The 72,089-nt window shown below is 49.6% G+C and overlaps 1 pseudogene; it reads left to right on the top strand.

Moving 5' to 3' along the window:
* The first annotated feature begins 33,988 nt into the window (after positions 1–33,988).
* LOC144674573 (polyunsaturated fatty acid 5-lipoxygenase-like) lies at positions 33,989–53,417 on the top strand (annotated as a pseudogene).
* The last annotated feature ends 18,672 nt before the right edge of the window (positions 53,418–72,089 follow it).

Below are 72,089 nucleotides of genomic sequence, written 5' to 3'. Positions count from 1 at the left end.
CTGTTGTTTTGGGTGATGAGAACCCTGGGCCGTTGGCTGTTTTCCCCTTGGCAGCCAGTTTCCAAAGGACCTGGGTTCCCAGCTTGAACCTCCCTCGTCAAACTCCAGGTTTAAGAAAAAAAACAGCGATGCAACTTTTCGCTTACCGTCGGAGGACTGGCCGAGTGGAAAACATAAACCCGCGATCGAGTCACACGGCCGCAGGGGAGGAGGCCAATCGGTCCGTCGGGCCTGAACTGGCCCTTTGACAGAACGATCCAATTCTTCCCCCCCAGACTCTCCCCTGCTCTTCCCCCACATCCCTACGAACCTTCCCAGGTATTTATCCAATTCCCCCCTTTCGAGAGCTCCTATCGAATCTGCTCCCACCGCCCTTTCGGGCAGCGCCTTCCAGATCCCAACCATTCAGGTAACAAATTAAAAAGGCAATTTAGCGCATTAAATGCAGCTTCTCTCTCTCTCTCTCTCTCTCTCTCCCTTCGACTCACCAAGAGGCAGAGGATTTAAGTGCGGTAGAGGTGCCGGTCTTTTGGGTGAGACCACAATTGGAAGAAAGGCAGGCGAGAATTCTCCCCAGCTTCAATGGACAGTAGATATCCCCTCGCTTTGTGGCTTATGGGATCTTGCTGTGCACAAATGGGCCGCCGTGTTTTCTACATTACAGCGGCAACTCGCACTTATTGTAGCACCTTGGATGTTAGGAAACTAAACCAAGGGGGCGCACTCGTCGAGGCAGTGGCGTAGTGGTATTGTCGCTGGACTGGTAATCCAGCTACCCAGGGTAATACTCTAGAGACGTTGGGTTCGAATCCCACCATGGGAATTTGAATTCAATATAAAACCTGGAATTAAAAGTCTAATGATGACCATTGTCGATTGTTGTAAACGCCCATCTGGTTCACCAATGCCCAGTAGGGAGGGAAATCTGCCCTCCTTACCCGGTCTGGCCTACATGTGACTCCAGACCCACACAGCAACGTGGGTGAACTGCCCCGTGAAATGGTCTAGCAAGCCGCTCAGTTCAAGGGCAATTAGGGCTGGGTAACCAATGCTGGCCTTACCAGCGACGCCCCTGTCCCATCAGATAAGTGTTACATCCTGCCCAAGTTGTCTCTTTCTCTAAAAGTGATACATGACTACCTTCAATGGTCTTCATTATCCTGTCAATCGACATCTGGCCGACTACACGACCAGCAAGAGGTGTCAGCTGTGGCTCAGTTCATAGCACCCTCACCTTTGAGTCAGAAGGTTGTGGGTTCATGTCCCACAACCCGGAAAAAAAAAGTCAAGAAACTGTGAATGTACTCGAAAGAGTTACACGACCAGCAAGATGTCTTTGGTCAGGTTCCTCTCAGTCTTGGAGTGCATTGGCCATGAAGTTCCTGTCAGCTGTCCTCTACCCCACCCCACCACCACCTCTGTAACTTCATCAGAATTTGCGTTCGGTAAGTAGGGATTTGCTGAAGAAAAGAGATATGTTGAAGTTTTTCATCTTGCACTCACCAGGACACTTTTACAAGAATACCACTATAAGGGGAGAATGATCCTCAGTGCGCTAAGGATTACGATGACAACCAATTTAAGATGGTCGGTCAGACAGGCATTTGCGTGGACTGGAAGCTACATACGTTAATAAACAGGGCCCTGTTCTTTGCAGATAGAAGGAAACATGCAGACATGTTGTGTCTATTTCAGCTGAACAAAGCTAGTGACAGCCATTCACTGCTTCATTCCTCAGGGCAATGCCTTGACCAATCGGGGTCAAGCTGCCTCCTGGTTTAAATTTCAAACAATGCTTGGCAGTTAACTGTCAGTCACCATCACTCTCCATGGCAACGCCTCTACCAATCAGAGTCCACTTGCCAACCAATCAGCACTCTCTTCACATACAGTATAAATTGTTGTTTTCCCCTTATGTTGGTATTGCCAGCCCCCGACAACTATAAAGTTTAATTCTCTGGCCTTTGCTCTTCCGACTTTTCCTTCATCCCATTAGTACCTCATTCAAAAGACAGCACCTCCAGCAGGATGGCACTCCCTCAGTGGTACTGGCAATGGGTGGTGGGAGTTGGAGGTAATAGTCGGCCTATATTATGGGGCTCAAGTCTCTGGTTTAGGATTCAAATCCCAACGTTTCAGCCTTGGGCGTTGCAGTGCTACCCACTGGAACACAGATGGCACCCGGGGATGGGTTGGGTCCGACTGGGGCTAAAGGTGAGAGGGGGGATCACCAAACAGAGATGATAGTTCATTGCTGCACCAGTACTTGAGGAGCCAACCTACCTACAGCAGCAGAGTTCAGCCGTTTCTTGATATCACACGGAGTGAATCGAATTGGCTGAAGACTGGGCAGCTGTGATACTGGGGGCCTCTGGAGAAGGCCGAGATGGATCATCCACTGGTTGAGGATTGTTGCAAGTCCTTCAGCCTTATCTTCTGCACTGATGGGCTGGGCTCCCCCATCATTGAGCACAGGGATATTTGTGGAGCCTCCTCCTCCAGTGAGTTGTTTAATTGTCCACCACCATTCACGGCTGGATGTGGCAGGACTGCAGAGCTCAGATCTGATCCGTTGGTTGTGGGATCGCTTAGCTCTGTCTATCGCACGCTGTTTCCGCTGTTTAACATGCGCACATTCCTGTGATGTAGCTTCACCCAGTTGGCACCTCATGTCTATGGATGCCTGGTGCTCCAATGCCCTCCTCTGCACTCCTCACACATTTCCTGAAATGCCAATTTTAACATCAATTTCAGCAGCTCAGGCATCAAGAGACCAGTGCTATCATTTCTTTGTGTCGGAGTGCGGGCTATACATCCGATATCGTCAAAACATATCCGGGAAAAACAAGGGAAATCTTGGGAAAGGTCCAACAGGGCGTCATCGTGGGAAAGGAGCTGTTAAAATCAATTCTGGCAGCATGCAGGCAATCTGGACTGTGTACACTCACACACACTCACACACACATACATACATGGAGACACAGACATACACACACACACTGACACACACAGACAAACAAACACACACACACACACACTGACACTCACAGATGAACAAACACACACACATACACAGACATGGAGACACAGACAAACACACACACAAACACACACTGACACACACTGACAAACAAACACACACACATACATACAGACAGACAGACAAGCACACAGGCAGGCAGACAAACACATACACACACACGCAGACAACCACAGGCACACGAACGTACAGATACACACATACACACAGATAAACACACACTGACACACACAGACAAACAAACACACACACACACACACACTGACACACACAGACAAACAAACACACACACATACACAGACACGGAGACACAGACAAACACACACTGACACACACAGACAAACAAACACACACACACACACACTGACACACACAGACAAACAAACACACACACATACACAGACACGGAGACACAGACAAACACACACTGACACACACAGACAAACACATACACACACACACGCACACAGACACACACACAGAGACAAACAAACACACACACAGACAAACACACAGACAGACGTAGAGACAAACAAACACACACACACCGGTCAGTTTCTCCTCTCTCGCTGGTTTTTAAACACACAGCGAGATACAGGAGGCGACACAGGCAGAGGCCTGCAGTAAAGAACGAACCTGAACAAGTGAGAATTTGTATTTATATTGCACTTTTTATGGTTTCAGGAAGACCCAGAGCACTTAACAGCTAATGAACCACTTTCTTTTAGAAGCACGGTCACTGCTGTAATGTAAGAAACACAAGGACAAGCGGTGCACAGGAAGTTCTCACAGGTAGCAACGAGATGCTGACGAGATTATCTGTTTCTTCAAGGGTGGGTTGAGGAATAAATATTGCCTGGAGCACTGTAAAATAGGAGATCTCGTTCATCTACCCGAGAGTGCAGACACGCGGCATCTATTCATTGTCCCGTCCAAATGGCATCTCCGACACTGCAGCACCTCCTTCGCACTGCGAGTGTCGGCCTGGGATTTTACGCTCAAGTCTCTGGACTGCAGCTGGAATCCAGATGTGATCTGTCTCCGAAACGAGAGAGCTGTCACATTGGCGAGAAAGAGAACTGCAAATTGTTTCTGGGTCCCCTTTTCTCTCAAAGACAAGGACTTTCGTGTGGGGATAGAGGCCCAAGGGGGTGGCGCCAGGGGTCTAGGCACATTGGTCATGAGACCAGAACAGGGATGGGCTATTCGACTATGGGAGCTTCACAAAATTGAGCAATGGTGGTTTCCCTTTACAGACAGCTGTCGTCCACTAGACCCAACTACCGAGACCCATTAAAATCCTTTAAAACAATAGGGAATCATTTAGGAAACTGGAGATTTCACATTGGGGAGAGGTTTTTCAACCTCTTTGGAAGCATCCACACTGTGTAGTACCTGCCCAGGGAGTGTTTGATGGGGACAGTGTAGAGAGAGCTTTACTCTGTATCTAACCCAGTGCTGTACCTACCCTGGGAGTGTTTGATAGGGACAGTGTAGAGGGAGCTTTACCCTGTATCTAACCCCGTGCTGTACCTGTCCTGGGAGTGCTTGATGGGGACAGTATAGAGGGAGCTTTACTCTGTATCTAACCCCGTGCTGTACCTGTCCTGGGAGTGTTTGATGGGGACAGTGTAGAGGGAGTTTTACTCTCTATCTAACCTCGTGCTGTCCCTGTCCTGGGAGAGTTTGATGTGGACAGTGCAGAGGGAGCTTTACTCTGTATCTAACACCGTGCTGTACCTGTCCTGGGAGTGTTTGATGGGGACAGTGTAGAGGGCGCTTTACTCTGTATCTAACCCCGTGCTGTACCTGTCCTGGGAGTGTTTGATGGGGACAGTGTAGAGGGAGCTTTACTCTGTATCTAACCCGGTGCTGTACCTGTCCTGGGAGTGTTTGATGGGGACAGTGTAGAGTGAGCTTTACTCTGTATCTAACCCCGTGCTAGACCGGACCTGGAAATGTTTGATGGGGACAGTGTAGAGGGAGCTTTAGTCTGTATCTTACCCCGTGCTGTACCTGCCCTGGGAGTGTTTGATGGGGACAGTGTAGAGGGAGCTTTACTCTGTATCTAACCCCATGCTGTACCTGTCCTGGGAGTGTTTGATGGGGATAATGTAAGAGGAAGCTTTAATATGTATCTAACCCAGTGCCAAAACCTGCCCTGGGAGTGTTTAATGTGGAAAGTGTAGAGGGAGCTTTACTCTGCATCTAACCCCGTGCAGAACCTGCTCTGGGAGTGTTTGATGGGGACAGTGTAGAGAGAGCTTTGCTCTGTATCTTACCCGTGCTGTACCTGTCCTGGGAGTGTCTGATGGGGACAGTGTAGAGGGAGCTTTACTCTGTACCTAACCCCGTGCTGTACCTGTCCTGGGAGTGCTTGATGGGGACAGTATAAAGGGAGCTTTACTCTGTATCTAACCCCGTGCTGTACCTGTCCTGGGAGTGTTTGATGGGGACAGTGTAGAGGGAGCTTTACTTTGTATCTAACCCCGTGCTGTACCTGTCCTGGGATTGTTTGATGGGGACAGTGCAGAGGGAGCTTTACTCTGTATCTAACCCCATGCTGTCCCTGTCCTGGGAGTGTTTGATGTGGACAGTGTAGAGGGAGCTTTACTCTGTATCTAACCCCGTGCTGTACCTGTCCTGGGAGTGTTTGATGGGGACAGTGTAGAGGGAGCTTTACTCTGTATCTAACCCCGTGCTGTACCTGTCCTGGGAGTGTTTGATGGGGACAGTGTAGAGTGAGCTTTACTCTGTATCTAACCCCGTGATAGACCGGACCTGGGAGTGTTTGATGGGGACAGTGTAGAGTGAGCTTTACTCTGTATCTAACCCCGTGCTGTACCTGTCCTGGGAGTGCTTGATGGGGACAGTGTAGAGGGAGCTTTACTCAGTATCTAACCCCGTGCTGTACCTGTCCTGGGAGTGTTTGATGGGGACGGTGTAGAGGGAGCTTTACTCTGTATCTAACCCTGTGCTGTACCAGTCCTGGGAGTGTTAGATGGGGACAGTGTAGAGGGAGCTTTATTCTGTATCTAACCCCGTGCTAGACCTGTCCTGAAGGTGTTTAATAGGGACAATTGAGAGGGAGCATTAATCTATACCTAACCCCGTGCTAGACCTGTCCTGAAGGGGTTTATTGGGTACAGTGTAGAGGGAGCCTTACTCTGTATATAACCCCATGCTGTACCTGTCCTGGGAGTGTTTGTTGGGAACAGTGAAGAGGGAACTTTACTCTGTATCAAACCCCGTGCTGTACCTGTCCTGGGAGTGCTTGATGGGGACATTATAAATGGAGCTTTACTCTGTATCTAACCCCGTGCAATACCTGTCCTGGGATTGTTTGATGGGGACAGTGTAGAGGGAGCATTACTCTGTATCTAACCCCGTGCATAAATGTCCTGGGAGTGTTTGATGGGGACAGTGCAGAGGGAGCTTTACTTTGTATCTAACCACGTGCTGTACCTGTCCTGGGAGAGTTTGATGTGGACAGTGCAGAGGGAGCTTTACTTTGTATCTAACCCCTTGCTGTACCTGTCCTGGGAGTGTTTGCTGGGGACATGTGTAGAGGGAGCTTTAGTCTGTATCTAACCCCGTGCTGTACCTGTCCTGGGATTGTTTGATGGGGACAGTGCAGAGGGAGCTTTACTATGTTTCTAACCTCGTGCTGTCCCTGTCCTGGGAGAGTTTGATGTGGACAGTGCAGAGGGAGCTTTACTCTGCATCTAACCCCGTGCTGTACCTGTCCTGGGAGTGATTGTTGGGGACAGTGTAGAGGGAGCTTTACTCTGTATCTAACCCCGTGCTGTACCTGTCCTGGGAGTGTTTGATGGGGACAGTGTAGAGGGAGCTTTACTCTGTATCTAACCCCGTGCTAGACCGGACCTGGGAGTGTTTGATGGAGACAGTGTAGAGGGAGCTTTACTCTGTATCTAACCCCGTGCTGTACCTGCCCTGGGAGTGTTTGATGGGGACAGTGTAGAGGGAGCTTTACTCTGTATCTAACCCCTTGCTGTTCCTGTCCTGGGAGTGTTTGATGGTGACAGTGTAGATGGAGCTTTATTCTGTATCTAACCCCGTGCTAGACCTGTCCTGAAGGTGTTTAATGGGGACAATTTAGAGGGAGCTTTACTCTGTATCTTACCCCGTGCAGTACCTGCTCTGGGAGTGTTTGATGGGGACAATGTAGAGGGAAATTTACTCTGTATCTAACACCATGCTGTACCTGTCCTGGGAGTGTTTGATGGGGACAATGTAAGAGGAAGCTTTAATATGTATCTAACCCAGTGCTGAAACCTGCCCTGGGAGTGTTTGATGGGGACAGTGTAGAGGGAGCTTTGCTCTGTATCTTACCCGTGCTGTACCTGTCCTGGGAGTGTTTGATGGGGACAGTATAAAGGGATCTTTACTCTATATCTAACCCCGTGCAATAGCTGTCCTGGGATTGTTTGATGGGGACAGTGTAGAGGGAGCATTACTCTGTATCTAACTCCGTTCATAAATGTCCTGGGAGTGTATGATGGGGACAGTGCAGAGGGAGCTTTACTCAATATCTAATCCCGTGCTGTACCTGTCCTGGGAGTGTTTGATGGGGACAGTGTAGAGGGAGCTTTACTCTATACCTAACCCCGTGCTAGACCTGTCCTGAAGGTGTTTATTGGGTACAGTGTAGAGGGAGCCTTACTCTGTATCTAACCCCGTGCAATACCTGTCCTGGGATTGTTTGATGGGGACAGTGTAGAGGGAGCATTACTCTGTATCTAACCCCGTGCTGTACCTGTCCTGGGAGTGTTTGATGGGGACAGTGTAGAGTGAGCTTTACTCTGTATCTAACCCCGTGCTGTACCTGTCCTGGGAGTGTTTGATGGGGACGGTGTAGAGTGAGCTTTACTCTGTATCTAACCCCGTGCTGTTCCTGTCCTGGGAGCATTGGATGGGGACAGTGTAGAGGGAGCTTTACTCTTATCTAACCCTGTGCTGTACCTGTCCTGGGAGTGTTTGATGGTGACAGTGCAGAGGGAGCTTTACTCTGTATCTAACCCTGTGCTGTACCTGTCCTGAAGGTGTTTAATGGGGACAATTTAGAGGGAGCTTTACTCTGTATCTAACCCCTTGCTGTTCCTGTCCTGGGAGTGTTTGATGGGGACAGTGTAGAGGGAGCTTTACTCTGCATCTAACCCCGTGCTGTACCTGTCCTGGGAGTGTTTAATGGGCACAATTTAGGGGGAGCTTTACTCTATACCTAACCCCGTGCTACACCTGTCCTGAAGGGGCTTATTGGGTACAGTGTAGAGGGAGCCTTACTCTGTATATTACCCCATGCTGTACCTGTCCTGGGAGTGTTTGATGGGGACAGTGTAGAGGGAGCTTTACTCTGTATCTAACCCCGTGCATTACCTGCTCTGGGAGTGATTGATGGGGACAGTGTAGAGAGAACTTTACTCTATATCTAACCCCGTGCTGTACCTGTCCTGGGAGTGCTTGATGGGGACAGTGTAGAGGGAGCTTTATTCTGTATCTAACCCCATGTTGTACCTGTCCTGGGAGTGTTTGATGGGGACAGTGTAGAGGGAGCTTTACTCTGTATCTAACCCATGTTGTACCTGTCCTGGGAGTGTTTGATGGGGACAGTGTCGAGGGAGCATTACTCTGTATCTAACCCCGTGCATAAATGTCCTGGGAGTGTTTGATGGGGACAGTGCAGAGCGAGCTTTCCTGTGTATCTAACCCCGTGCTGTACCTGTCCTGGGATTGTTTGATGGGGACAGTGCAGAGAGAGTTTTACTCTGTATCTAACCCCATGCTGTCCCTGTCCTGGGAGTGTTTGATGTGGACAATGCAGAGGGAGCTTTAATCTGTACCTAACCCCGTGCTAGACCTACCCTGAAGGTGTTTGTTGGGGACACTGTAGAGGGAGACTTACTCTGTATCTAACCCCTTGCTGTACCTGTCCTGGGAATGATTGATGGGGATAGTGTAGAGAGAGCTTTACTCTGTATCTAACTCCGTGCTGTACCTGCCCTGGGAGTGTTTGATGGGGACAGTGTAGAGGGAGCTTTATTCTGTATCTAACCCCGTGCTGTACCTGTCCTGGGAGCGCTTGATGGGGACAGTATAAAGGGAGCTTTACTCTGTATCTAACCCCGTGCAATACCTGTCCTGGGATTGTTTGATGGGGACAGTGTAGAGGGAGCATTACTCTGTATCTAACCCCGTGCATAAATGTCCTGGGAGTGTTTGATGGGGACAGTGCAGAGGGAGCTTTACTTTGTGTCTAACCCCGTGCTGTACCTGTCCTGGGATTGTTTGATGGGGACAGTGCAGAGGGAGCTTTACTCTGTATCTAACCTCGTGCTGTCCCTGTCCTGGGAGAGTTTGATGTGGACAGTGCAGAGGGAGCTTTACTCTGTATCTAACCCCGTGCTGTACCTGTCCTGGGAGTGTTTGATGTGGACAGTGTAGAGGGAACTTTACTCTGTATCTAACCCCGTGCTTTACCTGTCCTGGGAGTGTTTGATGGGGATAGTGTAGATGGAGCTTTACTCTGTATCTAATCCGGTGCTGTACCTGTCCTGGGAGTGTTTGATGGGGACAATGTAGAGGGAGCTTTACTCTGTATCTAACACCGTGCTGTTCCTGTCCTGGGAGTGTTTTATGGGGACAGTGTAAGAGGAAGCTTTAATATGTATCTAACCCAGTGCTGAAACCTGCCCTGGGAGTGTTTAATGTGGACAGTGTAGAGGGAGCTTTACTCTGCATCTAACCCCGTGCAGTACCTGCTCTGGGAGTGTTTGAAGGGAACAGTGTAGAGGGAGCTTTACTCTGTATCTTACCCGTGCTGTACCTGTCCAGGGATTGTTTGATGGGGACAGTGTAGAGGGAGCATTACTCTGTATCTAACTCCGTGCATAAATGTCCTCGGAGTGTTTGATGGGGACAGTGCAGAGGGAGCTTTACTTTGTATCTAACCCCGTGCTGTACCTGTCCTGGGATTGTTTGATGGGGACAGTGCAGAGGGAGCTTTACTCTGTATCTAACCCCGTGCTGTCCCTGTCCTGGGAGTGTTTGATGTGGACAGTGTAGAGGGAGCTTTACTCTGGATCTAAGCCGGTGCTGTACCAGTCCTGGGAGTGTTTGATGGAGACAGTGTAGAGGGAGCTTTACTCAGTATCTAACCCCATGCTGTACCTGTCCTGGGAGTGTTTGATAGGGACAGTGTAGAGGGAGCTTTACTCTGTATCTAACCCCGTGCATAAATGTCCTGGGAGTGTTTGATGGGGACAGTGTAGAGGGAGCTTTACTCTGTATCTAACCCCGTGCTCTACCTGCCCTGGGAGTGTTTGATGGGGTCAGTGTAGAGGGAGCTTTACTCTGTATCTAACCCCTTGCTGTTCCTGTCCTGGGAGTGTTTGATGGGGACAGTGTAGATGGAGCTTTATTCTGTATCTAGCCCCGTGCTAGACCTGTCCTGAAGGTGTTTAATGTGGACAATTTAGAGGGAGCTTTACTCTGTATCTAACCCTGTGCAGTACCTGCTCTGGGAGTGTTTGATGGGGACAGTGTAGAGGGAACTTTACTCTGTCTCTAACCCCGTGCTGTACCTGTCCTGGGAGTGCTTGATGGGGACAGTGTAGAGGGATCTTTACTCTGTATCTAACCCCATGCTGTACCTGTCCTGGGAGTGTTTGATGGGGACAATGTAAGAGGAAGCTTTAATATGTATCTAACCCAGTGCTGAAACCTGCCCTGGGAGTGTTTAATGTGGACAGTGTAGAGGGAGCTTTACTCTGCATCTAACCCCGTGCAGTACCTGCTCTGGGAGTGTTTGATGGGGACAGTGTAGAGGGAGATTTGCTCTCTATCTTACCCGTGCTGTACCTGTCCTGGGAGTGTTTGATGGGGACAGTGTAGAGGGAGCTTTACTCTGTACTTAACCCCGTGCTGTACCTGTCCTGGGAGTGCTTGATGGGGACAGTATAAAGGGATCTTTACTCTGTATCTAACCCCGTGCAATACCTGTCCTGGGATTGTTTGATGGGGACAGTCTAGAGGGAGCATTACTCTGTATCTAACTCCGTGCATAAATGTCCTGGGAGTGTTTGATGGGGACAGTGCAGAGGGAGCTTTACTTTGTATCTAACCCCGTGCTGTACCTGTCCTGGGATTGTTTGATGGGGACAGTGCAGAGGGAGCTTTTCTTTGTGTCTAACCCCGTGCTGTACCTGTCCTGGGATTATTTGATGGGGACAGTGCAGAGGGAGCTTTACTCTGTATCTAACCTCGTGCTGTCCCTGTCCTGGGAGAGTTTGATGTGGACAGTGCAGAGGGAGCTTTACTCTGTATCTTACCCTGTGCTGTACCTGTCATGGGAGTGTTTGATGGGGACAGTGTAGAGGGAGCTTTACTCTGTATCTAACCCGGTGCTGTACCTGTCCTGGGAGTGTTTGATGGGGACAGTGTAGATTGAGCTTTACTCTGTATCTAACCCGGTGCTGTACCTGTCCTGGGAGTGTTTGATGGGGACAGTGTACTGTGAGCTTTACTCTGTATCTAACCCCGTGCTAGACCGGACCTGGGAGTGTTTGATGGAGGCAGTGTAGAGGGAGCTTTACTCTGTATCTAACCCCGTGCTGTACCTGCCCTGGGAGTGTTTGATGGGGACAGTGTAGAGGGAGCTTTACTCTGTATCTAACCCCGTGCTGTACCTGTCCTGGGAGTGTTTGATGGTGACAGTGTAGAGGGAGCTTTACTCTGTATCTAACCCCTTGCTGTTCCTGTCCTGGGAGTGTTTGATGGTGACAGTGTAGAGGGAGCTTTACTCTGTATCTAACCCCATGCTGTACCTGTCCTGGGAGTGTTTGATGGGGACAATGTAAGAGGAAGATTTAATATGTATCTAACCCAGTGCTGAAACCTGCCCTGGGAGTGTTTAATGTGGACAGTGTAGAGGGAGCTTTACTCTGCATCTAACCCCGTGCAGTACCTGCTCTGGGAGTGTTTGATGGGGACAGTGTAGAGGGAGCTTTACTTTGTATCTAACCCCGTGCTGTACCTGCCCTGGGAGTGTTTGATGGGGACAGTGCAGAGGGAGCTTTACTTTGTATCTAACCCCGTGCTGTACCTGTCCTGGGATTGTTTGATGGGGACAGTGCAGAGGGAGCTTTACTCTTTATTTAACCCCGTGCTGTCCCTGTCCTGGGAGTGTTTGATGTGGACAGTGTAGAGGGAGCTTTACTCTGTATCTAACCCGGTGCTGTACCTGTCCTGGGAGTGTTTGATGGGGACAGTGTAGAGGGAGCTTTACTCTGTATCTAACCCGGTGCTGTTTCAGTCCTGGGAGTTTTTGATGGGGACAGTGTAGATTGAGCTTTACTCTGTATCTAACCCCGTGCTAGACCGGACCTGGGAGTGTTTGATGGAGACAGTGTAGAGGGAGCTTTACTCTGTATCTAACCCCGTGCTCTACCTGCCCTGGGTGTGTTTGATGGGGACAGTGTAGAGGGAGCTTTACTCTGTATCTAACCCCTTGCTGTTCCTGTCCTGGGAGTGATTGATGGGGACAGTGTAGAGGGAGCTTTATTCTGTATCTAACCCCGTGCTAGACCTGTCCTGAAGGTGTTTAATGGGGAAAATTTAGAGGGAGCTTTACTCTGTAACTAACCCCTGCAGTACCTGCTCTGGGAGTGTTTGATGGGGACAGTGTAGAGGGAACTTTACTCTGTCTCTAACCCCGTGCTGTACCTGTCCTGGGAGTGCTTGATGGGGACACTGTAGAGGGATCTTTACTCTGTATCTAACCCCGTGCTGTACCTGTCCTGGGAGTGTTTGATGGGGACAGTGCAGAGGGAGCTTTACTCTGTATCTAACCTCGTGATGTCCCTGTCCTGGGAGAGTTTGATGTGGACAGTGCAGAGGGAGCTTTACTCTGTATCTTACCCTGTGCTGTACCTGTCCTGGGAGTGTTTGATGGGGACAGTGTAGAGGGAGCTTTACTCTGTATTTAACCCCGTGCTGTCCCTGTCCTGGGAGTGTTTGATGTGGACAGTGCAGAGGGAGCTTTACTCTGTATCTAACCCCGTGCTGTACCTGTCCTGGGAGTGTTTGATGGGGACAGTGTAGAGGGAGCTTTACTCTGTATCTAACCCCGTGCTGTACCTGTCCTGGGATTGTTTGATGGGAACAGTGTAGAGGGAGCTTTACTTTGTGTCTAACCCCGTGCTGTACCTGTCCTGGGATTGTTTGATGGGGACAGTGCAGAGGGAGCTTTACTCTGTATCTAACCTCGTGATGTCCCTGTCCTGGGAGAGTTTGATGTGGACAGTGTAGAGGGAGCTTTACTCTGTATCTTACCCTGTGCTGTACCTGTCCTGGAAGTGTTTGATGGGGACAGTGTAGAGGGAGCTTTACTCTGTATCTAACCCCGTGCTGTACCTTCCCTGGGAGTGTTTGATGGGGACAGTGTAGAGTGAGCTTTACTCTGTATCTAACCCCGTACTAGACCGGACCTTGGAGTGTTTGATGGAGACAGTGTAGAGGGAGCTTTACTCTGTATCTAACCCCGTGCTGTACCTGCCCTGGGAGTGTTTGATGGGGACAGTGTAGAGGGAGCTTTACTCTGTATCTAACCCCGTGCTTTACCTGTCCTGGGAGTGTTTGATGGGGACAGTGTAGAGGGAGCTTTACTCTGTATCTAACCCCTTGCTGTTCCTGTCCTGGGAGTGTTTGATGGGGACAGTGTAGAGGGAGCTTTACTCTGTATCTAACCCCATGCTGTACCTGTCCTGGGAGTGTTTGATGGGGACAATGTAAGAGGAAGCTTTAATATGTATCTAACCCAGTGTTGAAACCAGCCCTGGGAGTGTTTAATGTGGACAGTGTAGAGGGAGCTTTACTCTGCATCTAACCCCGTGCAGTACCTGCTCTGGGAGTGTTTGATGGGGACAGTGTAGAGGGAGCTTTACTCTGTATCTAACCCCGTGCTGTACATGTCCTGGGAGTGCTTGATGGGGTCAGTATAAAGGGAGCTTTACTCTGTATCTAACCCCGAGCAATACCTGTCCTGGGATTGTTTGATGGGGACAGTGTAGAGGGAGCATTACTCTGTATCTAACCCCATGCATAAATGTCCTGGGAGTGTTTGATGGGGACAGTGCAGAGGGAGCTTTACTCTGTATTTAACCCCGTGCTGTCCCTGTCCTGGGAGTGTTTGATGTGGACAGTGCAGCGGGAGCTTTACTCTGTATCTAACCCCGTGCTGTACCTGTCCTGGGAGTGTTTGATGGGGACAGTGTAGAGGGAGCTTTACTCTGTATCTAACCCCGTGCTATACCTGTCCTGGGAGAGTTTGCTGGGGATAGTGTAGAGGGAGCTTTACTCAGCATCTAACCCCGTCCTGTACCTGTCCTGGGAGTGTTTGATGGGGACAGTGTAGAGGGAGCTTTACTCTTTATCTAACCCTGTGCTGTACCTGTCCTAGGAGTGTTTGATGGGACAGTGTAGAGGGAGCTTTACTCTGTATCTATCCCTGTGCTGTACTTGTCCTGAAGGTGTTTTTTGGGGACAATTTAGAGGGAGCTTTACTCTGTATCTAACCCCTTGCTGTTCCTGTCCTGGGAGTGTTTGATGGGGACAGTGGAGAGGGAGCTTTATTCTGTATCTAACCCCGTGCTTCACCTGTCCTGAAGGTGTTTAATGGGGACAATTGAGAGGGAGCTTTACTCTATATCTAACCCCGTGCTAGACCTGTCCTGATGGGGTTTATTGGGTACAGTGTAGAGGGATCCTTACTCTGTATATAACCCCATGCTGTACCTGTCCTGGGAGTGTTTGATGTGGACAGTGTAGAGGGAGCTTTACTCTGTATCTAACCCCGTGCAGTACCTGCTCTAGGAGTGTTTGATGGGGACAGTGTAGACGGAACTTTACTCTATATCTAACTCCGTGCTGTACCTGTCCTGGGAGTGCTTGATGGGGACAGTGCAGAGGGAGCTTTACTCTGTTTCTAACCTCGTGCTGTCCCTGTCCTGGGAGAGTTTGATGTGGACAGTGCAGAGGGAGCTTTACTCTGTATCTAACCCCGTGCTGTACCTGTCCTGGGAGTGTTTGATGGGGACAGTGTAGAGGGAGCTTTACTCTGTATCTAACCCATGTTGTACCTGTCCTGGGAGTGTTTGATGGGGACAGTGTCGAGGGAGCATTACTCTGTATGTAACCCCGTGCATAAATGTCCTGGGAGTGTTTGATGGGGACAGTGCAGATCGAGCTTTCCTGTGTATCTAACCCCGTGCTGTACCTGTCATGGGATTGTTTGATGGGGACAGTGCAGAGAGAGTTTTACTCTGTATCTAACCCCATGCTGTTCCTGTCCTGGGAGTGTTTGATGTGGACAGTGCAGAGGGAGCTTTACTCTGTACCTAACCCCGTGCTAGACCTATCCTGAAGGTGTTTGTTGGGGACACTGTAGAGGGAGACTTACTCTGTATCTAACCCCTTGCTGTACCTGTCCTGGGAATGTTTGATGGGGATAGTGTAGAGGGAGCTTTACTCTGTATCTAACTCCGTGCTGTACCTGCCCTGGGAGTGTTTGATGGGGACAGTGTAGAGGGAGCTTTACTCTGTATCTAACCCCGTGCAGTACCTGCCCTGGGAGTGTTTGATGGGGACAGTGTAGAGGGATCTTTACTCTGCATCTAACCCCGTGCTGTACCTGTCCTGGGAGCGCTTGATGGGGACAGTGTGGAGGGAGCTTTACTCTGTGTCTAACCCCGTGCTGTACCTGTCCTGGGAGTGTTTGATGTGGACAGTGTAGAGGGAACTTTACTCTGTATCTAACCCCGTGCTGTACCTGTCCTGGGAGCGCTTGATGGTGACAGTGTAGAGGTAGCTTTACTCTGTATCTAACCCCGTGCTGTACCTGTCCTGAAGGTGTTTAATGGGGACAATTTAGAGGGAGCTTTACTCTACACCTAACCCCGTGCTAGACCTTTCCTGAACGGGTTTATTGGGGACAGTGTAGAGGGGGCATTACTCTGTATCTAACCCCGTGCATAAACGTCCTGGGAGTGTTTGATGGGGACAGTGCAGATGGAGCTTTACTCTGTATCTAACCCCATGCTGTACCTGCCCTGGGAGTGTTTGATGGAGACAGTGTAGAGGGAGCTTTACTCTGTATCTAACACCGTTGCTGTACCTGTCCTGGGAGTGTTTGATGTGGACAGTGTAGAGGGAGCTTTACTCTGTATCTAACCCCGTGCTGTATCTGTCCTGGGAGTGTTTGATGGGGACAGTGTAGAGGGAGCTTTACTCTGTATCTAACCCCATGCTGTACCTGTCCTGGGAGTGTTTGATGGGGACAGTGTAGAGGGAGCTTTACTCTGTATCTAACACCGTTGCTGTACCTGTCCTGGGAGTGTTTTATGGGGACAGTGTAAAGGGAGCTTTACTCTGTATCTAACCCCGTGCTGTACCTGTCCTGGGAGTGTTTGAATGGGACAGTGTAGAGGGAGCTCTACTCTCTATCTAACCCCGTGCTGTACCTGTCCTGGGAGTGTTTGATGAGGAAGGTGTAGAGGGAGCTTTACTCTGTATCTAACCCCGTGCTGTACCTGTCTTGGGAGTGTTTTATGGGAACAGCCTTACTTTACTCAAGGAGGGGGATCTTCGATCACAGTCATGTCCCAGCTGCTGGCCGTCACACACTGTCCTTGGCCTCGGACAGCTGAGCATTTGAACCTTTCACACCCAGTAACCCTGACGGGCCTCCCAGCTCCGCTAGGGTTGTTAGGAGCCACATTGAATCTCGTTCCTGTCACAAGGCAATTGCTGTCCCTGTGCTGAGCAGGGTATCTGTGCTCCATCTGAGCAGCACAGAAACCGAGTGGAGCTGTGTACACGGATCTAACAGTGAGAGGTTCGGGAATCAGTGATCCTCTGGGATTTGTTGTGCACCAGGGGTGGGGTGGAGCCAAATGAAAAAAAAAAGGAAAATTTGTGTTTGCATGTATTACCAAAACAAAATAATTTTCATAATATTATTGTGATGTATTGTAAAGTTGGTTTATAGTGGGGTTTGGATAGTGTGTTTGTGTGTGCCTGTGCAGGATTTAATTAAATTGGAGACAGGTGGTCTGGAGATTTGGAAATAACTAAAAAAGTTGGGTCGAGAGGGGTTTGAAACGCTAAATGCATTAAAATGGCTGAAGTTTAGAATGTAAGGTGTGAGAAGAATTTTCATTTTCAGATAAATTGGGGCAGTCTGAATTCCAAAGAGATAGTAAGATGTTTATGCCTAGTCAGATAGGCTAGGCCAAGCAGTGTGTTTACTTTTCCCAAAGGTTACTGACAAAATTACCACCCTGAAAAGTTTATAATACGGCAAAGTATATTTTCAAAGATATATGGGACAATGGAATTTACAGATTAAAGAGAGAGAAAGCGATAGAAGGGAGAATAAAAGGCTATGTTGGGGAAGGCCATGACATCTAGCAGAACTTGCCAAACAACCTCAGAAAAGTTTCCAGCCATGTCTGGAGGAGTTTGCTGCATTGATCCCTTAAAGCTGTGCTGGTCTGTCTTTCTAACTTCAATATCTATTTTGGACTGTTGCCTTACAAGGGGGAGTATTTGGGAGTCACGTTAGATAAGAACTTTAGTATTTACGATAGTATTAAGTAACTGGAAACTTATGTATGTGTTTGACATCTTTTCTTTTGTTAACAAATATTTTAACTTAGTTTTTTAAAAAAACCTCTAAAGGTCTTGGTGGGCTTATTACTTCTGAATTCAATGCATGCATCTTGAAATAAATACAAATTGTAAAACTGTTGTGACAGCGGGATCAAGTTTCCCTTGTGGATTTGATCAGCCTGGCACACATCATCTTCCGTGTCATAACACCTAGCACCGTCATGACCGTGGGGCATCCCAGACCACTTCACAGCCAACAAGTGTAGTCACGGCTTTAATGTACAAAAACACAGCTGACAATTTACAAGAGCAAGATCACACACAGACCAATGGCAATCAGATAATCAGATGAGGGATAAATGTTGGCCTCAGGACACTGGGGAGAACTCCCCTCCACTGCTGTTCTTGGAAATAATCGCTGTGCGGACTTACGCATCCATAAGAGGGGCCAGTACTGACCCTCCGACAGTGCAGCACTCTCTCAGTACTGACCCTCCGACAGTGCAGCACTCCCTCAGTACTGACCCTCTGACAGTGCAGCACTCTCTCAGTACTGACCCTCCGACAGTGCAGCACTCCCTCAGTACTGACCCTCTGACAGTGCAGCACTCTCTCAGTACTGACCCTCCGACAGTGCAGCACTCCCTCAGTACTGACCCTCTGACAGTGCAGCACTCCCTCAGTACTGACCCTCTGACAGTGCAGCACTCTCTCAGTACTGACCCTCCGACAGTGCAGCACTCCCTCAGTACTGACCCTCCGACAGTGCGGCACTCCCTCAGTACTGACCCTCTGACAGTGCGGCACTCCCTCAGTACTGACCCTCCGACAGTGCAGCACTCCCTCAGTACTGACCCTCTGACAGTGCAGCACTCCCTCAGTACTGACCCTCCGACAGTGCAGCACTCCCTCAGTACTGACCCTCTGACAGTGCAGCACTCTCTCAGTACTGACCCTCCGACAGTGCAGCGCTCCCTCAGTACTGACCCTCCGACAGTGCGGCACTCCCCCAGTACTGACCCTCCGACAATGCAGCACTCCCTCAGTACTGACCCTCTGACAGTGCGGCACTCCCTCAGTACTGAGTCTCTGACAGTACAGCGCTCCCTCAGTACTGACCCTCCGACAGTGCATTACTCCCTCAGTACTGAGTCTCTGACAGTGCAGCACTCCCTCAGTACTGTCCCTCCGACAGTGCAGCACTCCCTCAGTACTGAGTCTCTGACAGTGCAGCCCCTCAGTACTGTCCCTCCGACAGTGCAGCATTCCCTCAGTACTGTCCCTCCGACAGTGCAGCACTCCCTCAGTACTGACCCTCTGACAGTGCAGCACTCCCTCAGTACTGACCCTCTGACAGTGCAGCGCTCCCTCAGTACCAACCCTCCGTCAGTGCAGCACTTCCTCAGTATTGTCCCTCTGACAGTGCAGCACTCCCTCAGTACTGACCCTCTGACAGTGCGGCGCTCCCTCAGTACTGACCATCCGACAGTGCGGCGCTCCCTCAGTACTGACCCTCTGACAGTGCGGCGCTCCCTCAGTACTGACCATCCGACAGTGCAGCACTCCCTCAGTACTGAGTCTCCGATACTGCAGCGCTCCTATAATACTGACCCTCTGACAGTATGGTACTCTCTCAGTACCGACCCTCCGTCAGTGCAGTGCTCCCTCAGTATTGTCCCTCTGATAGTGCAGAGTTGCCTCAGTATTGACCCGAAGACAGTGCTGCTTTCCCTCGGTGATGACCCCCCCAGAAAGTGCTGCACGCCCTCAGTACAGCTCCTCCGACAGTGCAGTGCTCCCTCAGTACTGACCGTCTGACAGTGCGGCGCTTCCTCAGTACTGACCCTCCGATAGTGCAGCGCTCCCATAATACTGACCCTCCAACAGTGTGGCACTCCCTTAGTACTGACCCTCCGACAATGCAGCACTCCCTCAGTACTGACCGTCCGACAGTGCGGCACTCCCTCAGTACTGACCCGCTGACAGTGCGGCGCTCCCTCAGCACTGACCCTCTGACAGTGCGGCACTCCCTCAGTACTGACCCTCTGACAGTGTAGCACTCCCTCAGTACTGACCCTCTGACAGTGCGGCACTCCCTCAGTACTGACCCTCTGACAGTGTAGCACTCCCTCAGTACTGACCCTCTGACAGTGTAGCACTCCCTCAGTACTGACCCTCTGACAGTGCGGCACTCCCTCAGTACTGACCCTCCGACAGTGCAGCACTCCCTCAGTACTGACCCTCCGACAGTGCAGCACTCCCTCAGTACTGACCCTCTGACAGTACAGCACTCCCTCAGTGCGGAGGGATCAATAGGCCTTCTCGGGTTCCTAAACAGATGAACAGTATACTGACACCAACCTCCAACACCCCTACAACCTTCCCCACCCTCCCGCAAGACCCCCCCCCGGTCCCCAGGCTGGGTGACAGGGGACTGTGGTCAGGTCTCCGTGTCCCCAGTGACTGTATTTCTGCTGAGATGTTTTTTTATAACTAGTTGATGGTGGGAGGGACTTGGGGAGAGGGGGGTTACTGTGTATAACAGCTGGCCTGACAGGAACACACCGGACAAACGTTTAGCAATGAGAGGATAAAACCCACTCCTTTCAGCTCCTGTGTGAATGAGACCTGGAACAATGTGACTGTGGAGACTCTCCTTGTCCTCACCGACCTCTCTGCTGTTATCCTGGGAGCTTCGCATCGGGGTCTTTGGAGCTCCTACACTCTAACGCTGTTTTACCCCACACACTCCCCCCCACCCGATAGAGATCCACGTCAGAGACCCCAGCCTGGCTGAAACCCCCCCTCACTGCCCAACACTGCACAGCAACACCTTGCATTTATATAGCACCCTAGTTCATTTCCAAAACCTGTCCGAGGTGCTCAGGACGGGGGCAATCAGACAGAATTTGACCCCCAGCGGCATAAGGTTTATGAGGGACAGGCGACCCGGAGTTTGGTCAAAGAGGCAGGTTTTTAAAGGGGGGAGAGAGAGAGAGAGAGAGAGAGGGAGGTGGAGGCTTAAGGAGGGAACTCCAGAGCTTAGGAGCCCCCGGCAGCTGAAGGCATGGCCCCCAATGGTGGGGGTGAGGGGGGTGAATGAAATCAGGAATGATTCAGGTCTCCCTGTCCCGCCAAACCCCTCACCCACACCCCCCCACCCCCCATGTCCTCCTCACGCGTTTCAGGCTCAGATTTCTCCTGATTGTCTCCTGGGGGTTTTTACATTAAAGGTGAGAAGTGAAAGTTCTGATTCCGCCTCTCGAATCCTGTGCACTTGTCCCACTTCCAGCTCCCACCTTGTCTCACGTTCCTTTTGCCATTTAATCCCTCCTGTCCCCATCCCCGACCTTCCCTCCCCTTGTGTCTAAACTGTTCCCCCTTTCTGACCCGCTGAGAATGGGCCCATGTTAAACTCTCGGTCTCCACAGCGGCTCTGTCCCTGACTGACTGTCCATTCTCTCAGTGCATGGAGCACCACTGACCCCCACTGACAACGCTGCAGTACTGCAACCCAACCGCAACTGGGGGTTGGGGGCCAGTACAATGGACAGTGCGGCTCACCCTCAGTACTGACCCTCCGACAGTGCGGCACTCCCTCAGTACTGACCCTCCGACAGTGCGGCACTCCCTCAGTACTGACCCTCCGACAGTGCAGCACTCCCTCAGTACTGACCCTCTGACAGTGCGGCGCTCCCTCAGTAATGCCCCTCCGAGAGTGCGGCGCTGCCTTAGTATTGACCCTCCGACAGTGCGGCACTCCCTCAGTAGACCCTCTGACAGTGCAGCACTCCTTCAGTACTGACCCTTCAAAAGCACGGCACTCACTCAGTACCGACCCTCCGACAGAGCAGCACTCCCTCGGTACTGACCCTCCGACAGTGCAGCACTCCCTCAGTACTGACCCTCCAACAGTGCGGCACTCCCTCAGCACTGACACCAACAGTTCAGCACTCCCTTAGTACTGACCCTCCAACAGTGCGGCGCTCCCTCAGCACTGACCATCCGACAGTGCGGCGTTCCTTCAGCACTGACCCTCCGACAGTGCAGCACTCCCTCAGTACTGACCCTCCGACAGTGCGGCACTCCATCAGCACTGACCCTCCAACAGCTGCAGGTTGAGTCTTCACCAAATCAATGGGCACAGAGACTACAGCCTGGGATAGTCCTTTCACGTAGGGCTCACCATGTCAGGTGGTGCCAGGGACTGGTCAGAAGCAGAGAGGAGATAAATATTTGCACTGACCAAAAGATATGACTTGAGACTATAAAAAGAAGATGGGGGAATGTGTCAGGGGCAGACTGGCCGGGTTAGACTCAAATAACCCTGCTAACTCCATCAAACAGTTCCTAACAGTAAAGACACATTCACATATTAAGACTAAGAATCTGTAATGGAAGCAGTTCCTGTGAAGTGGTATCTGGGATAAGATTCGACCCTGTGAACAGACAGGTAAATGGGCGGAAAGGGCAGACAAGGCACCCAGTCAGATGGCCGGGAAATGAAGTGATTCCAAAGAAACCCTCGGAAAGAGATGGAAACATTCAGGAACAAACTGTGGGAAAAGCAACGCTCGGAATAACCAACAGGATTAGACCGTTTACAAGATGACTTAATGAGTTCAGTTTTAATAAAACATAACCAGCTGTTGACATGTGATCACCGCGTTAGCAAGACGCTTACCAAAACCATAAAAATGTTCAGTGTAAACAGGCATCGAGCTCCTGACCTGGTTAAACTTCAGATACAAACCAGATTAGAAAGTGGCGCTCACAACTCTATCTGACGAGTCCTCCGGGGAGGGTCCAGTGATTGTGGGCTCTCTGTAAGTAGCGCGGGCTGTGTCATATACACAAAGAGCATTGAAGCCACACAGCTTATTGATTCAAATACAAAAACAGCTTGGAAAAAACTCAGCAGGTCTGACAACATCTGCGGAGAGAGGGAGACAAAGAGTTAACGTTTCGGGTCCCAATGACTCTTCCTCAGTTCATGAGTTTTTTAGTTTCAGGTTTCCAGCATCCGCAGTATTTTGATTTCCGCTTATCGATTGGTCGTTTCCAAGTTTGCTAAGAGAGGGAGGAGGGAGGGGGTGTCTTGGGGGGCACGGATGATCCTGTAAAAACGCAATGTATCCAGACTGTTAGGGGGGTTAAAAACCCACCACAATAACCTGAAAATAATCCCATCATCTCACAAAAAGTGCTCCATTATCCCGGAGCTTGTTTCTACACAAGAAACAGGTAAATAGCCTCCCTCCGATTTGTACTTTGAAGATGGGATGACTGGTGGAATCCTTTACATATACACACACACACACGGGGTGCACACGCACACACACACGGGGTGCACACGCACACACACACGGGGTGCACACGCACACACACACGGGGTGCACACGCACACACACACGGGGTGCACACGCACACACACACGGGGTGTACACGCACACACACACGGGGAGCACACGCACACGGGGTGCACACGCACACACACACTGGGTGCACACGCACACACACGGGGTGCACACGCACACACACACGGGGTGCACACGCACACACACACGGGGTGCACACGCACACACACACGGGGTGCACACGCACACACACGGGGTGCACGCACACACACACGGGGTGCACGCACACACACACGTGGTGCACACGCACACGGGGTGCACACGCACACACACACAGGGTGCACACGCACACACACACGGGGTGCACACACACACACACCAACGTCCTCTTGCAGCGTGAATTCGCTGGTGTGCCAGGACTCCCTCAGCACTGACCCCCTAACAGTGCAGCTCTCCCTCAGCACTGACCCTCTAACAGTGCAGCACTCCCTCAGGACTGACCCCCTAACAGTGCAGCACTCCCTCAGCACTGACCCCCTAACAGTGCAGCACTCCCTCAGTACTGACCCCCTAACAGTGCGGCGCTCCCTCACTACTGACCCTCCGACAGTGCGGCGCTCCCTCAGCACTGACCCTCCGACAGTGCAGCACTCCCTCAGTACTGACCCTCCGACAGTGCGGCACTCCCTCAGTACTGACCCTCCGACATTGCGGCACTCCCTCAGTACTGACCCTCCGACAGTGCGGCACTCCCTCAGTACTGACCCTCTGACAGTGCGGCGCTCCCTCAGTACTGACTCTTTGACAGTGCAGCGTTCCCTCAGCACTGACCCTCCGACAGTGCGGCGCTCCCTCAGTACTGACCCTCCGACAGTGCAGCGCTCCCTCAGTACCGACCCTCCGACATTGCGGTGCTCCCTCAGTACTGACTCTCCAACAGTATGGCGCTCCCTCAGCACTGACCCTCCGACAGTGCGGCGCTCCCTCAGTACTGACCCTCCGACAGTGCGGCGCTCCCTCAGTACTGACCCTCCGACAGTGCAGCACTTGCTCAGCACTGACCCCCTAACAGTGCAGCACTCCCTCAGCACTGACCCTAACAATGCAGCACTTGCTCAGCACTGACCGCCTAACAGTGTGGCACTCCCTCAGTACTGACTCTCTGACAGTGTAGCTTTCCCTCAGCACTGACCCTCCGACAGTGCGGCGCTCCCTCAGTACTGACCCTCCGACAGTGCGGCGCTCCCTCAGTACTGACCCTTCGACAGTGCTGTGCTCCCTCAGTACTGACCCTCCGACAGTGCAACGCTCCCTCAGCACTGACCCTCCGACAGTGCGGCACTCCCTCAGTACTGACCCTCCGACAGTGCGGCACTCCCTCAGTACTGACCCTCCGACAGTGCGGCACTTCCTCAGTACTGACCCTCCGACAGTGCGGCACTCCCTCAGTACTGACCCTCTGACAGTGCGGCGCTCCCTCAGTACTGACTCTTTGACAGTGCAGCACTCCCTCAGTACTGACCCTCCGACAGTGCGGCACTTCCTCAGCACTGACCCTCTGACAGCTGCATTCACCAAGTCAATGGGCACAGAGACTACAGCCTGGGATAGTCCTTTCATGTAGGGCTCACTATGTCAGGTGGTGCCAGGGACAGGTCAGAAGCAGAGAGAAGATAAATGTTTGCACTGACCAAAAGATATTACTTGAGACTATAAAAAGAAGATGGGGGAATGTGTCAGGGGCAGACTGGCCGGGTTAGACTCAAATAACCCTGCTAACTCCATCAAACAGTTCCTAACAGTAAAGACACATTCACATATTAAGACTAAGAATCTGCAGTGGAAACAGTTTCTGTGAAGTGGTATCTGGGATAAGATTCGACCCTGTGAACAGACAGGTTAATGGGCGCAAAGGGCAGACAAGGCACCCAGTCAGATGGCCGGGAAATGAAGTGATTCCAAAGAAACCTTCGGAAAGAGATGGAAACATTCAGGAACAAACCGTGGGAAAAGCAACGCTCGGAATAACCAACAGGATTAGACCGTTTACAAGATGACTTAAGAGTTCAGTTTTAATAAAACATAACCAGCTGTTGACATGTGATCACCGCGTTAGCAAGACGCTTACCAAAACCATAAAAATGTTCAGTGTAAACAGGCACCGAGCTCCCGACCTGGTTAAACTTCAGATACAAACCAGATTAGAAAGTGGCGCTCACAACTCTATCTGACGAGTCCTCCCGGGAGGGTCCAGTGATTGTGGGCTCTCTGTAAGTAGCGCGGGCTGTGTCATATACACAAAGAGCATTGAAGCCACACAGCTTATTGATTCAAAAACAAAAACAGCTTGGAAAAAACTCAGCAGGTCTGACAGCATCTGCGGAGAGAGGGAGACAAAGAGTTAACGTTTCGGGTCCCAATGACTCTTCCTCGGTTCATGAGTTTTTCCAGCTATTTTTTGGTTTTAGTTTCAGGTTTCCAGCATCCGCAGTATTTTGATTTCCGCTTATCGATCGGTCGTTTCCAAGTTTGCTAAGAGAGGGAGGAGGGAGGGGGTGTCTTGGGGGGCACGGATGATCCTGTAAAAACGCAATGTATCCAGACTGTTAGGGGGGTTAAAAACCCACCACAATAACCGGAAAATAATCCCATCATCTCACAAAAAGTGCTCCATTATCCCGGAGCTTGTTTCTACACAAGAAACAGGTAAATAGCCTCCCTCCGATTTGTACTTTGAAGATGGGATGACTGGTGGAATCCTTTACATATACACACACACACACGGGGTGCACACGCACACACACACGGGGTGCACACGCACACACACACGGGGTGCACACACACCAACGTCCTCTTGCAGCGTGAATTCGCTGGTGTGCCAGGACTCCCTCAGTACTGACCCCCTAACAGGGCAGCACTCCCTCAGCACTGACCTCCTAACAGTGCAGCACTCCCTCAGCACTGACCCCCTAACAGGGCAGCACTCCCTCAGCACTGACCCCCTAACAGGGCAGCACTCCCTCAGCACTGACCCCCTAACAGGGCAGCACTCCCTCAGCACTGACCCCCTAACAGGGCAGCACTCCCTCAGCACTGACCCCCTAACAATGCAGCACTTGCTCAGCACTGACCCCCTAACAATGCAGCACTTGCTCAGCACTGACCCCCTAACAATGCAGCACTCCCTCAGTACTGACCCTCCGACAGTGCGACGCTCCCTCAGTACTGACCCTCCGACAGTGCGGCACTCGCTCAGTACTGACCCTCCGACAGTGCAGCACTCCCTCAGTACTGACCCTCCGACAGTGCGGCACTCCCTCAGTACTGACCCTCCGACAGTGCGGCACTCCCTCAGTACTGACCCTCCGACAGTGCAGCGCTCCCTCAGTACTGACCCTCCGACAGTGCAGCACTCCCTCAGTACTGACCCTCCGACACTGCGGCACTCCCTCAGTACTGACCCTCTGACAGCTGCAGGTTGAGTCTTCACCAAGTCAATGGGCACAGAGACTACAGCCTGGGATAGTCCTTTCACGTAGGGCTCACTATGTCATTTGGTGCCAGGGACCGGTCAGAAACAGAGAGAAGATAAATGTTTGCACTGACCAAAAGATATGACTTTTTCCCTCAGTGTGAACTCACATCTGTGCTTAGCAGGTTAGAGGAAGCAGCAAATTGCTTCCCACATTCAGTTCAGTGTATGGTCTACATGTATCGTCTTTGCAAAGCAGGTCTGGTGAGAGACGCAGTGGTTTCTGTCGAGGTTCATCCCGAGCAGTTCTGTGACACAGGACTCTGTGCTCTATGGGCTGTTCCCAGGGACACACACCGAGTCAAACATCAACTGCAGCTGGAGGGTCATCAACTCGGTGAAAGACGCTCTTTGGTCTGCCCGAAACTTGTTGGTCTTCCAGCGCAAAGAGTTGTCCCTGACCGAGTGTTGCGGACTGGCACATACCAAGGTCCAGGACTACGTGCTGAGGGACGCACTAAAGCTTGGGGGCCAAAGGCGCAATGGGGAAAGGTCGCTGTCTAAGACCTTTCTGCCATAGTTCACCGAGGGGCTGGGAATTGTATAGACCCCTCGGGCTGTATGACTCACATTGAATGTATGCAGCGAATGCTAAATGTATGACAATTGTATTGAAGCACCTCAGGGTGTAACCTGATCTGTGCAGAAAACTTAAACACCATCGCACGGTCTGTAACAACCATTTTGAAATATTTACCTTCCTTTCATTGTGTTAAAGCACCTCAGGGTGCAACCTGATCTCGCTAGAAAACGTGAATATTATTTCACTGTGATGGGGCCATTTTGAAATGTTCTTCCAGATATTTTAGGAATAAAGTATATTTTTACAGAAGTAACAGTGTCCTCTCTCCCCAGTGTGGGTTCACTGGTGTGTCTGAGGGCTGGGGGAGTTCCTAAATCCCTTCCTAACCTACAGGGCAGCCTCTCCCCGGAGTGAACCCGCTGGTGGTTCAGCAGCTCGGCCGATCCTGGGAACTCCCTTCCCGGCACCCGGAGCAGGTGGGCCCTCACGCCCCCCCAGGGTGAACCCGCTGGTGGACGATGAGGTTTTGTGCGGCCTGCCTGAACCTCTGCCCGCAGCGAGAGCAGCTGGAGGGCCCCTGGTCCGAGTGAAGGCCCCGACGTCGGGTCAGTCCCGCGAAGCTTTTCAAACCGTTCCCCACGGTCGGGAGCGTTTATAAGGCAGGCCCCTCGGTGCGAACGCGCACGTGGGCATTCCCACAGTCCCCACATTTCCATGGTTTCCCCGTGGTGCAGGTTTCCTCACCCCCCACCCACCTCCAGGCTGGACGATCATTTAAGCCTCTGCCCACACACCGAACGCCTGTAACTCTCTCTCTCTCGGCTGTGAACGTTGCAATGTTTTTTCAGGCTGTGTCACTGGTTACAGCTCTATCCACGCGCAGTCCGTTGGATCACTCACACTCAGCAAAGTGTGTCTCGCTGCTTTTCCTGTCACGCTGAGGTTTGAAATCCTTTCCCACAGGCAGAAAAGACAAACATTTCTCCTTCTCTCTCCAAAGCTTGAGAATGTTCGGGTCCCGACGATTTCGGGGACTCTGTCGGTCCGGGATGTCATGTGTGGCTTGAGATCCCCGTCTGTAAATTGTCCCCTTACAATGTCCGGTAAAAAGAGTTTTTTAAAATGTCATCGATCAAAATACAGGGTAGAAGTTCAGAACAGAAATAGGAGATTTTCTGCAGCATTGTCCAATTCCCTGATGGATGCATTTGAGGGGGTATCTCTGACCCTCTCTAACCAGACCAGCCTGCACAGATTCCCCATTGAGGGGGTATCCCTGACCCTCTCTAACCAGACCAGCCCATAGGTTCCCCATTGAGGGGGTATCTCTGACCCTCTCTAACCAGACCAGCCTGCACAGATTCCCCATTGAGGGGGTATCCCTGACCTTCTCTAACCAGACCAGCCCATAGGTTCCCCATTGAGGGGGTATCTCTGACCCTCTCTAACCAGACCAGCCCATAGGTTCCCCATTGAGGGGGTATCTCTGACACAGTCTAACCAGACCAGCCTGCACAGATTCCCCATTGAGGGGGTATCCCTGACCCTCTCTAACCAGACCGGCCCATAGGTTCCCCATTGAGGGGGTATCTCTGACCCTCTCTAACCAGACCAGCCTGCACAGATTCCCCATTGAGGGGGTATCTCTGACCCTCTCTAACCAGACCAGCCTGTACAGATTCCCCATTGAGGGGGTATCTCTGACCCTCTCTACCCAGACCAGCCCATAGGTTCCCCATTGAGGGGGTATCTCTGACCCTCTCTACCCAGACCAGCCCATAGGTTCCCCATTGAGGGGGTATCTCTGACCCTCTCTAACCAGACCAGCACATAGGTTCCCCATTGAGGGGGTATCTCTGACCCTCTCTACCCAGACCAGCCCATAGGTTCCCCATTGAGGGGGTATCTCTGACCCTCTCTAACCAGACCAGCACATAGGTTCCCCATTGAGGGGGTATCTCTGACCCTCTCTAACCAGACCAGCCTGTACAGATTCCCCATTGAGGGGGTATCTCTGACCCTCTCTAACCAGACCAGCCTGTACAGATTCCCTATTGAGGGGGTATCTCTGACCCTCTATAACCAGACCAGCCCATAGGTTCCCCATTGAGGGGGTATCTCTGACCCTCTCTACCCAGACCAGCCTGTACAGATTCCCCATTGAGGGGGTATCTCTGACCCTCTCTACCCAGACCAGCCCATAGGTTCCCCATTGAGGGGGTATCTCTGACCCTCTCTACCCAGACCAGCCCATAGGTTCCCCATTGAGGGGGTATCTCTGACCCTCTCTAATCAGACCATCCTGTACAGATTCCCCCATTGAGGGGGTATCTCTGACCCTCTCTAACCAGACCAGCCCATAGATTCCCCATTGAGGGGGTATCTCTGACCCTCTCTACCCAGACCAGCCCATAGATTCCCCATTGAGGGGGTATCTCTGACCCTCTCTACCCAGACCAGCCCATAGATTCCCCATTGAGGGGGTATCTCTGACCCTCTCTACCCAGACCAGCCCATAGGTTCCCCATTGGGAGGGTATCTCTGACCCTCTCTAACCAGACCAGCCTGTACAGATTCCCCATTGAGGGGGTATCTCTGACCCTCTCTAACCAGACCAGCCTGTACAGATTCCCCATTGAGGGGGTATCTCTGACCCTCTCTAACCAGACCAGCCTGTACAGATTCCCCATTGAGGGGGTATCTCTGACCCTCTCTACCCAGACCAGCCCATAGGTTCCCCATTGAGGGGGTATCTCTGACCCTCTCTACCCAGACCAGCCCATAGGTTCCCCATTGAGAGGGTATCTCTGACCCTCTCTAACCAGACCAGCCCACAGGTTCCCCATTGAGGGGGTATCTCTGACCCTCTCTAACCAGACCAGCCTGTACAGATTCCCCATTGAGGGGGTATCTCTGACCCTCTCTAACCAGACCAGCCTGTACAGATTCCCCATTGAGGGGGTATCTCTGACCCTCTCTAACCAGACCAACCTGTACAGATTCCCCATTGAGGGGGTATCTCTGACCCTCTATAACCAGACCAGCCCATAGGTTCCCCATTGAGGGGGTATCTCTGACCCTCTCTACCCAGACCAGCCTGTACAGATTCCCCATTGAGGGGGTATCTCTGACCCTCTCTACCCAGACCAGCCCATAGGTTCCCCATTGAGGGGGTATCTCTGACCCTCTCTACCCAGACCAGCCCATAGGTTCCCCATTGAGGGGGTATCTCTGACCCTCTCTAATCAGACCATCCTGTACAGATTCCCCCATTGAGGGGGTATCTCTGACCCTCTCTAACCAGACCAGCCCATAGGTTCCCCATTGAGGGGGTATCTCTGACCCACTCTAACCAGACCAGCCCACAGGTTCCCCATTGAGGGGGTATCTCTGACCCTCTCTAACCAGACCAGCCTGGATAGATTCCCCATTGAGGGGGTATCTCTGACCCTCTCTAACCAGACCAGCCTGTACAGATTCCCCATTGAGGGGGTATCTCTGACCCTCTCTAACGAGACCAACCTGTACAGATTCCCTATTGAGGGGGTATCTCTGACCCTCTCTAACCAGACCAGCCTGTACAGATTCCCCATTGAGGGGGTATCTCTGACCCTCTCTAACGAGACCAACCTGTACAGATTCCCTATTGAGGGGGTATCTCTGACCCTCTCTAACCAGACCAGCCTGTACAGATTCCCCATTGAGGGGGTATCTCTGACCCTCTCTAACGAGACCAACCTGTACAGATTCCCTATTGAGGGGGTATCTCTGACCCTCTCTAACCAGACCAACCTGTACAGATTCCCTATTGAGGGGGTATCTCTGACCCTCTCTAACCAGACCAACCTGTACAGATTCCCTATTGAGGGGGTATCTCTGACCCTCTCTAACCAGACCAGCCTGTACAGATTCCCCATTGAGGGGGTATCTCTGACCCTCTCTAACGAGACCAACCTGTACAGATTCCCTATTGAGGGGGTATCTCTGACCCTCTCTAACCAGACCAACCTGTACAGATTCCCTATTGAGGGGGTATCTCTGACCCTCTCTAACCAGACCAACCTGTACAGATTCCCTATTGAGGGGGTATCTCTGACCCTCTCTAACCAGACCAACCTGTACAGATTCCCTATTGAGGGGGTATCTCTGACCCTCTCTAACCAGACCAGCCCATAGGTTCCCCATTGAGGGGGTATCTCTGACCCTCTCTACCCAGACCAGCCTGGACAGAATCCCCATTGAGGGGGTATCTCTGACCCTCTCTAACCAGACCAGCCTGGACAGATTCCCCCATTGAGGGGGTATCTCTGACCCTCTCTAACCAGACCAGCCCATAGATTCCCCATTGAGGGGGTATCTCTGACCCTCTCTACCCAGACCAGCCCATAGATTCCCCATTGAGGGGGTATCTCTGACCCTCTCTACCCAGACCAGCCCATAGATTCCCCATTGAGGGGGTATCTCTGACCCTCTCTACCCAGACCAGCCCATAGGTTCCCCATTGGGAGGGTATCTCTGACCCTCTCTAACCAGACCAGCCTGTACAGATTCCCCATTGAGGGGGTATCTCTGACCCTCTCTAACCAGACCAGCCTGTACAGATTCCCCATTGAGGGGGTATCTCTGACCCTCTCTACCCAGACCAGCCTGTACAGATTCCCCATTGAGGGGGTATCTCTGACCCTCTCTACCCAGACCAGCCCATAGGTTCCCCATTGAGGGGGTATCTCTGACCCTCTCTACCCAGACCAGCCCATAGGTTCCCCATTGAGAGGGTATCTCTGACCCTCTCTAACCAGACCAGCCCACAGGTTCCCCATTGAGGGGGTATCTCTGACCCTCTCTAACCAGACCAGCCTGTACAGATTCCCCATTGAGGGGGTATCTCTGACCCTCTCTAACCAGACCAGCCTGTACAGATTCCCCATTGAGGGGGTATCTCTGACCCTCTCTAACCAGACCAACCTGTACAGATTCCCCATTGAGGGGGTATCTCTGACCCTCTCTAACCAGACCAGCCCATAGGTTCCCCATTGAGGGGGTATCTCTGACCCTCTCTACCCAGACCAGCCTGTACAGATTCCCCATTGAGGGGGTATCTCTGACCCTCTCTACCCAGACCAGCCCATAGGTTCCCCATTGAGAGGGTATCTCTGACCCTCTCTAACCAGACCAGCCCACAGGTTCCCCATTGAGGGGGTATCTCTGACCCTCTCTAACCAGACCAGCCTGTACAGATTCCCCATTGAGGGGGTATCTCTGACCCTCTCTAACCAGACCAGCCTGTACAGATTCCCCATTGAGGGGGTATCTCTGACCCTCTCTAACCAGACCAACCTGTACAGATTCCCCATTGAGGGGGTATCTCTGACCCTCTCTAACCAGACCAGCCCATAGGTTCCCCATTGAGGGGGTATCTCTGACCCTCTCTACCCAGACCAGCCTGTACAGATTCCCCATTGAGGGGGTATCTCTGACCCTCTCTACCCAGACCAGCCCATAGGTTCCCCATTGAGGGGGTATCTCTGACCCTCTCTACCCAGACCAGCCCATAGGTTCCCCATTGAGGGGGTATCTCTGACCCTCTCTAACCAGACCGTCCTGTACAGATTCCCCCATTGAGGGGGTATCTCTGACCCTCTCTACCCAGACCAGCCCATAGGTTCCCCATTGAGGGGGTATCTCTGACCCTCTCTAACCAGACCAGCCTGTACAGATTCCCCATTGAGGGGGTATCTCTGACCCTCTCTAACCAGACCAACCTGTACAGATTCCCCATTGAGGGGGTATCTCTGACCCTCTCTAACCAGACCAGCCCATAGGTTCCCCATTGAGGGGGTATCTCTGACCCTCTCTACCCAGACCAGCCTGTACAGATTCCCCATTGAGGGGGTATCTCTGACCATCTCTACCCAGACCAGCCCATAGGTTCCCCATTGAGGGGGTATCTCTGACCCTCTCTACCCAGACCAGCCCATAGGTTCCCCATTGAGGGGGTATCTCTGACCCTCTCTAACCAGACCGTCCTGTACAGATTCCCCCATTGAGGGGGTATCTCTGACCCTCTCTACCCAGACCAGCCCATAGGTTCCCCATTGAGGGGGTATCTCTGACCCTCTCTAACCAGACCAGCCTGTACAGATTCCCCATTGAGGGGGTATCTCTGACCCTCTCTAACCAGACCAGCCCATAGGTTCCCCATTGAGGGGGTATCTCTGACACAGTCTAACCAGACCAGCCTGGACAGATTCCCCATTGAGGGGGTATCTCAGACCAACCATAACCAGACCAACCTGTGCCTACCCCATTAAGGGGGTATTTCTGACCAACTCGAACCAGACCAGCCTGTCCAGATTCCCCATTGAGGGGGTATCTCTGACCCTCTCTAACCAGACCAGCCTGTACAGATTCCCCATTGAGGGGGTATCTCTGACCCTCTCTAACCAGACCAGCCTGTACAGATTCCCCATTGAGGGGGCATCTCTGACCCTCTCTAAACAGACCAGCCTGGATAGATTACCCATTGAGGGGGTATCTCTGACCCTCTCTAACCAGACCAGCCCAGGTTCCCCATTGAGGGGGTATCTCTGACCCTCTCTAACCAGACCAGCCCATAGATTCCCCATTGAGGGGGTATCTCTGACCCACTCTAACCAGACCAGCCCATAGGTTCCCCATTGAGGGGGTATCTCTGACCCACTCTAACCAGACCAGCCCATAGGTTCCCCATTGAGGGGGTATCTCTGACCCTCTCTAACCAGACCAACATCTACAGATTCCCCATTGAGGGAAAGTTGCTCAGTTGCAGCTGTGAGGGACCGCGCATGCGCGCAGCTCCCCGCTCGGCCAAGATGGCGGCGGCTGAAATCCTCCCGGTTGGAGCCACAAAGATGGCGGCCGAGGCCGGGGCCGGGACCGGGTCTCCTGTGGGCGGCGGAAACAGAGGGTCTCCCCGGATCTGCGAACACGGCACCTCCGACTCCTGATCCTAAGGGCCTCCCCGGCCGCACCCAAGTGTTTTTGTAACGCCGGTTCGTCACCACCCGGGCCTCTACCAGACGGTCACCGCGCATGCGCTGAAGCCAACCGCAGCACCGCGCCTGCGCACAGACCTCTCGCACTGTGCATAGGGCACTTTCCCCGCCGCGGGGCATGCCGGGTAACCGTCCCGCCATTGCCGTGTCCTGCCGGAGGCTCCAAAATCATTCTCTGCGATCCCATCGAGCTATGAGTTCATTTTTTTTTAAATCCAAAAGAATAAAAAAAACATTCTGCTTAAGTCCAGTCTCGGATATGATTAATAACCTTTGCCTACAGTGACATTTGTATTCCTTGATGTTTCATTCTTGTGCCTCACCTATACTCACTGTAACATTTAAAATCCCGCGGCAATCCCAATAGGAAAAAGGCAGAGTAAATTCTCTGAGGCTTGACTCTAGCATGGAATCTCTTGACTGCAGCTGTATTGCTGCAGAGGCTAAAAATGGCCCCTGACTGTTGGTGAAGAAGCTGAGACTGTTCTCCTTAATCACTGCAGCTCAGTGTGCCAGAGCGTGAATATATACCGGGTTGCTGCTGATCCCCCCTCCCACGCCTTCATTTATCCTGATCCAGGAACAAAAAAAAATTGATGAGTAGAAAATTTATCCCCACGTTTTTTCAGATGTAGTTTATGTGACAGGTGAATTTCTCCATGTGTCAGCATGTGGGTTAATTTTTTTCAAACATAAAGGATATTTGAACAGCCTCTTCCCGCTGGGAATGTGCTGATAATGCATCAGCTGCTTTGAAGTTTCGAGATTTTCCCACAGTCAGAGTCTATAAAGTATTTCAAGCATTTAGAAATTTTCCCACAGTCAGAGCACATAAAGCAACCGCTATAAGGTGGGAAAAGTCTGAGCACTGGTAAGGAAGTATTAGATACAGCGTAAAGCTCTTTCTACATATCTACTTCAGACACCCCGAGTCCTGAACAAGTAGGGTTCAGGAAAGTTAGTTGTTGTTTGATTGTCATGAAGCAGCACCATTCAGTCTGGCCAGTTTTCTCCTTGCCTCTTTAGAGTTAGAGAGCTGGGACATCCATCTCAAAACACAACGTCCCTGTTCAAACTGAGGATTCCAGGGGAACGGCAAAGGCTCAGAGTGTGGGGGTGTCAGGACTCACTGGGGATAGTGCATTGTAATATCAGCCTCACTGTTCCCTGTGCCGTGACAAGTGTGAAAAGTTTGACCAAACCACCAGATTGCCCCAATTCTACCTAACCGTTTAATTTAAGTTAACAGAATACAAGCACCAGGTTTGTAAACTTAATAAGTAAATAATTGTTCATCGAACAAACTGTCATTAATCAGTGGCAAAAGAAAGAAATATGAACTGCTAATTTCTAACTCTATAACCCAAACTCTACCCCCTTCTTAAATCCCTATACACACACGTGCAGGACACATAGGACACACAAACATGGAATTTAAGGGTGGGATAAAACAGTTCAATAGCACCAATTCCTGAGTACAGGATTCGATGGGTTGATTTTGATCGATGTCTCTCAAATTCCTTTCAGTTCTTGTTGATGTCTTCATCCTCCATTCAAAGATCCCAATTTGTGATATCAAATCAAATTTTCAAACTTGAATGGCCACATTATTCCAAATTGTAACCACTTTCCTGTCGGGTTTTAGCGTTTTTAGATTTAATTGATGTTTAGCGAGGAGATGCACAACATTATGATCTGAGTTGCCAATCCCTGGTCAATCAAAGACTTGCAAGGGTGAGGAATGGAGTAGAAACACTTATTCAGTGTCTTCCTCCATTTTAAAGATGGGGAAGGGATCTCCCTACATTCTAAAGAATGAGAAATGGATTACTCTCTATTTAAAACAAATATTTAAATGGCCAACCCACCTCCTGGAAGTGACTGTCTACCTGCTCCCTTTTCTGACTTTGTTAAACCTGGAAGTAATTGGGTTCGGGCTGGATTGGAATCAGTTTGAGATCTTTTTTCCCTTTTAAGTTTGACCTCTGAACCTCCCACAAGCCATGCCTTTTTGATGCTTACGCCTTGCCTTTACTGACTGCGCAGAGAAAGTTTGATCAGTTACTTTCCAGCCACTTTTCTCCTCTCTTTCTGTTACAGTTAATTTAGTGGCGATTGTGACCCTGTCCCGGGGAAAGTGTGGTCTCTCCAAATGCGTCACTGGCGACCTGGTAGCCATGGCAACGACAGATCTACGGACCATTATCACTGATGTCATACTGTGGCGGATCAATTATTTTTATTTCCGGGGATCTTTCCTGAATATCATCCCTGTGCATTGCATTAGCGCCGCCCTGTGCCGTGCGGTCACAGCCTGTTCCGTCTGGTTCACCATCACTTTCTCCTTCAATGGATTTGTGGCCATTTGTTGGCAGAAGCTGAAAACAAAATATTGCACTGGGAAAACTGCACCTAGGGTTCTAGCAACAACTGGCATTCTGCTCTGTTTAAAAAAAAATCCCCTTCTAGTTTACAGCTGAGCCTGTACAGAGAATTGACAATGTACCATGGTTCTGTGCTGCAAAGCCAAGTTATTTTACTAAGCACTGGGTCGGATATGACTGGATTGATATGCTCTTAACTCCGCTGCTCCCACTTGTATTAATTCTGTTGCTCAGCGCTCTGACAGTCAGGCATATTCTCGTGGCCAGTCCGATCCATAAGGGACTGAGGGGTTAGAGGAAGGGAGAAAATTGCCCTGACCCAGAGATGGAGAGCAGAAGGAGGTCAGTGATTTTACTTTATTCTCCTAAGTTTGATAGCTATTATAAAATTCCTATATTGTAGAATTACAGCAATAGGTCGCACAAATTACAATGATTCCTTTTATATATTGACACGACTGGGGTCTGTGCTGCAGCTTTTAAGTTCCTGCACAAACATATTAATTTATGGGGTGACTCAGGCCAAGTTCAGGGAGCAGTTTAAGAACATGGTGAAAAATCCTGTCACATCAGTTCTTAAATTAATAAATAAACACAACAGCTGAAAGCAGCCCAGAGGCTGCCACAGTGTTTCTGGTCCATGAATGGAAAATTTACCCCCAGATTTCCATCGAGCGGAACTGGACTGAGAAGCTATAAGTCAACATGTAGAATCAAACTGCACATAAAGCAACACACACAGAGGAACACACACTGACATACACACTGACACACACAGAGGAACACACACAGACACACACACACTGACACACACAGAGGAACACACACAGACACACACACACTGACACACACAGAGGAACACACACAGACACACACACAGAGACACACACAGAGGAACACACACAGACACACACACAGGCACACACAGAGGAACACACACAGACACACACAGGAACACACACACAGACAGACACAGACACACACAGAGGAACACACACTGACACACACAGAGGAACACACACTGACACACACAGAGACACACACAGAGGAACACACACTGACACACACAGGGGAACACACACTGACACACACAGAGACACACACAGAGGAACACACACTGACACACACAGAGACACACACAGAGGAACACACACTGACACACACACAGACACACACAGAGGAACACACACTGACACACACACAGACACACACAGAGGAACACACACAGACACACACACACTGACACACACAGAGGAACACACACTGACACACACACAGGCACACACAGAGGAACACACACAGACACACACAGGAACACACACACAGACACACACACAGACACACAGACACACACAGAGGAACACACACTGACACACACAGAGACACACACAGAGGAACACACACTGACACACACACAGACACACACAGGGGAACACACACTGACACACACAGAGACACACACAGAGGAACACACACTGACACACACAGACACACACAGAGGAACACACACACTGACACACACACACTGACACACACAGGGGAACACACACACAGACACACACAGAGGAACACACACTGACACACACACACTGACACACACACAGACACACACAGAGGAACACACAGGCACACACAGAGGAACACACACTGACACACACACACTGACACACACACAGGCACACACAGAGGAACACACACAGACACACACAGGAACACACACACTGACACACACACAGACACACACAAAGGCTCAAACTCTGATATACACAGAGACACATATACCCAAATACAAAAAGACACACACACCCAGATACACAAACAGCCTCACTTTCAGATATCTCTCTGCTGGATACTGTCAGTATCGCACAAACACACACACAGACCCACACCTGGAGAAATTCATTATTTACTTCACATTTCTTACGCTCTTTTCACTTGTGTCTGTGTTGTTGTACCGGTTATTTTGGATCAATGCTGTGCGATGCTCCCTCCCTCGCATTGAATTCCTGACGGTTTCCCCTCTGCCTGTGCAGTAGCGTCCATTCGCCAGCAGAGGGTGGCAGTGTATCACTTTAATCACAAGACAGAGAAACAGGTTTGAGGAAGAGACACTTTGACTCTTTTTAATTAATTCACCCCTCCACAAGGGGGCAGGATGATGTACCTGGACAGGTGAGAGTGAGAGGGATAGGGGGCAGGATGATGTACCTGGACAGGTGAGAGTGAGAGGGAGAGGGGACAGGATGATGTACCTGGACAGGTATGTGAGGGGGAGAGGGGGCAGGATGATGTACCTGGACAGGTGAGTGAGGGGGAGAGGGGACAGGATGATGTACCTGGACAGGTGAGAGTGAGAGGGATAGGGGGCAGGATGATGTACCTGGACAGGTGAGAGTGAGAGGGAGAGGGGACAGGATGATGTACCTGGACAGGTATGTGAGGGGGAGAGGGGGCAGGATGATGTACCTGGACAGGTGAGAGTGAGAGGGAGAGGGGACAGGATGATGTACCTGGACAGGTGAGAGTGAGATCTGAATGCTGGTTGCTCCCCGATTAGTGGGCATGCAGTTGTCCTGGCAGGTTAGAAGCCGGCTGGTGCCCGGCTAGTTGGCCGCTGACCTCTGCTGCTTGAAACCAGGCTGACCCCAGCTAGCGGGCATGTGCCCTCCATGGGGTAGGAAGGCTGTTGGCTCTGATTGACGGCTCATTGGCCGCTGGTGGTTGGAGGCAGTAATCCTGGGTCGTGATATAATTGTCGGTGACTCCACCCTGGAGAAACCTGTGCTTTGCCACATCATCGCCGTGCGTGTCTGTGATCATCCAGTGAAGACACTGGGTGAGCTGGATTTCAAACTGACTGGGGGAAAGTTGGATGAAGTCGACACAGATGCTGTCCAAGTGTGTGAATTCCTAATCTCCCAGCCAGAAGATCCACCCCGGATGAACAGGTAGAGCTGATGTGAGCAGGAATGATGTGCAGAATTGTAACTAAACGATAGATCAAGAAGCTGTAAGAGGCAGTTTCTGATTTCAAACATGAATTGCAAAATAATGGAAATTAAACCATGCAAAACTCAACTGAAAGAAACACGTTGTTTACGAAATCAAACAACCCAAATAAAAACTTGACATCATCCCCGGGGAATCCAGCTTCATGTTCAGGTTCTGTTCTTGCTCTGAAATGTGGTCGTTCGTTGTTGTCTTTTCCTTTGGTGAATCCTCCAGACTTGGCCCCTGGGGTTGGAGCTGGGCTATGAGGCTCACTGCAGGATACAGGGGACAGGCATTGTAACCATGGGAAAGCCTTTATCACAGCAGGAGGGTCGTTTAGAGAAGGGAGGGCAACAGTAGGTTAAAAACACTGAGCAAAGATGATAACAATGAACAGTCAGGTGTACAGCTGTATTCAGCTGTAAAACCAACATAAAAATACCTTCACCAACTTGCGCTTCAGCTTTTCTGATGCTTGGAAATGTTTTGCACAATTTACTGTTTCTTGTGCGTTACAGTTGATGCAATGTCAGGAAGATCTTCAATGTTCAGTTTGGCTGTTCTCCCACACATTTCATTGTCTTCAGTTATCTTCAAGTGAGCAGCCCACTTTCAAAAACTCATTCATGGGGCATGGGCTTCGCTGGCTGGACCAACATTTGTTGCCCATCCCTAATTACCCCTTGAGAAGGTGGTGATGAGCTGCCTTCTTGAGCCGCTGCAGTCCCTGTGGTGTAGGTACACCCACAGCGCTGTTAGGGAGGGAGTTCCAGGATTTTGACCCAGCGACAGTGAAGGAACGGCCGATATATTTCCAAGTCAGAATGGTGAGTTTCTTGGAGGGGAACTTCCAGGTGGTGGTGTTCCCATCTATCTGCTGCCCTTGTCCTTCTAGATGGTGGTGGTCATGGGTTTGGAAGGTGCTGTCAAAGGAGCCTTGGTTAGTTCCTGCAGTGCATCTTGTAGATGGTACACACTGCTACTACTGTGCATTGGTGGTGGAGGGAGTGAATGTTTGTGGATGGGGTGCCAATCAAGCAGTTGCTTTGTCCTGGATGGTGTCGAGCTTCTTGAGTGTTGTGGGAGCTGCACTCATCCAGGCAAGTGGGGAGTATTCCATCACACTCCTGACTTGAGCCTTGTAGATGATGGACAGGCTTTGGGGAGTCAGGAGGTGAGTTACTCACCGCAGGATTCCCAGCCTCTGACCTGCTCTTGTAGACACAGTACTTATATGACTGGTCCAGTTCAGTTTCTGGTCAATGGTAATGTTGATAGTGGGGGATTCAGCATTGGTAATGCCATTGAATGTCAAGGGGCTTCTCTCTTGTTGGAGATGGTCATTGCCTGACACTTGTGTGGTGCAAATGTTATTTGCCACTTGCCAGCCCAAGCCTGGATATTGTCCAGGTCTTGCTGCATTTGGACATGGGCTGCTTCAGTGTCTGAGGAGTTGTGAATGGTGTTGAACATTGTGCAATCATCAACGAACATCCCCACTTCTGACCTTATGATGGGAGGAAGGTCATTGATGAAGCAGCTGAAGATGGTTGGGCCGAGGACATTATCCTGAGGAACTCCTGCAGTGATGTCCTGGAGCTGAGATGACCGACCTCCAACAACCACAACCATCTTCCTTTGTGCTGGGTATGACTACAACCAGCGGAGAGATTTCCCCCTGATTCCCATTGCCTCCAGTTTTTCTGGGGCTGTTTGATTTTTCTCCGAGTGGGGAAACTCCGTTGGTTGCCTCAAAGACATTCCATGCTTCACTGGCTGTTCCCCCACCCCCCACAGTCCCGGGGTCTGCACCAGAAAGAGACCATTCGGCCCAACTGCCTCGTGCTAACGGTTATGCCCCTCAGGAGCCTCCTCCCACCCCCTTCCCCCTCTTTATCTAAGTCCATTGACATATCGGGTGGAATTTTCCACTCCTGTTGGTGGTGGGTGTGTTTGGCAGTGTGAGAGAGCAACAGGGCCAGAAGGCCAAGAATCAGTTTGATGACGTTGGTGAAACCAGTTTGTGACCGTCCCCTCCACTGGTCAATGGCTGGGCCGCGTTTCCCACTGTCGCACGTCAGGAACCTAATTCCAATACTTTAGTGTCTCATTATAGACCCCGCTCTCCGGAATCATTCCCCCTCCCACACACTGCATCACCTGGGGACGTGTTTCACAACCGAACATAAGAGACGTGCACCTGGTGGGCTGCACTTCACTTGGGACTTTGAGGTTTGTTTGCCCACCTCGCTTCGGGCAGCACTCGCAGTCCATCAGTGCCAGGCTTCACAGACACCACATCACTTTTAGGGGGGGGTCATACACGGGCAGGTCTCTGCCTACCCACCAGACCAGCCTTAAGACGGGAGAGGCTTTTCAATGGCTACAAGGGTGAGGGTTGTACTGGGGGAAGGGGGAGAAGTGGCCTCGGGCAAGGGAAGAGGCTGCAGGGCGAGGGCTATACCGGGGAATGGGGGTATCCCAGGGTGTGTGTGGGGGCACACGTTGACCTGTGCAAGTGGCCTCAAATGGCTGAGGGGGCATCTCCAGAGGAGATGAGACAGGATGGGGATGTGAGGGTGTGTGTTTGAGAGTGGGTGGTGATGTCCCTTGAGTTGGCAGTGAGTGAGATGCCAGTGAATGTGTGATGGGCTTGTGAATTGGTTGAGTTTAGAGCGATGAGGTGGTTCGCTTACCTTGGCGATTCGGGTGAGATCATTCACCCTCTTTCTGCACCGAACGGCCGACCTCTCCTGTGCAGCGTTGGCACTGATCACCCCCCTGTCACCGCCTCCCGAGCCAGAGCGGTGAGATTGCTGGACATCCTGCAGCCAGAGTGGGGGGTGGGTGGGGTGGGGGGTGGTGGGGGGGCGGGGGGGCATGGAGGACATCACTGTGGGTCCCCCAGAAGGCGTTCCAGTGAGGGGGGGATCACTGAGCTCTCCTTGGCTTTCGGGGCCGTGTCTTCCCTGGGGAAGCCCCTGGTTTGGGAGCATTGGGAACCGTGTGGGCGGCTGGAGTTCAGTGTGGTTCCCAGAGTGAGGAATCGGTGGGGTAACGGTGTGGAGGGCGATTCAGAGTCTGCTCCCCACAGCGAGACAGGGTGTGACGGCATCATGAATGTGGCGGGAAGCGTGCGATACAGCGCGAGAACTCGCCACGGTGCCCGGCCGGGTAAAACGCCGTTTCTCACACCCGGGATCGCACTTGGTGCAAATCTGGGGCGATTCCGGCCGCTAATTCATTTCTCCCTTATGTGGTTATCCAGCTTCCCCTTAAATGCATCCGTGTCTCTACCATCCCTTGCGTCCGGGAGTTCCACATTCTCCCCACTCTCTGGGTAAAGAGGTTTCTCCTGAATTCCCGATTGGATTTATCAGCGACTATCCTATGTCGATGGCCCCTAGCTCTGCTTACCACCACAAGTGGAAACATCTCCTCTACATCCACCCCTTCAAAAAGTCAGAGGCCTCTCTCAGGTCATGTCACAGCCTTTTCTAAGTCTATTCCGTTCTGGTATTTTCCTTGTGAACCTCTTTTGCGCTTTGTATGCTGTTTCTATGTGGGGTGGGGTGTCTTGTGGTGCAGTGGGTAATGACCAGGCCTCTGAGGCAGAAGCTCTGGGTTCGAATCCCTCCCCAGGGTTTTGATGGCCCTGGAAGGTGTGTTTGTAATGCAGCTAAACAGGTCAAGTATCAACCTGCAAACCAATGTACACCATGGCAGGCAGTACAAGCGGAGGGATTCCCGGTCAGTCACGCGATGGACAAACATTGGAGTTTATACCATCACTCTCCACAGCCCCAGACTACAACATGCAGGTAAAACTGCAGGTTGCCATAGCAACTCGGACTCCCTGGGTGAACTGTCACACACCAGCACAATGTTTCTGTGCGATTGCAGAAGGTCACAGGTCAGCCGTGACCTGGTCGAATAGCAGGACAGGCTCAAGATATTCAATGGCCTTCTCCTGTTCCTCTGCTCCGACTGGGTCAGTGTATTTACCCCCTCAAACCAGCCACACCTCTGTACTCACGACACTGGCCCAACCTTTAATTTTCAGGTGGATTGTTACGATATTGTCAGTGACGAGGACCTCGGGGCAATTTGGATGGTGAAGCTGGGAGTGACGAGGTTCCTGGTGCGAGATTTTTGGTTCTGCAGCTCGGTGAAGGTGGAGATTCCCTCCGGAGAAACTCTTCATTTCCCCCTGTTACCGGTGGCTCGATGACTGCACAGTGCTTCTCCGAGAAGGAACAGGCGAGATTCTGACTATTCCGGCAATTGGCAAAAGATGATCCAGGCCAGAGGTGGAAAAGTTCAAATCCCAGAGTCAGGGAAGCGGGGATGAGGAGAGGGGACACCAATGAAGTACAAATGAGCTCAAGGAATGACACAATGTGTTTCTAGAAAGATAGTAACTGTGGAAATTGGTGAGGAGATTGGGTGGTTGGTGGGACTGAGGGATCTAGTCCGATGGTGGGATCGAGGGAAAAAGTGTGAAGGTGGGATTGGGGGATACGGTCTGAACGTGGGATTGGGGGATATAGTTAGCAGGTAGGATTGGGGGATACAGTCAGAAAGTGGGATTGAGAGATACGGTAGGATTGAGGGATATGGTGAGAAGGTGGGATTGAGGGATACAGTGAGAAGGTAGGATTGAAGGATACAGTGAGAAGGTGGATTTGAAGGATATAGTAGGATTGAGAGCTATGGTGAGAAGGTAGGATTGAGGGTACAGTGAGAAGGTGGATTTGAAGGATATAGTAGGATTGAGAGCTATGGTGAGAAGGTAGGATTGAAGGGTCCATGGGGTTTGAGGGATATGGTGAGATTGAGGGATACGATAGGATTGAGAGGATTGGTGAGGAGGTGGGTTTGAGGAATATGCTCTGAAGGTGGAATTGCAAAGTCGGGAGAGCAGTTGGGACAATAGCTACAGTTCATGCTCTGCTGAATGGTTTCAATCTCATTAACAACTGGGCAGGGAAACGGTTAAAGTGCGGTTTAACCCCACATACTGAACACAGTACTCAAACTCCTCGATGTGATTCTCTCCTGTCGCTCGTGCCTAGTTAACACCAGAATGTATCTTTGCAACTAAGAGATACAGCGATGAGGAGGTACCCGAGCTTCTACCCCATCGCCAGAGAGAGCTACAGGAGAGACAATCACTCTACAGGTAATCCCCAGAGTATCTCATGTTCACTGACAGTGGGGGCTCAGAGTCACTTACCCTCTCGCTCACTTTCTGACCTCGTTCTCACATGGACAACGTTCTCCATGCTGAAGAATTGTTCTTTTAGCCAGCGGACTGACTCTGAAATAGCTGGAAATATTTGGTGCATCTATCCTCAAACTCTGGAGATCTATTTCCACCCTCAGTCTCTCCTACCTCCAGGTTTTCCAGACATAACCATAACCTGCTGCTGGTTGACATGTCCTGTCTGTTTCTTTTACTCCCTATGTTGTGTCCTTTTCCACTTGGCGAACACCAACGTCAAACTTGATGGGTTGCTCACTCTGCTGAACAGCAAGTCACTCAGAGATGTTTCACTGTATTTACTGCCCAGCGGGTCAATGCTGAGATATCTCCCAGCCCTTGTTCACCCAACCCCCATTCTCTATTCCTTGTATTTATCCAGCTTCCCCTTCAACGCTCTTCACCTCAACTGTGGGAGAGCGAACTCCACATTCACACCACTCTCTGGGTCAAGAATTCCCGATTGGGTTTATGAGTGACTCCTAGTTCTGGTCTCATCTGGAACTGGAAACATCTTCCCTATTATAATCTTAGAATGTCCATTAGATCCACCCCTTTTCAACCAATTTGTGCACAGCAAGCTCCCACAAACAACAATGTGGCAATCTGTTTTAGTGATGTTAGTTGAGGGATAAGTATCGTTGAACATTCTAGAAGCGTCAGCCTAGACATTGTGTTCTCCGGTTCCCAGAGTGGGACTTGAACCCACAACCTTCTGATTTAGAGGTGTGAGAGCTACCCACTGAGCCATGGTTGCCCTTCAGAGAAAGGCTGATGGTTCCTGAAACTATTAGAGTCCCCGGTTTTTGGAGTAGATTTGAGCCCATGTGAAGAGGTGAGTCGGGAGCAGCCCTTTGTGCAGCTGGGGCTCAGTGAATCCCAGGAAGGGTGGTGTTCCAATCAGAGCAGTTAGAGCGATGGGATCATACCGGCGATTAGATGCTGAGATGCAGCCTCAGGAGAAGAGATTGAGCAACTGGGAGGCAGTGACCGGGGCAGCCCCATCTGGAGCAACTGTTGAGGGAAATCAGAGGCAATATTCTCAAAAGAGAGCAGCTGAAATCTCTTGTGAGGAAGACAGAGGTTAAGGTATTTTTGTGACTCACAGTGATCACTGACAACTGGGTGTGTTGCTGAGGAAATTTGTGGGATCTGTCTTGGATGTATTTAAAGTAAAGTTTGTGGTTTGTTTGACCACAACTTGTCTTAGTTAATTCATGTTTACAGCGTGTTCATTCTGTATGTTAACGTATAAGATAGACTGTTTTGACTGTTTGCTTTGTTGACTGCCGTATAGTAAAATTTCTTTGTTTCTTTAAAATGGTGGAATCTTGTGGCCCTTTTTCTCTTAATAAATTACACGTCAAATTTCGTCTACCTTTAATAAAAATGGTTACTGGTCCCTCACTGGACCCTGACAAAGTTGCAGGACTCGTCTAAGGTCATAACACTGTCCATTCGTCCACAGTTTCCTCCTATTCTCTTCGTTGGGCCGGTGAAGATAGAATTGGAAAATCCCAGCTGCAGCCTCCAGCCAAACCTGATCCAGCTGGAAGATCTTTCGGACGGGGGCCACTTCCTTGCCTCTGGCTCGTGACCTGACTGCACTTCCCTTCATATTTCAGGTGGGAGGTGGTGGAGTCTTGATTTCCCGAAGTGTATCGACGCTCTGACAGAGGACGACCTCCCCATTGACCTGAAGTTCAGCCAGCAATGAGATAAAAACAAGATTTCAAAGGTGCCCCTATCACGATCGTAAGTGTGATACTGAAAGCCACCACTGTTGCCAGGTAACAAGTGATCTACCTGGGGGAATATACGAGCAGGAGGAGACCATTCAACCATTCAAGCCCATTCTGCCATTCAATGGAAGCAAAGCTAGCCTGAACCTAACTCCATATACCCACCTTATCCTTCAATACCTTTGGACTACCCACATTTATCCATCTCCATTTTAAAATTGCCAATTGCAGAAGAGAGTTCCAAATTTCTACCATCCTTTCTGTATAGAACTGTTTCCTAACTTCACTCCTGAATGGTCTAGCTCTGATTCTTGGGCAATGTCCCTGAGCCCCCGACTCTCCAACCAGCAGAAAGTGCTTCTCTCTACTTACACTCTCTATTCCCTTAATATCTTCAAAACTTTGGTCAAATCCCCCACTTCTTAACTGTCTAAATTCCAGAAAATACTACTGTAACGTAATCTCCCCTTATAATTTAACCCTTGGAGTTCGGGTATCGTTCTGCTTAACCCATATTACACTCTCTCCAAGGCCAATATAATCTTCCTAAAATGTAGTGCCCAGACACACTACTCTTGTGCTCTGGGTTTTATACCTAGCCCTCTATATATAAATCCCAGCAACAGCCTTTGGATTATTTTCTGTACTAGTCCAGGACATGTTAATAATTTATGTACATGGACCTCTAAGTCTCTTTTGATTTCCAGTGTTTCACTATTCAGAACGTAGTCTGCTTTTTTATTATTCATTCATGGGAAGTGGGCATCATTGGCTAGACCAGCATTGATTGGCCTTGAACTGAGTGGCTCACTAGGTCATTTCAGACTCAAGCACATTGCTGTAGGGTCTAGAGTCACACATAGGTCAGACTGGGTAAGAACAGCATATTTCCTTCCGTTAGTGAACCAGATGGGTCTCTACCCCACAATTGGTCATCGTTAGATTTTTAAATCCAAATTTTTATTGAATTCAAATGCCACCATGGTGGGGTTTGAGCTCTGGGTCTCCAGATTGCCAGTCCAGTGACACCACTACCCAATACCGCAACACCACGGCCTCTGCCTCTGTTCTGATCTTTACGTCAAAATGTCTACATTGCAATCCAACTGCCACATTTTTCCCTATTTGCTTGGCCCATTAATACCTCTTCATTTTTCCATCTCCATTTCCAACATGGCTGTATAATTCAGCCTAGTACTGGAAAGGATAAATATCGGCACGGGGCTTGGCCCTGTGACTGACGTACTGTCTGCTCGAAGGGAGAGGTTGGTGTTAGGGTCATCTGTATTCTCTCAGGGTTGGCCTGGCAATGATGCCAATGTGACCCATACTCGCTCGGGCAGTAGCTGGACTGATGATGCCCTGATATAAACATATAAACTTTGACTTTGGCACGATTTGGGCCTCACAAGTAGGGTGCACTGCCCATCATGCCGGGGGCAACTGTCAGCACGTGGATCCATAAGAGATAGGATCAGGAGGAGGCCATTCGGCCCCTCGAGCCTGCACTGTCATTGAACAAGATCATGGCTGATCTCCTGCCTCAACTCCACCGTCCTGCCCGAACCACAGTTATCTCTCCTGGGTAGTTAACTTCAAGGGAAGGGTCTTCATTGATGAACAGAGGGAACAGTCAGTCTTGAGAAAGAGGGAGAGGTCGCAACCTTTATTTAACTGTCCCTTTCTGAATGTGTTTCTTTAGACTTGCGCAACTTTTTCTGATGATGTTGATGAACAGCTTCAAGCAATCGTGGACCTCCATCGAGAACTTTAATCGAATCTTACAAAGAGTCAAGAGTCCCATTTCAGGTGATGATGAGGGAGAGAGTGACATGGATCGTAATCTGATGCAGCTCCTCCATGGGCTCACTCCAGTCCTACAACCCTCCGAGATCTCTGCGCTCCTCCAATTCTGCTCTCTTGAGGATCCCCCCGATTTCCATCACTCCATCATTGGCGGCCGTGCCTTCATCTGCCTGGGCCCTAAGCTCTGGCATTCCCTCCCTAAACTCCTCCGCCTCTTCACCCGTCTCTCTTCCTTAAAGGTGCTCTTTAAAGCCTACCTTTTTGACTACATTTTTGGGCACTCGTCCTAAGAACCTTAGAACTTACGAAATAGGAGCAGGATTGGACCATTTGGTCCCTCGAGCCTGATTCGCTATTCAATAAGATCGTGGTTGAACTAATCTTGGCCTCAACCATCATTTTCCTGTCTATGCCCCATAACCCTTGACTCCCTTGACTGTCAAGAATCCGTCTAATTTGAATATATTCAATGGCACAACCTCCAGTATTCTCTGGGGGACAGGATTCCAAAGATTCACAACCCCCGGAGAGAAGAAATTCCTCCTCATCTCCACTTTAAATGGGAGACCCCTCGTTCTGAAACTGTCCCCAATTCCAGATTCTCCCATGAGGGGGAACATCCTCTCAGCACCCACTCTGTCAAACCCCTTCAGAATCTTAAATGTTTCACAGAATCACACAGTGCAGAAGAGGCCCTTCGGCCCATCGAGTCTGCACCGACACGTGAGAAACACCTGACCTACCTACCTAATCCCGTTTGCCAGCACTTGGCCCATAGCCTTGAATGTTATGACATGCCAAGTGCTCATCCAGGTACTTTTTAAAGGATGTGAGGCAACCCGCCTCCACTACCCTCACAGGCAGTGCATTCCAGACCCTCACCACCCTCTGGGTAAAAAAGTTTTTCCTCACATCCCCCCCTAAACCTTCTGCCCCTCATCTTGATACTAGCTTTCAATAAGATCACCTCTCATTCTTCTAAACTCCAATGAGCATAGGCCCAACCTGTTCAACCTTTCCTTATAAGACAAACCCCTTCATCCCAGGAATGCTGAACCTTCTCTGAACTGAGTCCAATGCAAGTATATCCCCCCTTTAATAAGGACACCAAAGCTGTGCGCAGTACTCTAGGTGTGGTCTCACCAATGCCCTGTATAGTTGTAGCAAGATTTCCCTACATTGATCCTCAATCACCCTCACAATAAAGGCCAGCATTTCATTTGTCTTCTTAATCACTTGCTGCATCTTTATGCTGGTTTCTTGTGATTCATGTACAAGGACACCCAGATCCCTCTACACTGCAGCGCTCTGCAGTCTCTCTCTCCCTTTAAATAAGATTCTGCTTTATTCTGTTCTTTCTGCCAAAGTGTCTCCTGGAGGCCAAACTTGGAGTTACATTGGTATAAGCCTGGGGAGCAGGTTGTCCACTTTTATGGTGCCTGGTAGCCTTCCTGTGATGGGCCTTATAGTACAGTTTCGCTACCAAGAAACTGCAATTGGCCCTGCTGCAATATATGACCCTAGGTCGACTTTAGCTTATTGTTCAAGAGATGCATTTAGCCCCGGGATTGCTGATTTTTCCCGTGTTTTTCCCCCTCAGCATTTGCCGGGGATCACTGGAAGGAGGACTGGTTTTTCGGAGACCAGTTCTTGAATGGGTGTAACCCAGTCCTGATCCAAAAATGTGAGGAGCTCCCGGAGAATTTCCCTGTGACAGATGCCATGGTCAAGATGTCCCTTGGCAACTCCAAACTGAAAGAGGAAATCAAGGAACGTTTAGTGACTTAAGCTTGAAGGGTCGGAGATTAAACTGGGGCCACGTCGAACTAATTGTTTCTGTGACTATTTGGCTGGAGAGCTTTGCATCCATTGCTGGGAGGGATGTGCAGAAGCTGGGCTAGTCCTTCCTCTCCACAGGTTTCCCTCGATGTCATGGAGAAATGGAAGGTGATGGAATAACATTGAAGCCAGCTCAGCCATCACCCGTCTCCCATCCCACATTCCGTGTCTCCCCTGCCGGGTAAGATTTGAATGCTGGGTCAGAAGAACGCAAGGACAGGAGATATAGAAGCAGGAGTAGGCCATTCGGCCCTTTCAGTGATCTGATCATGGCCTCTACGCTCCTGCTTGTCACCATCCTCCCACCCTTAATCCTTGACTCCCTCGTCGATTGAAATTCTGTCTAACTCAGCTTTAAATATTTTCGGTGACCCAGCCTCCCCTGCTGTCTGGGGGAGAGAATTCCAAAGATTAACAAGCTTCTGAGAGAAGAAATTCCTCCTCACCTCCATCTTAAATGGGAGACCCCTTATTCTGACACTGTGCCCCCTAGTTCTAGATTCCCCCACAGAGGGGGAACATCCTCTCAGCGTCCACCCTGTCAAACCCCCTCAGAATCTGCTATGCTTCAATAAGATCCCATCTTAATTTCTAAACTCCAATGAGAATTGGCCCAACCTTCTTAAACTTTCCTCATAAGACCCCCCTGGGAATCAGCCAAGGGAACATTCTCCGAACTACTGCAATGCAAGTATGTCCCTCATTAAATAAGGGGACCAAATTTGTGAGCAGTCTGGTCATGTGGTTTCACCAATGCCCTATCCAGTTTATAGATTGCCACACTTATAGACTCTAACCCCTTGCAATGAAACTCTTTCAAGTTATCAACAGTCACAGATTGCAACTCTTTCGAGTACAATCACAGCTCTTGGTTTCCGGGAGTGGGACACGAACCCACAACCCTCTGATTCAAAGGCGAGGGTGCTATGAACTGAGCCACAGCTGACACCTCCCCCTTGCAATGAAGGCCAACACCCCATTTGCTTTCCTAATTGCTGACAGTACTTGTTTTAATTCCTTCATTCATGGGATGTGGGCATCATTGGCTAGGCCAGCATTTATTGCCCATCCCTAATTGCCCTTGTTCAGGGGGCATTTAGGAGTCAACCACATTGCTGTCGGCCTGGAGTCACATGTAGGCCAGACCAGGTAAGATTTTGTTCCCTAAAGGACATTAGTGAGCCAGAGGGGTTTACACAACAATCAGCAACGTTTTTAAGGGTCATCGTCAGACTTTTTAAAATGTCAGATTTCACCATTTGCCACGGTGGGATTTGAATCTGGGCCCTTAGAGCTTTGCCCTGGATTACTAGTCCCGTAATAATACCACTGTGCCACTGCCTTTTCCAAGTTTGTTTGATTCACATATAGGGACACCCAGATCCCGCTGTGCCACAGCATTCTGCAGTCTCTCTTCATTGAAATGGAGCTGGAAGTTTACAGGGTGGGGGGCACAGGTGAAGAGGTGGTTGCTATGAACCCCCTGATAAACCCTGATAGTCTCCCACATAGAAACTGTATGAGGACAATAGCAGCCCCCCCACCCCCAACTTTGGAGAGACATTTACCTCTTCCGTGCAGCAATCTTTGTCTCCCTTTAGCTGCCGACTTTAAATACTTTACATCATGTCCGAGCCCAAACCAAACCCTTCCAGTGCTTAACATTCCCTCTCTCCTTCCATGTGTCAGAATGGGAATATCTTCATTGTAAACTACAAGGTGTTGGACGGGATTTCTGCCAATGTCATTAATGGCGTCCAGCAGTACCTGGCAGTGCCCATTTGCCTGCTGCACCTTGACCAACAGAACCGCACGATGCCCATTGCCATCCAGGTAAGAGATTGCATTGGTCAGATACGTGAGCTCATTGCAATTGTTGCGGAGACAGTCCCTGTCTTGCTGCATTGGGAGAGAAAGTGAAGGGAGGTCTTCCGGAAATTTTGGCAGTTCTTCTGAGAATCTTAACACCTTCCAGAAGTCTAAGCTAGTTCAGTAAAACAATTCCCTTACCTCTGGTTCTGCCCTGTTCCCAACGCTTACAAATTTCCCGTCATCCCATCTCTACTCCGAAGATCCACCCTTGACCCCTTCAACCTTGCAAACTGTCACCCCAACCTCAACCTCCTTTCCTCCTGCAGGATCCCTGCACTGTCTTACTCTCTCCTCAGCTGCACAAGTCCATGTTGAACCTCTCAGCTCATGTTTCTGCCCCTGCCACAGCGCTGAAACAGGCCTTTGTCAAAGTCACACATGGCATCCTCTGTGATAGTGCAGAAGATAAGCTACCCCTTCTCACGCCTTCTCGATCTGTCTGCGGCCTTCGATGCAGTTGGCTACACAATCCCCCTCCAACATCTCAGCCCCATCATCTGGCTGGGACTGCAATCGCCCAGTCCTATCCTTATTTATCCATTTGTAGCCAGACAATCTCCTGCAGTGGCTTCCCCTCCCATCCCCGCACCATTATCCTTGGCTCGCTCCTATTTCTCATCTACATGTTACCCCTCGACAACGCCACCCAAACACAAATCGTCAGGCTCCCCACGTATGCTGACAATGCCCACCTTGAGCTCACCGCCACCCCACTCAATCCCTCCAATGCCTCTATTTGCCACCACGCTCGTCTGACATCTGGCACTGGTGGGGGGGGTGAGCAGTCAAAATCTACTGAAGACCCAAAGCCATCCAGGTCCCTGCCACAAACTCCATACCTGAGGCACGCACTCCACCCCTCTGAGCCTGCCTGTCTGCATCGCTGATGCCGCATTCGACCTTAAGTTGAGCCTCTGACCCTATAACCTGTCCAACACTAGGACCACCTGCTCCCACCTTCATAATATTGTCCTCAGCTCACCTGCTGCTGAAGCCCTCACTCATAATTGTGTTACCTCCCGACTTAAGCAGGGGTGGGGAGTTGGTTCGTTAAACAATTATACAAAGGGATTAAGTGGAATGCATTTATATTCTATATAGCGGGAGTCAATAGAAGCAGATTGGCCCATTGGTATTTTATGCAGGAAGGACTTTGGTCCATTGGGATTCTATCAATGGGAGTGTACTGGAATTCTCCTTGTGCTCAATATGTCTTCCCTCTCTCCCTTTGATGCCCGGTCTGACCTGTTCAAGATCAATCAGACTCGTCCACGCCAATTTAACTTCTGTCTCTTCATTCCCAGCTACTTGCCTCTCACACGAGATTCACGCTGGAGATTAACACTTGAGCCAGAAAAGCACTGATGCCTGAGATTGGAGTGATGAGCAAGGTTAGTCTTGTTTTAATAAGCTCTGCTCACTCTCTTTCAAGTATTAGTTTTGTCCCTCATCAGAGTGTGGGATGTCGGTGCTGGAGAACGGAATGCCTTTCCACTTCAGGCATCCATTGGGCAGCCTCGGGCGCTCCCTGGTCACGTGCAGCACGGGCTGGATAAAGAGTAATGCTCCCTCTTCACTGCTGCAGGGTGACATTTCCTCTTTCCCAAACCATCCAGCCGTATTGCTTCGAATTGAGATGGCCAATCTTGGGTCACAAACTTTGGGTCAACCTGGATGACCTTTAGCCCTGGGGAGGGCCTTGGAGGTATTGAAATCGTTACCCAACATTCACTAAATTCAAATTCCACCCGCTGGGGTTCAGACCAACGTCCCCAGAGCATTAGCCTGGGCCTCTGAACTACAATCCAGTAACAATCCCACCACCTCCCTCTAAATGGGTGACCTTTAGACCTGATGGGGGACCATGTCAGCCTTGTCCAATATCTTCGACAGACAGGCGAAGCTGATGGAACCGTGCCAGGGCCATTCAGGGTCCACCTAACTCATGGTTATCTACTCCGCCAGTCTCAATCTTCACATCACTTGACCATGTAAACCCCCAGTCGCTCACAGGCTGGGTGGATGGACAGGATTTTTAAAAAATTGTTTCATTCTCGAGATGTGGGCGTCGCTGGCTGGGCCCAGCATTTGTTGCCCATCCCTAATTGCCCCTTGAGAAGGTGGTGGTGAGCCGCCTTCTTGAACCACTGCAGTCCATGTGGTGTAGGTACACCCACAGTGCTGTTAGGGAGGGAGTTCCAGGATTTTGACCCAGCGACAGTGAAGGAAGGCCGATATATTTCCAAGTCAGGATGGGTGAGTGGCTGCAATCCATCAGGTGATAGTTCCCTGGCCACATCTAAGAACGTACTATTTAAAATCACAAAGTATACAGGCTTCCTTCCCAATAGACAGGATGTTCTCCCGTCTGGTGGCCAATGTTACTCTCATCTCCAGCCTATTATCCTTTGTCCATCACCTTGTTTTTGCCATTTTAAAAAATTGCTTCTATGCTCATTGCTCAGCGTTTGCAGCCTTTAAGCTCCAAATGTGGTTTCCATCTTCAGATTATTGCCATTTCTAAGTTTTCACTGTCAGGGCTACCATCCCAGCAGGTCACGTCTGGTACAGCTGGCACTACCCATGTAAACGTTAGCAGAATACGGACATTAGTCTGTCATGGCGACACAACTAAAGCAGAAGCCCTTCCCTCTTCCTGCATCCCCTTTCTGTGGGAATGATAGGAACGAAACACTTTGGAGCAGGAGTAGGCCATTCGGCCCTTCAAGCCTGCTCCGCCATTCAATACGATCATGGCTGACCTGCTTGTGGTCTCAACTCCACTTTGCCGACTGTCCCCTTGACTCCCTTGTCCATCGGAAATCTGTCTAACTCAGTCCTGGATAAATTGAATGACCCAGCCTCTACTGCTTTACAAGGAAGAGAATTCCACAGACTAACAACCCTCTGAGAGAAAAAAATTCCCCTCATCTCCCTCTTGAGAAGGAGATTTTGTATTTCAATCTGTGCCCTTTTGTTCTAGTCACCTCGACACCTCATTCTTTTACGGGACCTCAAAGCTTTGCAACCCTTTATTTTCCTTTGTCTTCCCTTCCTGTCAAACTCCCTTAATATCTCAGACTGGTAACTTCTGACATTTAGTTACTGATTGATTTCATTATTCCTGCACTTGGTGACGTTCTACACCGCGATTCAGTGGGTCCTACTCTCACCTGAGTCGAAAGGCTGCAGGTTCAAGTCCCGCTCCAGAGACTGGAGCACAGAATTGCAGACAGGCACGTCCAGTGGCAGTACTGAGGGAGTGCCGCACTGTCGGAGGCTCCATCTTCCAGATGAAGCATTAACCCGAGGCCTGGTCTCTTCTCTCAGGTGGATATTAAAAAATCCCGTGGCACACTTCCGCAGGAGAGTTCTCCCTGGTGCCCCGACTGGGATATATCCCCAGACCAAAATGACTAAAAATAAATTAGATGTCGTTTATTGTTTGCTGATTGTGGGAGTTTGGTCTGCTCAAAATGGCTGCCGTGTTTCAGAAATTGCAACTTTAAAAAGTACTTAATTGGCTGTAAGATGCTTTGGGACACCCTGAGGTGGCAAAAGGATCCATATCAATACAAGTCTTCTCTTTCTGCTAAAGGTATTGGCCTTTCAACTAGGCTGCTTATTAAAATTGTCAACATGTTATCTCCAGTTTATTGCCCACTGCTTGTCGGCACCAATGATTCACCGTTCCACAATCGAAGGTCAATCTTTGTCTTTCCTTCAACAGATACTTGCTGCCGGAGTTGAAGGCCGAACATGACTAAGTCAGAAAGAGTTCCTGGGCCATCACCTCCCAATTGCTGCGCCTACCAGAAAGCCTGGAGCTTTGTGGGGGTCAAAGGCCTAAAGGGTTATTATTACAAAGAAGACGGCCTACTGATAGGGGCTGCGATTCACAAGTAAGTGGCAGATGGAGGTCTCATTCATAGAGAGGTTTCTGTTAACCTGGGATGTGGGCGGGGATGTAACATCCTCGAGGCTGCCGGGAAAGGAGGTGGTAGGTCCTGTTGGATGGCTCCCTGAGCAGACTGTCAAAACCATTCGACAGAATGCTTCATCACCAGAACTTTCAAACAAGTGCCAAGGTGGAGCCCGGCTGGTGGTGAGAAGGGTCCCTCCCTGTCAGAACCTTCATGGGGACTCGGAGCCTCAGCACCAATGCCCTCCCGGTGGCTGCCGTGGGAACGAGGCTGTCGCCCACCTCCTTCCAGAACGTGTCTTTCCTCGATACCGGAGGAAGTGCCTCCTCCATAACTCCTACTCTTGGCCACTCTGCGGGTCCTTCAAGATATTCAAACAGGTGGGGCAGGAGACGGGACAGCTCACCGGGGATGGACATCATTACCTCTCTCCAGTTTGCCTCCTCCTGATGTAGGATTGTAAGTATGGGCTGCTCCCGGGTTTTCCTTCACTCTCTTGCTGTGATTGTGCAGGTGGCATTAACCTCTGGCTAGATTGGCGGCACCACCACCGCTGCCACCATGGTCAGTGTACTCTTGGCCTAGTTTCTGGTTGCAGGCATGCGTGACTTATCTTCCCTAGACAGGCTATAGTCTTACTCTGGTACTTGCTTAAAACTAGTTTATGAACACTATTGGTAAATAGGTTACAGAGCAGATATGTCTCTCCCAAGTACCGTGTCTTCCATCCTCCCTCTCTCTCGAGACTCTAGCACATGACTGCTAATAGAACTGATACATCATCATCTACATCAGTCATTACCGTATCGATTATAATTAACCCATTACACAACAGATATAACTATTAATTGTAAGTGTACCTCACAGTGCCACATACCGTAATGAAAGAAATTGAACTGTTTTGCACTTTATATAATGTCAAATTTGACCTATTATGGAATGTAATTTTACTAATTTTATGACTGAAGTATATTTTTGGACAAAAAATGCAAGAGTTATGATATGGGGGGGTAGGCGGGAGATTACAGTCAGATCAGCCATGATCATATTGAGTGGCGGAGCAGGCTCGATGATCTAAGTGGCCTCCTGCTCCTGTTTCATATGTTCCTATGTCTGTATGTTCATATGTCAATGGCCCTCGAGGTACTGTGAACAGGCCCTGCTCAGGTCCAGAATTCCTGCAGACAGTTGAATACTCCAGAAAGCAGCTCTCTCATCCTGCTGATACTGTCCTTGCGTACATGGGATACACCGGCCAGGGTTGAGCGATACACTCTGTCACGTTCGATTGGTATCCTGGTGACTGTGGGAGTCAGGGAGAAAGCTCAAAGTTTTCCCCGCTAAAGGTTTCCGTTCCCTCGAGAGATGAAGTGACACTGGGAGAGTCCACGCCAGTTCAAGGTCTCAGTAAAGGGGAGGTATAGTTAATGAAATGAATGGTCCTTTCTCATTCCTCGCTTTACATTCCTCTCGTCGTTGGAAGGGTTGTTTGGTGTGTCACTAAGGAGTCTGGAGGCTAGTATGGTTGAACATTAAGTGTTTATTAAGGCTCCTAGCCACATACATCTCCTGACTAGGTGTTATCTCCATGCTGGCTTCCTCCAGACCCTTCTACACCCAGTCTACGATCATGTGACTCCCTACATCATAAAGTGGGTGGGACTGTTCTCCTGTCCCACATTAACCCTCGCTAGGCCGAACACCCTTGTACTACAATCGGGGCAGGGGGGGTGGTGGGAATTACCCCTCAGGAGGACTTGTTATCATGTCGGTAGCTGAAGACTTTTAAATTCAAAGGCTGTGCAGAGTATAGTGTATAAAGAGATTTGACCCTCGTGCCTGATCCTTAACACACACCTGAATATGGCCTTCAGGTTTGTCTCCAACACTGTGACGTTCTACTATGAGAATGACCAGCAAGTAATGGATGACCCTGAGCTTCAGGCCTGGGTTAAGGACATCACTGAAGTTGGATTTGAAGACCTGAAACGCTCCGATAAGTGAATGTCAACTGGCGGGTGGCTAAAATGTGCTACAGGTGGATTCCTGACCTGACTCCAGTGCATGAGCACAAAAATCAAAGCTGATGCTCCCGCGCAGGACTGTGGGAGTGCTGCACTGTCAGAGGTGCTGTCTTTTGGACGAGCCGTTAAAGCTAGGCCCATCTGCTCGGGTGAACGTAAGAGACCCCCATGACCACTATTGCAAAGAGGAAGAGGGAAGTTCTCCCCGGTGTCCTGGCCGAAGGTTAGCTCTCAGACAAGATCAAAAAAACAGATCATCTGGTCATCATCATATTGCTGTTCGGGGAAGCTTGCTGTGTACAAATTGGCTGCCCCTCTTCTGCATCTCGACAGTGACAGTGACATTTCTAAAAGTAGTTCATTGGCTGAAAAGGGCTTACAGATGTCCGGTGGTTGTGAAAAGCGCTATATGAATGCAAGTCTTGCTTCTTTCAAGGAGAGACCCCTGTAGCCAGGAATCTCTCTAGGTCAATGACTTGTTACCTCCGGGGCAGACCTGAAGCAGCGACAAGTACTCCTCCCCTAAATATCTCCTTTGTGTTTTACAGTCAGTGAAGCGTGTTTCGAGGTGTAAGTCGCTGTCATAAAATTAGGAGACACGGCAGCCAATTTGCGCACAGCAAGATCCCGCGAGCGCCTATGTGGTGATGACCAGACAATCTGGGATTTTTTTGGTGATGTCGATTGAAGGGCAAATGTTAACCAGGGCACTGGGGGTGCATGAGCTCCTATGCGACATTATGAGCTTCCCCGAACAGCAATATGATGATGACCAGATGATCCAAGCAACATTATTGCACTTTGACCTAGGAAGGACATTTTTTTTTGTTTTAAGCTGCACAATGGCTTTGATCTGAGGTTTGATTCAGGGATTCCAACTAATAATTCTCCGAGGCCCAGCACCTTTGGTTTCTCCTCCCACTGGACAAGAGGAATGAGTCTGGGGCCAATGGAACAGATTTTGACAGAACCGATTGGAAAAAAACTCTTCCCTCTGGTGACTGGGTCAACAACCAGATTTAAAATCATTGGAAAAGATCTCAAGGAGAGATGAGGAGAATGTTTTTCATCCCATCAGAGTACTTGGGTTTTGGAAACTCAAAATGGAGTTGGACATGTACTTGTGGATGAGGAAATTATGGGGTTCCGGACGGACAACAAGCGGGTTTGGCCCTAAGCACAACAGCCCTTTCAAAGGGCCAGCACAGGCACAATGGGATGAATGGTCTCTTCCTGTGCCGTAAGTTTCTATGGGCTGGATTCAACTTTGTTGAAAATGGGGGAAGATGGAATGTGGAGTTGAGGCCACCAATCGGATCGGCCTGGATCTGATTGAATGGTGGAGCAGGCTCGAGGGGCTGAATGGCCTACTCCCGCTCCTCATTCATACCTTTGTACCCCTTTGTGGACAAGCTCAGCGCTGCTGGGTGGGGCCTGTTAAATGGTGAGGAAAGGCGGGAGAAGGTGGCGGGGTGCTCGCTGTCTTCCTACTCTACGAGTGCCCGTCTACCCAGGGGCCAACTGATCCACTCGGGTGGGCGATGAAGGGCCTCTTCCCACTGTCACTGGCATTTTACCTACCGTAGATGGGCCTTCTGCCTCCCAACGGGTTCAGGGTGGGCTTCTTCTGTCCAGGCACTCTGCAGGGGCTACCTGTGGCAACCCTCCACCCCGGCAAAGCCCCCACCCTGCCCTCACCAGCCCCTCACCGCGGCATGCCTGACTAGCCCTGTGGGCCCCAGGACCCCAGTTAGCTGGTTGGGATCCTCTCCAATCAGGCGCAGTCCCAGCAGTGGCCACCAATCCTGGTGGCGCTTCTGAGCTTCTGGCCACAATTCCGGGGTTGGGCACTTGCCCTTTGGATGGGTGGGAGCTCTGATGGTGACCAATTGGTTGCCAGATGCCTGAAAAATGCGGCCAAGGAAATCACTAATGGCTGAGGTGGGGGTTGTCCCCGGCAACCATCAGGTGGGTCATCAGGTGGCCCGAGCTGCGCCAATAAAATTCTGATCTTTGATTCGATGAATCTGTCCCTGTCTAATTCCACCTGAGTAACCTTCAACCTCTCCTCTGTCACTCAACAGTATGACTGGAACTCCTGGGTTCCCAACTCACCACCTCCCAGTACGAAGGGAAGAGTGACGATGGAGCACATCACGGAACCCCTGTCGGACATCACCCAGTCCTGTACCCTGATGGGAATCACCTGGGTGCTAAGCCGGACCCAGCCTTGGCCAGTAAGGATTGGGCGAGTTTAGATCACCGCCCCCACCTACTCTGAGTGCCCACTGTGCCCCTCAATGGCACGCTTCTGAGTTCAAGTCCCACTCCAGAGCTTGAGTACAAAACTGAAAGCTGACAGTGCACGGCAGCACTGAGGGAGCACTGCACTGTTAGTGGTGCTGTGTTTGCATTGAGATGTTAAACTGAGGCCCCTGCCTGATCAGGTGGGTGTAAAAGAAATTCCCAGGGCACTGTTTTGAAGAAGAGCAGGGAAGTTCTCCCTGGTGTCCAGGCCAATATTTATCCCCCAGTCAACATCACAAAAACTCCTCTTCAAGAAATGCCTACCTTGAAGAAGTACTGCTCTGCTCTCCGACAGGATTTCCGCCTGTCTCTTCTGCCTTGTTCACCTTCATTGCTTTCCATTTCTCTCCTGGTGTTTGACAAGGTGTTTACTAAAACCCGCTTTCACAGCCATATTTCCTTTCTCAGTGACTGTCTCCGTCTCCGACTCACCCCACGTGGATTTCAACTGAAATCCCATCCCTCTTTTTTCGAACCCAACCAGGATTACAGGTATCTCCGGGACATACAACGCTCCTCGGACTGCTGTTCTTGTCGCGTTCTGAGATCCACACTCAGTGCCATGCGCCGCCATATGAACACACTCAACCTCTCCCTCCAGCAGCACCGACGCACCATTTTTCAAAGCTGCGCGTGCCCCCAGTTTCATTTTATTCTTCGCCTCATCCGACGCCTCAACAAGAAACTTTTTCTCTCTCAAATGCTAAGGAATGCAAGCTCCAACAACTCATCGACACCAACACCCATCTGGGACCCTCCACCCCTGTCTGTCCCTCCGTCCCCACCCCGTCTTCCAATCCCAGCCCCAGCCGCGTATTCACTATACCCCCTGACGTTCCCCTCTCCGATGCTGAACATTCAGTGCTCAGCAAAGGACTTAGTTTCATACCCTTACGCCCTCATCTCAATGAATTTTGGGCTCGGCACGATGCTGAACTCTTTTTCCGCCGTCTTACCCTCACAAAAATCCAGTTGATCTGATCATTATCACAACTCGGTTGGTGGGATCTTGCTGTGTGAAAATTGTCTACTGTGTTTCTTACGTCGCCAGAATTGGCTGCAAATGCTTTAAAACATCTGGTCATCCTGAAACGTGCGATAAAAATGCAGGTCGATCTGTTCTTTAAGAAAGGAACCCACCTTCAGAAATACAATTTAAAGTCAGACTTTGAAAAGAATTCCCACAAATGTTGTGTCGATTGCTCCATTAAGTTTGCCCTCTGGGGAGGACGCTGCTGTTTAGTGGAATGCAGAGTTGACCACCGAGGGGCTCAAACATCAATTATGAGACTAGTGGCTTCCTGAAAAAGTGACAGATATTTTGGAGAGTCCAACTCCTTCATTCAGCAGTACTGAGGGTGTGCTGCACTGTTAGGGGGTCGGTGCTGAGGGAGTGCTGCACTGTTAGGGGGTCAGTGCTGAGGGAGTGCTGCCCTGTTAGGGGGTCAGTGCTGACGGAGTGCTGCACTGTTAGGGGGTCAGTGCTGAGGGAGTGCTGCACTGTTAGGGGGTCAGTGCTGACGGTGTGCTGCACTGTTAGGGGGTCGGTGCTGAGGGAGTGCTGCACTGTTAGGGGGTCAGTGCTGAGGGAGTGCTGCACTGTTAGGGGGTCAGTGCTGAGGGAGTGCTGCACTGTTAGGGGGTCAGTGCTGAGGGAGTGCTGCCCTGTTAGGGGGTCAGTGCTGAGCGAGTGCTGCACTGTTAGGGGGTCAGTGCTGAGGGAGTGCTGCCCTGTTAGGGGGTCAGTGCTGAGGGAGTGCTGCACTGTTAGGGGGTCAGTGCTGAGGGAGTGCTGCACTGTTAGAGGGTCAGTACTGAGGGAGTGCTGCACTGTTAGGGGGTCAGTGCTGAGGGAGTGCTGCACTGTTGGGGGGTCAGTGCTGAGGGAGTGCTGCACTGTTAGGGGGTCAGTGCTGAGGGAGTGCTGCACTGTTAGGGGGTCAGTGCTGAGGGCGTGCTGCACTGTTAGGGGGTCAGTGCTGAGGGAGTGCTGCCCTGTTAGGGGGTCAGTGCTGAGGGAGTGCTGCCCTGTTAGGGGGTCAGTGCTGAGGGAGTGCAGCATTGTTGGGGGTGCCAGTGCTGAGGGAGTGCTGCACTGTTTTAACTTCCTTGCTTTGTTCAATATTTCACTATTCGCAAAGCCAAATATTCTGTATGTTTGTAACAACCCGTACAGATTGCTCTAACTTAAGACTGGTGTATGGACACCCACTCCATTTCTACAAACATACGAACATACATTCCCACTTTAAAAATTGTATCGTTTAGTTAACATTGCCTCTCCCATGTTCTTCCTCCCAAATGTACACTTCACAGTTCTCGGCATTAAATGCCATCTGTCATATGCTTGTCCATTTCACCAACCTGTTTATATCCGGCTAAACCCTACTCCTACCCTCTTCACAGTTTACTACATTTCCGAGTTTCTGTTCATGTATGTGTGTCATTTTTAGCTTATTCCTTCACGGGATGTGGGTGTCCCTTGCCAGCCCAGCATTTATTGCCCATCCCTAATTGCCCTTGTGAAGGTGGAGGTGAGCCACTTTCTTAAACCGCTGCAGCCCATGTGGTGTAGGTACATCCACCGTGCTGTTAGGGAGGGAGTTCCAGGATTTTGACCCAGCGACAGTGAAGGAACGGCCGATATATTTCCAAGTCAGGATGGAGTGGCTTGGAGGGGAACTTCCAGGTGGTGGTGTTCCCATGTGTCTGCTGCCCTTGTCCTTCTCGATGGTAGAGGCCGTGGATTGGGAAGGTGCTGTCGAAGTAGCCTTGGTGAGTTCCTGCGTCTTGTAGATGGTACACACACTGCTGCCACTGTGCGTCAGTGGGGGAGGGAGTGAATGTTGAAGGTGGGGGAATGGGATGCTAATGAAGCAGGCTGCTTTGTCCTGGATGTTGTTGAGCTTCTTGAGTGTTGTTGGAGCTGCACTCATCCAGGCAAGAGGAGAATATTCCATCGCACTCCTGACTTGTGCATTTTGATGATGGAAAGGCTTTGGGGAGTCAGGAGCTGAATTACTCACCACAGGATTCCTAGCCTCTGACCTGCTCTTGTAGCCACAGTATTTATATGTCTAGCCCAGTTCAGTTTCTGGTCAGTGGTAACCCCCTGGATGTTGATAGTGGGGGATTCAGCGATGATGATGCCATTGAATTTCAAGGGGAGATATTTGGATTTTCTCTTGTTGGAGATGGTCATTGCCTGGCACTTGTGTGGTGCAATTGTTGCTTGTCACTTATCAGCCCAAACCTGGATATTGTCCAGGACTTGTTGCATATGGACACAGACATCTTCAGTACCTGAGGAGTTGCAAATGGTGCTGAACATTGTGCAATCATCAGCGAACATCCCCACTTCTGACCTTATGATGGAAGGAAGGTCATTGATGAAGCAGCTGAAGATGGTTGGGCCGAGGACACTACCCTGAGGAGCTCCTGCAGTGATGTCCTGGAGCTGAGATGATTGAGTTACTTCATCAAAGAACACAACCAAATTTGCCAGGCATGATTTGACTGGACCAAATCTGCGCTAGTTGTTACTCATTAGCCCATGTTTTTCTCAAGCAGCAAGTACTTATCACCTGGATTACGGTATCTAGAAATGTCTGCATCATCATTAGGCTAAATGGTCTGAAGTTGCTTTGTCTACACCCCATCTCATCTCCTTTTTGTAAAGAGGGTGTAGAATTTGCAACCTTCCAGTCCTCTGATACCACTCCCATATCCAAGGAAGATTGAAAGATTAAAGCCAGTGCCTCTGCTATTTTCAGCTTTGCTTCCCTCAGCAAATGTCATGCATCCCATTTGGACCGGGTAAATTTTCTGTGTTATTGTGATACATAATGTTTTGGACTCAAAGGGGTTAATGGGACCTGTTTGTTCAGTGACTGTAATTAACGTTTGCCTCCCTAGACCCTAATTGAATCACAGGAGAGTTTCCCTTTCATATTAATAAGAGACTTCTCTCAGTGTGCTTTTTCAGTGGGAGCATCACCTCCATCACCAACAGGGATCAAACAACAGCTCCAGAGACAGGGAGGGAGAGAGAGAGAGAGATAGACAGAGAGAGAGAGACAGAGAGAGTGAAAGAGACAGAGAGAGAGAGAGAAAGCGAGACAGAGACAGAGAGCAAGACAGAGACAGACAGAGAGAGAGAGACAGACAGTGAGAGAGAGACAGTGAGAGAGGCAGACAGACAGAGAGAGAGAGAGAGATGATTGGAATGTTACAATAATGGGGCTGAATTTGAGAACAATAGATTGGAACAATTGGGGCAGGAGCTTCTCCTCAGAGGTTACCTATCTTTCTACATATCATAAATAGCTACCGTTGGTACATCAAATCTTTTATGCACTTCGGATTATTCAATACATATACTATCCAATCCTTGCTATTATTGGGGTCCCTGGTAAGTCTCTCTATCCAGCTATTAACTATATAAACCTTTGCTGATTGCATTACTGTACTTATCATTTGCCTTTTCACCTTTACTGCTGTTGGTGTCTCTGGTAAGTGTCTATATGTGGAAATCTCTCGGTCAGTCTAACTTTCCATCAAGTCCTTTTCTCCTTTACTGTAAATGCTTTGACCTGATTCTAACAGCTGTATTGTGGGTAGTGCATCATGTTAGCATTTCAATGCTTATACCCCTATGAAAACCTATCTAATTATCAATCAATGATAAGAATTATTACATTCTCCCCCTTAATGTCATTCAGATAGTTTTGAGAAATCAGTGTAATTGGCAAAATGAATGGGCCACATAAAATGACAGTACATTATTTTAGGAATTATTTATTTTTAAAAATCGGCAATAATAATTCGGGATGATAATTCCACTTGCAGCAAATAACACGGTTCTGCATCGCATTTTTAGTAAACAATCAAATTGATAGTTGGTTGAGAAAGTGCAATGTTAGCAATGATTTCTGATCCCGATCTATGGTTAACCAGTTTCTTCTCTCCTTTCCTGAGCTTATAGTCTGCTTGCTGAATTCCAGTTCCACAAGGGCATTCACTGTGTTTACAGAAGACATTTCAGCCAAGTTCGGACTCTCCCACCACTGCCTATTCACTGCTTTAATCTCCAGCTGAGCTGCTGATGTCTGGTGGGGCGGGGGAGGAGGAGGAGGGGACATCTGACTTGTCCTGTGCTGACATCACCCATTTTGAAACTGTAGGAGTGGAGCCATGGTGCTTCTGCACCATCATACCCAGTCCAACCTGTTCATTGCAGACACACGCACACAGAGCCACACACAGCCACACACGCACAGACACATGCACACACACACTATCCATAGGACAAACAGACAATGGCTGACAGCTAAATCCAGGGTTGGTATCCATTCGTTACAAAGAATTACTGAACAGAGATTAGAAGGAGGGACTTAATCTGAGTCACTCCCTGTAAATCACACTCACTTAGTGGTAATCAGGTTAACGAACCGGGGTGAGTTCTTTCACTAACCCATGGTCACAAGGTGCTCATCAGAAGCAGAGGCAGGAACATGGGCTGATTCCCAGAGAATAATCCAGGGTTGCTGGATAATGATCAGGATCAGGAGCCTGGGCTGATTCACCCACATTAACCCAGGGTCACTGCGTAATGAGCAGAAGCAAGGACATGGACTGATTCCTCCTGTAATTATCCAGAGTCTCTGCGCAGTGACCCATATCAGATCTCTTAAAACTGCTATTCCTCAAGTGTCATTTCATCCCAAATACTCATCTCCATTTATTGGTAAATTTAATCGATTGATCATCAGCTGATAACTCTGTCATAGGCACAATCGATTCCAATATGTTCCTGGATACAGTGGCACATTCAAATCACAATACTCAATCAAAGTGGTAGCATTTTGAAAAGTCTGATGTATAATTTCCCTATTTAGTCCCCTTCCTAACAGTTAACCTAGTGACGATTGCGACTCTTGTGTTGTGGAAAGTGTGGTCTCTCCAAATGTGTCACGTACTACCTAGTAGCCATGGCAGCAGCAGATTTACTGGTCATTACCCTCGACCTGATACTGAGGCAAATTCCAATTGTTTATGAGGAGCATTTTTATTTCCTGTCTGTAATATCCATGCCCTCCTGCTTTATGCAGTCACAGGCTGTTCTGTATGGTTTACCGTCACTTTCACTTTTGACCGATCTGTAGCCAATTGTTGCCATAAGCTGAAAAGTAAATATTGCACTGAGAAAATGGTGGCTGTGGTTCTGGGAACAGTGACCATGCTGGGCTGTTTAAAGAACATTTTCTGGTATTTTATGTTAAAAGAGGAGTATTGGCTTCAGAATTTCCCTTGGTTTTGTTACGTAACAGCCAATGTTATGGAATCACCGGCCTGGACAACAATTGAGTTCCTTCATCGTATTCTAACGCCAGCCATCCCATGTATTCTGATTCTGCAGCTGAATGCTTTAACCGTCAGGCACGTTGTGGTGAGCAGCAGAGCCTGCAGGCGACTCTGGGGTCACAGCAGTGGGGAAAGTCCCAGGGACCACCAGAGATGGAGAGTCGAAGGAAATCTATTGCTTTATTATCAAAGCAAAATACTGCAGATGCTGAAAATCGGAAACAAAAACAAAAATAAAAATAGCTGGAAAAACTCAGCAGGTCTGACAGCATCTGCGGAGAGGAACACAGCTAACGTTTCGAGTCCGTATGACTCTTCATCAGAACGAAGGAAAAATAGAAATTATTTTATTATTTGTTATCTCGGGGAGTTTCATCCTGTTATGGTCATATTTATGCTGTATGTGATATGGTGGCAAATGCCGGTATTTGGGGTATGATGCAGTGTATCTACCTGCTTTTATACAGGAAATGGGGTTCTTGCTCCAGCTCCTGAGTTGCTGCACAAACACTTGTATTTACGCCGTGACCCAGGGAGCGGTTGGAGAATGTGGTGAAATATCCCTTTACTCTAATTGTAAAATTCACCAAATGATGAGAAGAATTGAAGAGTTTCTAGTTTAAGAAGTCAATCTGGCATCGTATTCTGCCCCGGCTCACTTCTCCATGGGATCGGTGGTAGCGACTAATATTATCACACTCGCTGGCACACTGTGTACATCATAATCTGCCACTAGAGACAACCTATAAACCGTAAAACACATGCACACTGATCTCAGGAGTGTTAAGATTCTGACAGAGGCAACAAGGTAATAATAACACAAAGTGGAGGAAATACTCAGCAGGTCCAGCAGCAACTGTGGAAAGAGAAACAGCTTCAACATTTTGGGTTTAATATGATTCTTCTTCAGAACTCTGAATAAGGCTTCTGAAGCACAGTCACATTCGACACGAATCATTGATTCTGTTTCCCTCTTCACAGATGCTGCAGGACGTTCGTACTCCCAGAACTTTCTGTTTTTATATCGGATTTCCTTTGGCTTCTATTTTAGAGTAATATTAACAGTCGCTGACCCACTGTGTATATCATAATCGACCACCAAGGACACTCAGTTAAATGCAAAACACTTGCACTATTCACAGTACTATTAACGTGTTTTCCAAGACCACAGGGTGATATTAGCATAGTCAGTCAAACATTGTGTACAGAATGTGTTATATCCTCAAAAATCTAATATTTTTTTCAAATATGATTTCCCTTTTGTAAAACCATATTGACTTTGATCATGCTATGATTTTCCAGGTGCATTTTTAAGACTTCCTTATGTTACGGACAGGAGGGGGTTTAATTTAAATGGCTCTGATTTCTCCATTCACTACCTGTCCATAAAGAGAAAGGTGTTTTTGATTTCCCCTTTTATAAGTGGTGACTCATGTTCGGAGTGATCCCACGCTCCATTAATAACCCCACAGCAAACTCAAGATCAGGTAAAATAAGAGGGGTAGTTTATTTTACACAGGTGCATAAGACGCGGGAAGGGGTTTTGCAATGTCTGCCCCTTTTTGCATCCACGCAATAAAAGAAGGATAAAGGAAAGAAAGGGGTTTAGGGCAAAGATCACAATAAAAAAGTAAGAATTATGGTTTCATGTGAATCCAGAGTCCAGTAAGTCAATGTCCAATGAAGGTTCTTTGGGATGACTTTGTCTGGCAGATTTCCTGGTCTTAGTCCTAGGAACTCAGTTGCAGGCTGAGTCTGTTGAAGATGCAGCAAAGTATTCTTGTATCCTGGAAATTAGTTCACTCTGCAGGTGAATAAAGGGTTCTTTCCAGAAATCAGACTTGGAGAGAGAAGGAGGTCAAAGGCAGGCTGCTAGCCTGGAGTCTGTTTCTCTTCAGAGGTTTCACCCCAACTGAAGAAACAATTCAAAAGCTGGATAATTAAAGGATTTCAAAGAGCTCATGTCTCGGTCTTGTGACAGGGTGGTTTCAGGTCGAGCTATTCTGCTAACAAGGCCCCTTGTTAAAACCCACTGTGTTTTGAGCAAGTAACTGCAGAACCATTATCGCAACATTGGAGATGAGGAGTCACAAATAGCTCTGCCTGTGTCCAGTGCTGGCTGGTGCAGACAACTCGTTTGCTAATCCATCGTGTTGGCTTGGTTGAAATGTTTATACCATGCAAGGAAAATTACATTCCAGGGGCTTGATGTGTTATCCTTTGTCCATGTTTACTCAGAAACACCCAGGACTACCATCGTTCTTATTCATAAAACCGGGACCCATGCACATAAATCCCAGTGAAATCTAACAATGGTGTGAGTTTAATACACAAATTAAGAGGAGCAGGCCACTTGGAACTAAACGGGCCATTCTCTCACTATAATCCTTTATACAAATAAGGAGGAGTAGGCCAATTGGCCCCTCTAGCCTGCTCCGCCATTCAATAAGATCATGGCTGATCTGAATGTAACTTCAACCCCACATTTCTGCCTACCACCGATAACCTTTCACCCTCTTGTTAATCAAGAGTCTATCTAGCTCTGCCTTAAAAATACTCAAAGACTCTGCTTCCACGACCTTTTGAGGAAGAGAGTTCCAAAGACTTACGATATTCCGACAGAAAAACTTTCTCATCTCTGTCTTAAATGGGCGGACCCTTACTTTATAAAGAGTGACCCATAGTTCTACATTCTCCCACAAGAGGAAACCTCCTGTGCACATCGGCCCTGCCAAGGTCCCTCAGGATCTTGTGGGTGGAATTTTACGGTCCCGTTGAAGTAAATGGAGTTTTGAACAGCTCACCGCATTTTATGGCCCCATCCCTGATGTAACTGCATGTACTGGAAGCTACGTATATTAATACACAGGGCCCTGTTCTTTGCAGACAGAAAGAACATGTACATATATTGTGCCTGATTCACTAAACAAAATAAGTGACAGCCATTCGCCGACTCATTCCTCAGGGCAATGCCTTGACCAATCAGGGTCGAGCTGCCTGGTTTAAATTTCAATAATGCTTGGCAGTTAACTGTCAGTCACCAGCACTGGTGCATTCTCCACGACAACGCCTCTACCAATCAGAGTCCACTTGGCAACCAATCAATACTCTCTTCTCAGACAGTATAAACTGTTGTTTTCCTCTTATCTTGGTATTGTTGCAAAGTGTCCTGATGAGTGCAAGACAAAAAACTTCCACGTTTCTTTTCTCAGCAATACACAATGCATAATTGTAAGGTTGCAGAAATGTCTGTTTTGCAACTTCATAATCCATCGACTCTATCACACTTGGAATACTCTTAACTTGACCCTTTATCAGTAATGCCTCTGAGAATGTGGGTGTGTAGAATTAATGAATTAAATTCTACCAGAGACTCTGGCCGGGATTTTCCATGCCCTCAAGCATCTGATGTTCTGAGGCGTGAGCAGACAAAACGGTGCCATCGGTTTCACGACTGCGTGAAACCAGTTTGTGATCGTCCACTCAGCCCACCGAAGACGGGCTGCGTTTCCCGCCATCGGACGTCGGGGACCTCACTGCAGTAGAACAGCATATCATTATAAGGCCAGCCCGCCAGACTCATCCACACCCCACATCGGTGGGAAAACACGCCAATGTGTTTCACAACATAAGCAATGTGCACATGGCAGGCTGCACTTCACTCAGGACTTCAAGGTTTGTTTACCTACCTTGCTTTGGGCAGCACTCGCAGTCATCAGCTCCAGGCTTCACAGGCAGCACCGCATCACTTTTGGGGGGGGGCTTATGGGCAGGTCTCTACCTATCAGATGTGGGTGGCTTTTCAGTAGTGGCAGGTCAAGGTCTTGCTTGGAGAAGGGGTACAAGTAGCCTCAGGTAAGGGAAGAAGTTGCAGGATGAGAGCTGTACTGGGGAAGGAGCGTATCCCAGGGTGTGTGGGGGCACATGTTGATCTGTGCAAGTGGCCTCAAGGTGTTGAGGGCTGAGGAGGCAGTCTCCAGAGATGAGGCCAAATGTAGATGTGAGGGTGTGTGTGAGAGAGAGTAAATAGTGATGTCCCTTGAGCTGGCATTGAGTGAGATGTGTGATGGGCTTGAGTGAAAGTGTGATGGGCTTGAGTGTGTGAGTTTAGAGTGATGAAATGGTTGCCATTCCTGGCTGCATGGATGAAATCATTCATCCTCTATCTGCATTGGATGGCCAACCTCTTCTGTGCAGCATTGGCACTGACCACCGCTGCCACTGCCTGCCATGCGGGATTGGTGATGCCGCTGCCTGTCCTGCGGCCAGAGCCGGGGGTAGAGGACATCACGGTGGGCCTCCACGGTGTCCAAATGGCATTCCAGTGATGCGTCATTAAAGCAGTTTTTTTTGCCTTTCGTGGACATCTTCCCTGTAGTAGTCGGGGGCCGGAAGCGCTAAGATGTGTGCGAGCAGCTGGACTTTAAATATGGCACCCGGCACAATGAAGCATCGAAACGACATGTTTCCCGTGTATAAATAAAGTGGCGGGTTTGGGACCACATTTTACCATCCCAATACAGCACTTAGTGGAAATCTGGGATGATTCCACCTTCTGTATGCTTAACTAACCAATAATCTCTTAATAGCTGCTTAACACACTGGTTAATCAATCTTTTCACAGGGGTGAGAAGCATCTGACTGGAATACCTTTCTCATGCATTATTACAGCAGGTATATATTGTTCCAACGCTGCCAGCAGGGTTGGGAAATAATTGGACAGACATTGCAAACAGCCAACACAGGCACGATGCGCCGAATGATCTGTTCTGCATCATTCATTAAAGATGTGAATAGTCACGGGAAAGCGAGATAGAGAGGAACCAGTCACTGTGGAGCTGAACTCAGCCAGTGTCAGAACATTTAGGAAAGGAGGGAGGGGACCCAGCCACAGTCAGCGCCTTTAAGGGACGAGAGGCTGTCGGTGTGGTTCTGGAGCCTGCCAAAATCAGCATCTTCAGGCAGGATGGGTGTTGAAAGGGCTTTATTCTGTAGCATGCACCCCCACTGTCAGGAAGATATAATAATTTTCATAATGTTATTGGAATTTATTGTAGAGTAATAGTGGGGTCTGTGTGTATGTGTGAATTAATTGAATTAAAGGCAGCTGGTCGGAAGGCTTTGATGTAACAGAGGATAAGCTAGGTTTGAAATGTTAAATAGGTAAACATAGGGGTAAAGGGAATATTTGCATTTTTTAAATAAACCAGACTAGCTTGAATTCAAAGGAGGGGTGAAATGTTTCACCTAGCCAGGAGAAGTTAAGAAACAGTGGGTTTATTTTCCCAAAGATTACTGGTAAAATTGGTACAATGAGACATTTTTATTATTAGTGAGGTAAAGTCCAAAGACATAGTGAAGCAATGGGTATTTGCATTCAAAGGGGAAAATATGGATAAAGGAG

The sequence above is a fragment of the Cetorhinus maximus genome, unplaced genomic scaffold, assembly GCF_964194155.1.
Source record: "Cetorhinus maximus unplaced genomic scaffold, sCetMax3.hap1.1 HAP1_SCAFFOLD_711, whole genome shotgun sequence".
In the NCBI taxonomy this organism is placed as follows: domain Eukaryota; kingdom Metazoa; phylum Chordata; class Chondrichthyes; order Lamniformes; family Cetorhinidae; genus Cetorhinus; species Cetorhinus maximus.
Note: the sequence above shows the minus strand (reverse complement) of the source record. Positions and strands in the feature narration are given on the sequence as shown.